This window comes from Stegodyphus dumicola, chromosome 8 (assembly GCF_044657685.1).
Source record: "Stegodyphus dumicola isolate Sdum_Otavi_A_Nest chromosome 8, ASM4465768v1".
In the NCBI taxonomy this organism is placed as follows: Eukaryota; Metazoa; Arthropoda; class Arachnida; order Araneae; family Eresidae; genus Stegodyphus; species Stegodyphus dumicola.
In genome coordinates, this window is record NC_140775.1 from 80,337,497 (window position 1) to 80,398,444 (window position 60,948).

At 34.4% G+C, this 60,948-nt stretch overlaps 1 protein-coding gene across 1 annotated transcript; it reads left to right on the top strand.

Annotated features, from left to right (window-relative positions):
- The first annotated feature begins 30,607 nt into the window (after positions 1 to 30,607).
- mRpL17 (mitochondrial ribosomal protein L17) lies at positions 30,608 to 60,313 on the top strand. Its single transcript, XM_035373468.2, has 4 exons — positions 30,608 to 30,841; positions 39,111 to 39,182; positions 46,362 to 46,524; positions 60,050 to 60,313. Exons 1-4 carry the CDS (start codon positions 30,650 to 30,652, stop codon positions 60,175 to 60,177), a joined length of 555 nt encoding a protein of 184 aa, XP_035229359.1. The 5' UTR covers positions 30,608 to 30,649; the 3' UTR covers positions 60,178 to 60,313.
- Positions 60,314 to 60,948: the final 635 nt, after the last annotated feature.

Genomic DNA, 60,948 nt, shown 5'->3' on the forward strand with positions numbered 1-60,948 from the left:
CAGAACTTATCTAAACTATATATTATATTATTATTATTTTTATTAACATACTTTAATAGTGTTATCTCTATCTATTATGTTTTAAGAAACAAAATAGCGAAAATAAAAAAAAAAGGATGCCAACACAAATAAAAGAATTTTGCCTCCAAATGTTACCGTCATGTATTATTTTTAAAGCAATACTCTAGCAAATATTAAAGAAATGCATGGCAACATATAACACTTTATTGGGAATTCTGTAAATATCAGATATAAAATACAGCACGAAAGTCAATAGGGTAAAAATCAAACGCACACTTAAGCTCGTGGATGTCTTCAAAAAGCGTAATGCGGCTCGAAAAAATACCAGCAAGCTAGAAACCTGTCTGGTAACACAATAACGAATCGACTACACAATGCGATCAAGTCTGAAACAAGGCACAAACTCACCCAGACTAGCCAATATTACTCCAGTGTTAGCGTCAGATTTGCTTACTCTTCTCTGAATATTAACTCTCACCGATCACCTCTGTAAGGGCTTCCGACCTAAGGTTATACCTATCAGAATAATGCCCATACAGCGGAAACAGAACTCCATTACGCAGCCCGGGAACGCATAAAAAATATTTGAGATGTTACAGAGTTACAATTTTTGTTTACATAAACGTCTTTGCCCTTTCGTCCTACAATGTGCATTCAGAAGTTACAGAACCTGATTGCATAATGTAATGGTATATCATTAAACATAAGTACTTGATTAAGTATAATAGTAGTGGATAAGAAACATTAGTACAAACCGTGTATAATCAAGTGCTGTGATTATATACGATATTCAAAGCAATCTGTACAAAACTATTTCTGCATACGTTACGGTGAAACACCGAAATCTGGAGAATGTCGACTTTCACCGGGGAATATCAACATTCACATAGTCGCTTGGTGTATGTCCGAAATCTTTTCCAAATACTCTTATTTCTGACTTACACCGGTGAATGTTGACATTCACCATGCACTAATGGTGAATGTTGAACATATAAGAATATTATATTTCCTTCTTCGTAATTCATTCGCGAAAAAACGCACTTGAGACTCAGAATAAGAACTTAAGACCATAAGAACTTAAAACACACAGTACATTCAAAATGAGAAAGGAAAATAATAGAAGTTATAAACTTACCAAATTATGTGATTCAAATCTTATTTATTGCAACAACTTAAACTATTATGACACTTTGAATTGCACAAGAGGCCCTTGCTTTTACAACTGCATTTATTTGTGGAACACTTCCTTTTGGAATGTCAGCGTGTACATATACTCCTCTCTTTCCGACCTACACCAGAGCATATCTATGATTGTCGACATACACCGGTGACGGTCCGATTGTACAAGAATGTAAAGAAATATTCGATCTTTCACCGACGTATTTGGTGAATGTTGACATTCTCCGGTGAAAGTCGACATTCTCCAATTTCGGTCTTTCACGGTAACACATACATTATAATCAGAAAGTAGTGATAAATATAAGTGGTAAGTAATTACATATAGTAAAGTACCGTGTGCAAACAATTGTAGACAGTAATTACAAAATTACATATAGTACAGTACCGTGTACAAACAGGTGTAGATATAATATTAGATACAAACTGTATATTGCTATTTGTGCTTACATTACTATCCGTAGATGTTAGTATATTAGTGGTGAGTACATACAGAGAAGTGTCGTGTATAATCCGAAGCAAAGACTACGTATAATATTCGAAACAATCCGTACATAGGTTTCGTGCATACAGTAACAGTCAGTAAATGGTTATACGCATTAGTGATAGATAATTACATGAAGTACCGTGTGTAATCAATTGCAGAAAGTAACTATAATATTCAAAAATAATATATACATAGCTATTTGTGCTTACAGTACAATCAGCAGATGGTTATATAAATAAGTGGTAAAAATTACGTATAGCATAGTGTGTGAATGAGTGGTAAATATTTACATGTAGCTAAGTGTCGTCTGTAATTAAGTACAGTGAGTAAGTACACTATTCGATACAATCTGTACATAGTTAGTCCTGCTTACAGTACAGTCAGTATATATTAGTGGTAAATAATTACATAAAGTGCCATGTGTAATCAAATGCAGAGAGTAAGTACAATATTTGAAATAATCTGCACATGGCTATTTGTGCTTAAAGTACAATCAGCAGAAGGTTATATAAATAAGTGGTAAAAATTACGTACAGCAAAGTGCTGTGTAAAATTAAATACAGAGAGTAAATACAATATTCGAAACAAACTGTACATGGATATTTGTGCTTACAGTACAGTCGGAGTGGTAAATATTACGTAAAGCAAAGTGCTGTGTAAAATTAAATGCAGAGAGTAAATACAATATTCGAAACAAACTGTACATGGATATTTGTGCTTACATTACAGTCGGAGTGGTAAATAATTACATATGATAAAGTACCGTGTGTAATCAAATGCAGGGAGTATACACAATATTCGAAACAACCTGTACATAGCTCTTTGTGCTGACAGTACAATCATTTATTAGTTAAATCTAGCTAAATAAGTTAGCTGCATAATCACTTTTGTCCATTCGCGCCAAAATTGCTCTGAGGGCCTTTGGAGGTGATACTGACTGGTGGCAGGGCAGTCAAATACGTAGTGGTCTGGTGAGCCAGGTTGGCCACAGGAGCACATGTCATCGTCTATGATCTTGAAGCGCGTGAGGTACGTGAGAAATGGCCCATGTTCGGTGAGGAAGACTGTGAGTGCGTGTGACGAGGTACGCAAGGATGTGCCCACTTTCGGTAGAAAAGTGTAAGTTCGGCGGGCTGTGTCACCAGTATTCCAACGCGTCTGCCATTGGACCATAAGTTGTTCCACTGTTTGTTTTTCGAGAAAAGAGCTAGGGAAGGGCAGTGGGTTTTCAGGGAGTGACGTGCCTCCCGCAGCTTGCCTTGCTAGTCTGTCACTCATTTCGTTTCCCGTGATCCCAGTATGGGCCGGGACGCAGAGAAGGATAGGTCGCAGAGTCAGTGGCAGATGAATATGGAGTCTCTGGATCTCTTTCACTAGGGGGCTTCTGCAGGTAGTACCTCGTAGCGCTTGTAGGCTAGATTGCGAGTCACTGCATATGATGATGCGATTCGCGAAATGGTAGGAGAGGAGAATTGCCTTCTTAATGGCCACCAGCTCAGCTTGGAAGATGGAATTATTGGCATGGAGCCTGCGTCGCCATGTATATATGCAGTTGTTGTTATCCATTGCAGAGGCCACAGCCCGTGCCAGTGTCCATACGTGAACCATCAGTGTAGATGATAAGCTTTTCCTCCGTAAGAGGGGCGTAGGAGAGAATGATATTATTATCTATGTCGAAGTGTGATGGGTGTGTGACCTGATCCGTGCTCTGGATTTCGTACTGGTCTGGGAAGTAGGCAGTGTTCCAGAGCCTGGAACATTGGTGGAGCCGGAGAGTAAGTGAGATCGTGGCTTCACGCTCAGCGACCAGGTCAAGAGGCGGAATACCAGTGATGACTTGTAGGGCTGCCGTCGATGTTGCTCGGTAGCCTCTACTAATGAGAAGTAGCTGTTGACGCTGAACTGTAGCAAGCAGGCGACGCTCATGGCATCTAAGATTGGAAGCCCAGGTGCTTGCCACATACAGCACGATTCTTTCTGCTACGGTCTTATACCATACCTTGAGCCTAGCCGTTGACGATCCCCATGTCTCGCCGGCTGTTCTCTTCATATAATTCGTCAGGAGTCCTATTTTAATGTTTATGTATTTTAAGTGCGGTATCCAGGAGTTGCCAGAGTCAATGATAATCCCAAGGTATTTGATTTGCTTTTTAGCCTGTATTCTTGATCCCTGCAGTCTAAGGACAGGCTTTTGGTGTAAGGTTACGTGACGCCCCAATTATCATTGCTTGCGTTTTTTGTGCGGATATTGTGATTTTGTGCCTTCGGGCCCAATCTCCAAAGATATCTAGACAATATTGAGCATCTGATTCTATTTTTGATCTGCCCCTGACGACGAGGACGAAGTCATCGGCGTAAGCTATAACTTTACAATTTGAGATTGTTTTGAATTTGAGTAGGATGGAATTGGCTACAATGATCCAGAGTATGGGGCCCAGGCATGATCCTTGTGAACAACCACGTTGAGTGTCGTGCGAAACTATTGTTGAGTGTGATGTTACCTGTCGAGATCTATCCTGAAGGTTGCTTCTGATAAGGCCAACTAGGTCCCCAGGACACCCCATGGCTACCAGGGCATCTATGATGTCCGGCCACCACAGGGAGTCGTAGGCTCCTACCACTTGCACAAAACTTAAGCCAATGGACCGTATTACAGTATTTTTATTCACACTTAAATTACATCTTTAAAACACTAACAGAAATTTGAATACATCGCCAGACGACTGAATCTCGAAAGCATGCGCAAAACAGATATCATTACGAAACATGCGCAAACATAGCGCCCGACTTTGCAATGTTAACAACATTTAGTCACTGCATGTATGTGCGATCCTGTTGAGAAATATATAATAAATTGAAAATCATTAAAAACATACACAGAAATACACCACGTTACTACAAATTGCGTTTTCTTAGCATAATGAGTAAAGGTACTTAGTATAATACAATTACTTTTAGGAAATGCAAAAATATACGTTAACACATGTAAATCTGATTTACTTATGTTGCATAAAAATTGTTGCATTGATAAATTACAAATTTTTTAAATGCACTTTTTAAAAATACCTGATTGCATTTTTACATCAACATGGATTTTCTTATCTTTACCATAATACACATTGATGATTCGACCTAAAGGCCACTTCTGAATTGGTAGGTTATCTTCTACCACTATTACTAAATCTCCTATATACACATTATTCTTTTCAAATTTCCATTTGCTGCGTTGTTGTAATTGAATTAGATAATTCCGGTGGCACGCTTTCCAAATCGACTACACAATTTTAATTATTCTCTGCCATTTTTAGGACGACATTCATCTACATAAGTTAAATTTGGCACAATAATAGAAATCATTGATCAGTTTATTAAAAAGTGAGCAGGATTTAAAGCTCCCAAATCATCCTCATTAGCAGACAATGGGCAAAGAGGTTTTATTCCTTCAGTTTGTACAATTAGCGTGAGGAATTCGTCATTCATTTAAATCAGTAAAATTTATACCTTTTAAAACTCGTTTAAAATGCTATTTAAATGCCTTTACAGCGGCTTCCCAAAGACCACCAAAATTAGATGCTTTGGCGGAATAAATTTCCACTCAATAGCCTCAGCTGGTAAAAAATTAGCTAATTGTTCGTTGAGGTTTTGGCTGAAGTCTTTTAATTCCTTTATCTGCACCAACGAAGTTTCTTGCATTATCTGGATACAGTTTGGCGCATTTGTCTCTACAAGCAATAAATATCTTTAGAATCGCTATGAAAGCCTCTGATTTCAAATCCATAACCGCTTTCGTAACAAAGCATACTACAAGGAAGAAAGGGCCGCAGAAGTTAAACAGTTAAGAAGTCCAAGTGTGGCTCTATCCCTGGGTAAATTACCCATTAACTGGTTTAATGCAACTGATTTGGCTCTATAGCAAATAGTACAATCACGCACGATTTTGCGGCTGATTGAACTGCCACTTAAAGGTCAAAATTTCTCTTACAAAATTCAACAGTGCGGGCGCACCTACATGCATATGTTTTCTATGATAGTTTTCTATAACAAAACTAATAAATCTATGATTTTTCGGTAAAATTGCAGGATACGTTTTATAAAAATTAAGATTTATGTTACTTAATCGAATTCCTACACGTAGAATTACCTCAGCGCCCAGAAATGTATTTAACACTTTTAACTCACTTTTTGAAGGAACACTTTCCCTTCGTTTTTGAGAATTAATTTCCTGTATAAATTGTTCCTTTTAGATTATCTTAATGAGATATAATTCTGCTTGGTTGAGTTCTTCCACTCCAAGAGTACCAGGCACTTTCGCTCTGGGATTATGAACGAAATTAAACACAGTTACATTTAGCACAGGTCTTCTGTCCTCAAAGTTCTAATAAGAAGGTTATTTAAGCTCAGAATTGAATTCTTTGCATTTTTCTAAAGCAGAAACTCTTCGATTAGGATAGTCCTTGTCGACGAGAAACGCTGGATCTTTCCACCACCAGTTCCTATCGTAACAGTTTATTCGGTTCTGCTGTTCTAGAAAGTAGATCTGTTCAGATATTACATGATGCCACTGATGAGTCATGAACTGTCGCTACTCTATTCTCGACAAACGTCTTGAGGTTTATTCGCTCCTTTTGGATCCATGAAAGTGCGATCATCGAATCACGCCATAAATATACTTGAGTTACCACCAATGTTTCAAAGCAGCAAGAACTCTTTTCATTACTTTGGGCAATAAACCTGCAGCACATAACCCAAGCCTAGGAACAGTTTGGCTCTTCAAGAGGAGTGACTCTTAATTTACTTGTTATTATCTTCACCAATAATTTACTTGTTGTCTTGTTTACATTATCTTCACCACTTAATTGTTATTATCGTTCTGCCAGCTGAACTTCTGGATTAACAGAACTGCTGCGAAACAATGTTCAGGGGCTTCGGCAAATCCATAAATTTCAATCGTTATAGCTTGCTCAATCACGATGCATCTTTCAATATTGATGTTCTTTATACTTTCTACCGACATAAGAAATTAATGCCATTCTTGATATTCTCCATTTGAAAGAAGATCTTTCCAATCGATTTAAAACACGATAATCTCTGCATAAAAAATTCAACTTTAACCACTGCAGGTCCAATTAGTCCCAAGAGATCAAAAATCTCGCTGTTGTAGATAGAACACATCTCTTAGTATATGATACAGTAAACTCCATTTGTATCCTAAATGTGAAACAGTCTTCCTCCGGATACAAGACACACCCAATGTTTTGGTCTCAATAGAATCGAAAAATGGGCCAAGGAGCATCGGAACGTTCCGAAAGAGACTGTGTCATTCCGTTCTATAACGGTGTTAGGTGTATTTAGAACGTTCTACATAATGTGCCAAAGTGGTGCGGGTAACAACCGTGTTCTTATTACGTATATTTCGACATACAACACTGGTGTTTTTTTAATCTTTTCCAGAATGTGTTATAAAATACATTCGACATAACGTGCTAAAGTTGTGCGTGTAGAACCGTGTTCTTAGGACGTACTAGTACATCGTAAAGTACTAGTACTTTTCGAAACGTTCCCAAAATATGTTGTACAGTACGTTCCAAACGACGTGGTAAAACGATGTGTATTATAACCGTGTTCTTAGGACGTATATTTCAACGTACAACACTCGTACCTTTCGAAACTTTCTCAACATGTGCTATGAGAAACGTTCTAAACGACGTGCTAAAGCGATTCGTATTATAACCGTGTTCTTAGGACGCATATTTCAACGTACAACACTTGTACTTTTCGAAACATTCTCAACATGTGCTATAATAAAGTGCGTTCTACACGACGTGCTAAAGCTGTGTGTATTATAACCGTGTTTCTGTTTCTTAGGATGTCCATTTTAAAATACAACCCTGGTACTTTCCGAAATGTTCCCAGATGTGCTATAAAGTACGTTCTGAATGGCGTGTGTGTTACACAACTGTGTTCTTATAACGTACATTTCGACATGCAATACTCGTATTTTTCAAAACGTTCTCATCATATGCTATAAATTACATTTTACATGACTTGCTAAAGCTAAACCGTGTTCTTTTCAGAGAAACCGCTGGTAATTTTCGAAACGTTCACAGCACGCTATCAAATGCATTCTACATAAGTGCGTGTTATACCTGTGTACTTACGTACATCTTAAAGTACAACACTGCAGTGTTTTACCATGGTCTTTGTTAAAACTTTTAGAGTATGTGTATAAAGTACATGCTACTCAGGTTACATTTATAGTAATTACCTAGTTTTCAAGCAACCGTTAAATTATTTATTTTCATTAAATATTTTAATAACTTTTATTTTGCCACAGTATATGTTATAGTAAATATTTTCATTAAATATATATTATAAAGACAGTTTTATTCGTAAGGCTTTTATTCCAAAAATAAATAAATTAATGTTACTTTAAAACTGTATTGTGCTTTTTTAATGTAAGTTATTTAGAATTTCAAAAATATATTTAAAATTTCCTACATTATTTTTTCAGATGAAATGATGTCGATTTTTTTAATTTCGCGTTAACCATATAAATAATATCAGTTTTTGAAAAGTAAAATTTTAAATTGCTTCATTAAGAAGTAATTGGAGCAAAAATATCCAGAATACTGAAAAATTTTAGAAGCATAACTATTGAACGAATTAAATTAAAACGGTTGGTGATGTAACTATTTCGCATAAATAGAAGAGCGTTTCTGAAAATTAAGGAAGGAAATACTTTTAATGTCTTAAACTGTTGTTAAAGTCATGCGATAATTTCAAAGCAAAAGAAAGTGTATGTGACAACCATCTAGTTTGAATGAGAAGAATATTTGGCCTTTTGGATAGTGGTACCAGACAGCCATATTTATCACTAAATTTATTTTCAAAAATTTGGTGTACATTTTCATTTATTTCGAATGTTACAGGCATTTTCGACTAACCCGGTTAATACTGGAGAAGCAAGTAACGGATAATTGGAAAACACAACTAATCGAAACTATCAGTTTTCATGCATATTATATGTGTTTATATCTAAAAAATAAGCAATTTTACTATATTTTTTAGAACGTCTAAATATTTGTCGAATTTCATTGCGTGTTTTTCGAACTGCTATTTTACCATTATGTTAGAATATTCTGGGGTCGACGAAGTCCAGCAGAGTTGCAACAGAAGTCATTACTGTCTTGGGATAAATGTAATTTTCAGTATCTTCTTCACTTGTATTTTCAGTATCATTCTCTGCCTTTTCTGTTCTTGTGACATTTGAAACGATATCCGGATCTATTCTAACCATCTTGTTTTTTAGAACATGCTAGGACTTGCGCGTGTTTGTTTTTTACACATTTTCGCGCACAGAATTTAATATAGGAGGGGTGAACAGGATAGTCCGCCAAGTCAGGATAGTCCGCAAACCGGATAATTCGCACCCGGACAATCGATAATAAAGCTGGTGGGCTTTTTTGCTATTCTTGCCTGCCATGTATAAATCCTAAATCTATTTTCAATTTCTGCTTTTAAGATTTTACAGAATATCTTGGGTCAATCACACAATCAGAATTTTACGATAAAAAACATCTGAGCCTCGAAGGGCCCATGAAAGTAGTCTCTCGTTGCATGAGCTCTTGCATTTGAATAGTGAGCTCTAGGGTTAAACAGAAGGGCTAGGTCATTCCTTTGAATGACCTTTCACCGATGCGATCCTCTTAGTCGGGTTAACAAGTAGTCTGACGTCACCATGTTGCATCAGCTCTGACTTCGCCTGTTTAAAACTGTAGTTCCATTCTGCTGTGGAGCGATATTCTAGCAATGTGGACATCTCAAATTCTAAGCAGTGTCAAAGTAAAACTGTTTAAAACTGCAGCTCCATTATGCTGTAGAGCGATATTCTAGCAATGTGGACATCTCAAATTCTAAGCAATGTCAAAGTAAAACTGGTTGCCCACAACCGCATGTGGCCCTCGAAGTAATTTTATGTGGCCAGCGAGTTATCAGTTAACTATAAGTTATTAACTATAAGTTAATTAGCATTATTATGACAAGAATTTGAAGGAAACGTTTAAGATTTTAAGGTTTTAAAGTTCAGTTTTGCGTTATTTTCATTACCATAAACGAATGTGAATAACTTTTCGGAAATGGAATTAATTTATTTACACTGTGATATAAGTCTTATTCAAAGAATTTAAGATACAAATTCTGTTAACTTTGATTAGTACTTATCAAAAGATAAATATCTTCAGCTGCGAATTTTTGTAATAAGAATACTCGCTTTGTTTTTGAGTACATTTACATGAGAAGAGTTTTTCCCTTAGCTGAACATTGATAAGCCTGCGAAAAGAACCAGACTGCCCATGAGTATCTATTATTTGTAATTAGGGTTTCTAGTAATTTCTCTCCAATGTTACAAACTTCATCAAAATCCAAACATCATGAAGTGTTGTAGCTGAAAGTTTTAGCAAAAACCAAATAGGTTCCCAATAAATTACAGACAAATATTACCTCTTCTGTACGCGTCATAGAAAAATCTAATAAATGAAAAAAGATAATAGGTTGTCATTATTTATTCTCAAGTTTTGTACCTCTTGGGAAGCTTTCGCATATTTCTTTTTAGTTTAAATTGAAAATTAAGTTATTTAGTATTTACTTCAAGATATTACAATTAGTTGAATAAATGCCAATCTGAAAATGTTAATATTTAGCTATAAAATTTTAATATTTAGCTGTTCGTTTGAATTACAAATTGCGACCAACATCAATTTCTTGAAGATTCAACTAAAGACTTCAGGCAAATACAAGTATCAATTTGATATTTTTCTGTGCGTTATTTTTATTTGAATGTTTTCACAAATATCTAATAAAAATTTTTAATTGAATTGACAGATTTTTGTTTTGTTGAAAAAAACTCCCTCTTTTATTTTAAAATAGAACTTATTTTTTTATTTTAAAACAGAACTCACGAAGGACGAGGTAAATATTGCTGAAATCAAGAATGCATTGATAATTTGTAAAAAATGAAGCTAACTCAGCATTTTAGGTAATTTATATTCATATAATACTTCAAAGTAATTTCGCATAAAAAAGACTCTCCCCTCTTTGTCCCATTTTTTAAAATTAAGTAATTCTCTATAGATACTGTGAGCAAAATTGCTTTGTCAAACTTAAGACAACGATCTTGTATTTATTTAAATATCCATTGTTCAAATCGGAAGAGAAACACGCCAATTTAAAATTAATAATTAGGTAAAAAAATCAATCTTAGATTACATTAATTTTGAATAAAACTGTCATACAAGGCAATCAAACAAGTGCCTCCTCTTTAGCCGCAGAGAAACAAAATGGCAATATATATTCAAAACTACACCAATCTACAATTTTTTTTGGCCTAACTAAAAAAAGCTGTTATTATAGTTATCTTAGAAATAGTAATAGAATTCTCCCATTTAGTATGCAGACGAACAAACGGAGAAAAAATAATATATGCCATACTTCTTTTTTCTTCACAATTTGATAATAAATGCGCAGAAAAAAAAAATCTGCGGCTTTTAAAAAACCGAAACTGTAGCGTATTTTATCAATTATTTTAAAATTAATAAGTAAATAGTATTAACTTCTTGAACGTTATAATTGCATACATTTATAATATCTTCTCTTCTTAATTATAGCTAATTTGTTTTTAAGGGTTTTTTTTTTTTTCCAAATTTTAAAATTTAATTTCTTTGTTGCGAATTGCGTCTTTGCAGTCAGTGTCAACATGACGACGTCATGACTCATCTTATTACTTCTGTGTTTCGGGGGAATTGCTCGAAATAGTGTTTTATCCTTAGATAACAAATTACTCATTTATAAGTTCGTTCTACGCCCATTACTTTGTTATGCATGTCCAGTCCGGGCTTATGCCTGTAAATCAAATAGAAAAAGATTACAAACGGCGCAGAATTGTGTTCACCGCCAAATTACAAATTCTCCTTGGTACTTTACGCAATAGCCGCATCCACAGAGAACTTAACGTCAAATTACTTAGAATCCACTACTACAATCTTACCAAGAAATTTCATGAAAGCCAGGCTAAAAATAACAATGCAGCCATCAAAATCTGTGACTGTGATTATAATGACCTGACCAGTTTAAACAGACCTATGGCTATCATGAATATTTATAACACATAATCTGTTTTTTATTGGATGTGTATTAAATCTACAGTTATTGCTTACTGTATATTTAGGTATATTTTTCCATTTTATTGTCGTAATACTGTGAATTTTCTCAATGTGCCAATTTTTTTATTGCATCTTTATTCTTTACTCACAGCACTAAAACTTTTCCTACTTGCCAATGTGTTCACCCCTTTTATTTCAGACTCTTGCATCTAGCTCGAACGGTACAGCTAAACAGTTTTAAAATATCAAACCCGTGTGGAGAACACAGGAGACCCCGTGTGACGATGAGGAGGAGGATGAACTTCCTATGAAATGTTTAAGTTGGGCGCTTTAAAAACCAAAGAATATTGGTCTCAACCTTTATCTCACCTAGACCTGAAAGAGAATCCTCAAGAGTACTCTTTGTGGTCCTCTTCTAAAATTTGGTCTTGGAGAGATGCCTTGAATGTTCATTAATGGAATAGCATGGGTTATTTTATATATGAATCCCTAGAAAATAATAAAAAGAGTTTCTTTTTCGTTATGTGTTTATTTCTTTCCCATCTCATTTCTTTTCAATAACTCCACCAAAGTCTACGAGAAGAAGAAAAAAAATCTTCCAAGTTACACAAGACATATAGAGAAAGATTTCATCACGATCCATTGATCACAATCTCCCGCACTATACCCTCTTTTCTAGCCAATATATCTAGACTCCCCTAAACTAAGAGAGACCACAAGTACCGAGGAAACCTTAGCGAAACAAGTGGAAAGACTTTCAAAGATATTAGAAGAATTAAGACGAGATTGGTTTACAGTTCCGCCGGCGAAAGAGGAAACTATCATCGATTTCAACAAACCGCTGCACTTTCATCCACTACCCCAAAGAACTAGACGAGTGGACTCACCGTTGAACAGTTCCAATGAGAAACAGAACGCAACTCATTTGAATAGCCAATTTTTGTATTATTTTATTTATTTTATTTTTGTATTCTTTTCGGCCAGGTATAACATTTCTTCGCTCGAGAAGACGTACCCCTCTTGAGAACTCCCGACACTCTCGAGATCTTTTATTTTCCTGAAGACGTGGTGTTCGTCGAAAAACACGGAGATAATGTCCCAGGTTCTCTTGCTGAAAGTATGAATGAGAGCCAGAATGTCCGTAGCGTTCCAAAACAATCTTCCGTCATCCACATAGCAGCGAACAGACACAAACTCATTATATAAAATACGGATCATCATCTTGAGTAGAAATACGTATGGAAATATGCGCACAGCAGTCTCTCTGGGAAAAGAGTATGAAGCGCTGTCTTCCACTCGCCTCTATATATACGAGAAGACCACGTGATGTGAAACGTGACCCTTTGGTTCTAGAAAAGGCCTTTATCAACCTTGTCTATCTCTATCTATGACCTTCTTTTTTTTTTCTAAATGACCTCTTCATCTTCTCAAAGGCCATGGGATAACGATTGAGAGGAAAAACAACAATAATTTGTATACATATGACCTTCTCCTATGGACCCCTGTTACCCTCTCGAAAGCTACGTAATGATTGTTTTTTTTTTTTTTTTTTTTTTTTTTTTTTTTTCTAGATTTTTATCAACTTTGTAGAACATAACCCCGTAACCTTCTCAAAGGCCATGTCTTATGGAATGTGACCATTTTGTTTTTTAGGGAAAAAAAATAAAAACAACTTTATATTCACCTCCCTATGACCTTCACAAACGCTCATGTTTTATGATTCTATTCTAGGATTCATCAAGCTTGTTCTTCCCCCCTTCCACTCTCCTCCCTCTTTCTGAGGAGTCTATATAAACGGATCGCCAGCGAGCTCTTGTTCATATCAGACGATTTTCCGCTTTGACAACGAAAAGCCATGCTGCTCAAACTGGAGTATAATGATGACTATTACGTGCATGTGTATATGGATCTGGGATTCCTGTACTGGAATGCAAAAGATATCTTGACCCTCTTGCCTACGAACGGTCAGCATACAACGAGCATTCTCCAAGTCTTTTTCCCCTATCGAGACCACTTTCTTTCTTCGACTAAACGATTTGGACAACTACTCCAAAGAATGGGATCATCCGAACCAGATTGTCCTGACATCGAATGAAGCGGCCTACGTTGCCTGCAGATCCTTGCATAACAAGTTGCTTTTCCCTTGGATGTGTAAAATTTTCATGAGACCTCTGACGAAAACCGTGGAGGACGGTGAAACTTTAATCACCCTCAGAGACACGGTGAAAGACGAACAAGAAAGAAAAAAGAGCCCCCTCTTCTTCCTCACTCAATTTGGGGTCCATCACCTCCCCAAAAGCATCCAGAAGCAAAAAGCATTAGGTGATAAGTATAAGAAGGAAGAGGAAGAGATTTTTTTAATTCTGATCCAGACATACCCATTGGCTTTCACAAGTTTTTTACACCCCCTCTCCTTCCTTTTTCCTAAACTGTAATAGAAAAACTCTGGGATCTCATTTTTTGAGGCTAATGCACAGATTCTCCAATCAAAAGGATTACTATAAAGGGGTTGGTTTTGAATATATTTATCTGCAAATTTTATAGGATTATGTTGAGAAGAAGTGGTTATATTGCAGAGTCGTTTTCTGAATGGAAGCCTAGTCTCATCAGAGGGTCTTTTCTGACTATCGTCGATAGATTGTTTTTCAATAGTAATGGTTTCTCTCTGATCTTCAAGAGATAGAGAAGGGTCCTGTCTTGAGACATTGAGAGGTCCCTCATCCTCGAGGGGTTTTGACAAATGGAGAGGAGTTTTGGCTCCACTATCCTCGGGGGGGTCTTCACAAATCGAGAGGTCCCTCATCCTCTAGGGGTCTTGACAAAGGGAGGAGAGGTCCCTCATCCTCGAGGAGTCTTGACAAAGGGAGGAGAGGTCCCTCATCCTCGAGGGGTCTTGACAAAGGGAGGAGAGGTCCCTCATCTTCGAGGGATCTTGACAAAAGGAGAGGTCCCTCATCTTCGAGGGTTCTTGACAAATGAAGGAGAGATCCCTCATCCTCGAGAGGTCCCTCATTCTCGAGGAGTCTTGATAAATGAAGAGGTTTTTCATCCTCGAGGTGTTTTGACAAATGGAGAGGAATCTGAACATACTCCTTCGTCTCCTCATCCTCATGAACGATGATAGGTTTTCGGAAAGACTTCTTTTACTTCTGAACAGGCTCGTCCTCCTCCTCATCCGCCTCCACCTCATCCTCATCATCGGTGAGAGAGATGGGGTAGCTTTTCAACCATTCTATCTTTTCATGCTCGATAATTTTTTGAAAAGTCGTTGACTCGTTCAGATGCTTGTCCTCGAAAATATAATATGGGTTCTTCCAAGTCCTCACGATCGAGAGAGTTTCGTGCAGAAATTTATGCAACCAGTCGCTAGAATGAACGAGAATCCCCTTTTTCTTCTCAAGATGATTCATAATACTGTTCATTTGCGGGAGGGTTAGAAAGGTGCACGTGTAATGATATTTGTTTCGTTTCGTCGACAAAATTTGTGTATCCAAAGTATAAATTTCACGAGCCGTGAAAACTTTTTCGTTGGCCAGAAATTTGTCCCGCATCTTGTGGTAGCCCGCACATTTTGAAAAATCGGAGGCTTTCAAGTAAATGACTCCTTCGATGATATAAAAGGAAAGTTCAAAATTTTTATATTTGAAAGGAATACACGTGGTGAGCTGGAGATTCCTCATCATGATCAATTTCCCGAAAAATACGACTTTTTGGCTTTCCCGTTCTATTTATATATAGAGAGAGACCACCCCTCCTCCCCCTTCTTCCTCTATCTCTGGAAGTCCTTGGGATTAAAAGGGTGACTGAAAAAATTGAAGCTCGTGGTTGGTTAGTTTCTTTTTAATTACTTTCACTTCCTCATTCCAACCCAGTCAACTTAAAAGTAGGTCAGGGAGATAAGATTTCTTGGGGAAAAAATACATAAACAAAAAAAAAACGAAACTGACGTCATAGAGACTCTATGTGTATATAAAAAGGCGAGAGCACTGGGCGAGATCATTTTGTACCATTGGGAGCCATGTCGCTGTTAGATGTTTTTCCAACTAAACGGATTTCGGGTGTAGAGGATTTGAAGTCGCTGACGCAAATCGCCCACCTGAAAATCTTTCTGGCGTGTCATTGTGCTAAATTTATTCCGCATTTACCAGCTCATCAAGGGATCGTCTCTTTCAAGCATGGTGTCGAATCATCCGACCTGCTCCTTCAGAACCTGTATAGGAATTTATTCGACTCTCAACAAACAAAAGAGTAATCCCCCTTCTCTTGGAACCGGGTGGATGGAGCTTTGAGACGGTCCATTCAAACAGACCGGAGATATACGGATTCGTGCATGAGTTTTCGGTGGAAGAATATTTTTTTCACGAAAAGATTCTTTACGTTTGGAGTGAGAACGACGGCTGAGGACGGCGTTCATATTTATCAAACCACAGCCTCCCCCCTCGTCTATTACGAATCATCGTCCCCCGATCTCCAGGAAAGAAGTTTTAAAGTCACCGACAGGATGAAATTTAAGAAATATATTTGTAAAGATCATGACTTGTAAAGATCGTGACTTGTAAAGATCATGACTTGTAAAGATCGTGACTTAAAGAGAACGTTAAATATAAATAATAGGATAAGGACTTGCATTTTACGGTGTGGCAACAAGAAGGGATTCGGAAGATTTTTTTTTTTGATATATTTTGTTTGGAGAGTTTAAGATTTTAGTTTTTTAATAGTTGTAAGAGTTTTAACTGTAGTAGTTAAGAGTTTAAAATTTTGATAGTTAAGAGCTACAGCATTTATTTTTTTTTTTTTGGTTCTGTTTTAAAATTTAAGTAAAAGTACTTTGTTCATTCTGAAAATTTAGCTTTGTTCTTCCTACAAGGTTCAATATCCATTATATTGAAATAAGGAAAGGATTTTTACTAGCGCAGCCGGTAGGATCGGGGTTTCCCCGCATATAATTACGAACCAAAATAACTCAGGTGAGAGCTCAGTTTACCTTGTAAACGTAAAATAATTAGTTAAGATTATGAAAATTTAATTATTGTTTCCGTCATCGAATCTTAATTTATTTACTTGTCAAAGTAATGAATACGCCAGTGTTCAAATGTAATTTCGTTTGACTCGCCAGAGTAGGTATATACGGATTCGTGCATGAGTTTTCGGTGGAAGAATATTTTTCTCACGAAAAGATTCTTTACGTTTGGAGTGAGAACGACAGCTGATAACGGCGTTCATATTTATCAAACCACAGCCTCCCCCCTCGTCTATTACGAATCATCGTCCCCCGATCTCCACAACACATTAAGTAAACAACACATTAAGTATTGATTCCACTGATTGAATTTCGTGCCTAATAAAATTAAATTCATTGGGAATTATATTTAAATAGAAAAAAAATTGCTTTTTATAAAACTAAGAGTCTATTGACTGAATAAAATCAGAAAATCAGTACTTGGCGTCAGCCAGCTGCTACATTGTTACACATAGAAATGATTTTTTTTTTTTTTTTTTTTTTTTTTTTGGTGTGTGTGTGTGTGTGTGTTTCTCTAACGAAAGAGAAAACCGCAATCAGGGAGTTCATACTTTGACTAATGTTAAGGATAAATTGAAGGATGCATTAACAAGAAATTAGTTTTTTTTTTTTTTTTTTTTTTTTTTTTTTTTTTTTTTATTAAATTTGCAAAGAATAAGGTTTATTTAAAATCGAGACATGGCTTTTATCGGACGTGGTAAAAAGGAGGATTTGCTGGTTTTAGCTGCTGAATTAGAAATTCAAGTAGATCCAAGTATGAAAATCGTGGCGATAAAAATGAAATAATTCAAAGTGATACATATGATGAAGCATTTGCTAAAGAAGTGTTTTTAACGATTATTGAAGAGAGGAAAAGAAAAGAAGAGGAACAGCGAAGAAAGGAGAAAGAAGAGATTGAGGAACAGCGAAGGAAAGAAGAATTAGAAGCACAGCAGAAAAGAGAGCAAATGGAGTTTGAATTGAGGAAACTCGAAAGTGAATCTCGTGTTCGACTAACACAAACTCCACCAACAAATGAAAATGGACATCATAATATTTATTTAATTAAGCTTATTCCCAAATTCAATTTAAGACACGATGATATTGTGATTTATTTATCCTTATTTTAAAGACAAGATAAAAGGACAAAGATTGATCCTAAAGATTGGGTGTCATGTTTATTGACTTTAATGCCATCTGAAATCATTCAATTAATTGTTGAGAATCTGAAGAAAATTTTGAAGATTATGAGTACATTAAAAGGCCATTTTATTGAAGAGATTTAAATTAAATTCCTGAAAGCTTCAGAAAAAAATTTGTGATGCACCAAAAGAGCGCTGAAAAATCATGGAGAGATTTTCGCTACGAAATTACAAGTTATTTTGAAGAATGGATCAATGGTCTTGAAATCACAAATTTTGTCGCGTTAAAACACTTGATTATTACTGACCAAATTAAGAAAAGAGTACCCTATGAAGTAAGAGACCATCTTCTTGACGACTGGGCGAAGTTCGTTTCTCCAACCAAATTAGCTGATAAACTTGACGAATATGACAGTGTTCGTAATATCTCAAAACGGACTGGTAGTAATCCATCAACAGACAGAACTAATGAAAAATGGCCACCTCGTTCTCCACTTCCAGAAAGAGCTTTCAGAAATAAATCGCTGTCCGCTGAGAACACGCCAAGAGTGTACCCATCCTGTAAGAGTGACGAACCACAAAAGCCTAGTTTCAAACGAACTTGCTATAATTGTGGAAACGAAGGTCATACATCTAAGTAATGTACCAAGAAGTGCTCCTGTAACAGCACAAAACAATTTAATACAAACACAAGCACCCCTTGCAGAAAAAGAAAAACCAGCAGTGCTAACTGTCATGATCTCTATTCCTGTCTCAAAATCAGTGGACGTGTCTAGAAACATAGATGAATTAAAACTTGTCAAAGTTAAATGTGGAGATATTATTCTAAATGGAATCGTAGACCCGGGAGCACAAATTTCAGTAGCCCGTGAGAAATTGGTTGACAACATGCCTTGCGAAAGAGAAAGTAAAATAGAGATATCTTCTGCTTTTGGTGAAAACGAAATTACTCCACTAAAGATTTTCCAGATGAAAATTGACGATGATTTTCACGGTAGAGTGTCCATTACGCGTGCTGTTTCAAAAAAGCTAGTTACCGACTTGCTATTGAGTTCTTCAGCTTATGAAACCCTCTGTGGAAATATTGAACTGTGGAGCAGTGATCGTCATTGGGATGCATCCCCCTTAGAGTACAAAGAGACAGATGATGAACCCTCACCAGTTGAAGACAATACTACAAATTTGGCTGTTGTTAATTAGGTTTCCTAAGAAAACATAGAGTCTCTGAAAACAACGAACAGAGTAAGACTAGAATTCAAGACACATCAAGAACAAGACGAAACTCTGAAAAAATGCTTTGAATGGGCAAATAAAAATAAAAATTCATATACTTTCGATGATGGCATATTACTTCATTCCGAATATATCTGTGGTGAAAACATTAAGCAACTTGTGTTACCTTTAGAAAAAAGAAGGGAAGTCCTAAGAATGGCACATGAAATCCCTCTTGCCGGCCACCTCGGTGAGAAAAAGACAATTCAATGAATCAAGTACTCATTCTTTTGGACTACTATTAAGCAAAATGTTAAAAAATTTTGTGAAAGTTGTAAAGAATGCCAATTGAGGAGAACAGTTACATACAAAGATCGAATCCCAATTCAACCTATTGTTAGACCGGAAACACCCTTTGAAGTATGGAGCGTGGATTTTATTGGGCCATTAGAACCCCCATCCAGGAGAGGTCATCGGTGTGATATGTGCAGTTGACCTATGCACCAGATGGGCAGAAGCCGTCTCCGTCAAAGACATAAGTGCGAAAACAATATGCAACGTTTTGATGAGGCTTTTTACTCAAACTGGATTTCCAAATGTGATTTGTTCCGACCAGGGAACTAATTTCACAGCCAAACTCACCCGAGCCTTTGAGAACTTACTTGGTGTGTCTCCACGATTCTCTACTCTAGGACACCCCGAGAGTATGGGTGCTGTCGAGAGTTGGAATAGAACCTTAAAAGAGATGATGAACAAAAATATCCAAGAACATGGCAGAAACTGGGATTTGAATCTTCCCTATCTCCTGTTTGCCTACAAAGAAGTGCCACGTAGCACCACTGGTTTGTCTCCTTTCCAGATGGTATATTGAAGAATACCACCAGGACCATTCATTATCTTTGCTGAAAGAGATATGGACAGGTGAACGTAGCATTCCAGCTACAGCTTCCCGTTCAATTGAAAATTATCTACAAGACCTTTTAAAAAAATTAAGAAAAGCTCATGACATTGCATCAGCAAATTCCAAAATATCTCAAGAAGAGTACACTTCAAAATACAGTTTACGTTCTCAAGAAAAGACTTTCAATGTTGGGGACAATGTCCTCGTGTTAATGCCATCATCATCACATAAATTGCTCAACACGTGGCAAGGACCAACTACCGTGATCAAACTTACCAGGCCACACTCTGCCAAAATCGAAATGGAAAACGGAAGTATTAGAGAACTCCATATAAATAAGTTAAGGCCTTATATTGCTCGTGTAGATCACGTTGGTATCATTTTTGACCAAGATGAAGAGTTTGGAGATATCCACTATGCATTAGCAGATCTTATGAATAAATCTGCTGATGATATCTGGACCCATTTACAAAATTTGAAAGGCGACTTAAAATATTACCAATGGGAAGGACTATTTAAAGTACTAAAATCTTTTGTAGATGTTTTCAGTAGCAAACCTGGTCAAGCCAATGTTGATGGTCATGACATCAAGGTTACAAAAGAATGTAATCCAGAAAGATTGAGACCCTACCGTGTTCCTGTTTCACTTCAAGAGGAAGTCGATTGTCAAGTTAAAGAACTGTTAGAATGGGATCTTATAGAACCCAGTGACAGTGACTGGGCACATCCTATAGTATGTGTTGCAAAAAAGAATGGCTGCGTTAAACTGTGCATAGACTTCAGGCTTTTAAATAGCTTCACAGTTCCGGACGCCTATCCGATGAAGATTGCTAAAGATTTACTATTCGAAATAGGGAAAGCCAAATTCATAACAGTTCTCGATTTAACCAAGGGATATTGGCAAATTCCTATTAAAGAAGAAGCTAAACCCTACACAGCATTTATCACTCATTCCGGCCATTACCAATGGAAAGTTCTCCCTCTCGGTTTGAAAAATGCTGGAAGTACCTTCCAAAAATCGATGAATAAGATGCTTGCAAACCATAAGGACTACTGCCGTTCATATATTGATGATGTCGCAATTTATTCTGAAACTTGGGATGGCCACCTCTATCACATCGATCAAGTGTTTCAGGCATTGAGAAACGCAGGTCTAACCGCAAATCTAGAAAAGTATGATTTCGGAAAGAGTCACGTGAAGTTTCTAGGACACGTAATAGGTTCTGGCACTCAATCTCCAGATCCTGAGAAGGTAGAAGTCATCAGAAATCTGTCTAAGCCTACCACTAAAAAAGAAGTCAGAAGTCTTTTAGGGCTAGCAAGCTACTATAGGGATTATATCCCAAATTTTTCTGAGATTGTTTTACCTCTAACGAACCTTACAAAGAAGAGTGTTCCAAATAATATTCCATGGGACTCTGAAAAAGAAGCAGCTTTCAACAAACTTAAAGAAGAGTTGATTAAAATGCCATCTCTGCATACTCCGGACATCAGCAAGCCCTTTCAACTCTATACGGATGCATCTGCTTTCGCAATTGGAGCGTGTTTAGCTCAAAACGACGAACACGGCAAAAAATACCCATAGCATTTTTCAGCAAGAAACTAACGCCCTGTCAACAACGATGGTCAACCATCGAACGAGAAGCATTTTGTGTCATCGAAGCCTTGAAAATATTTGACACATGGATTTTCGGTGCCAAAGTGCAGATTGTGTCTGATCACAATCCCGTCACCTACTTGACCCAAAGCGCCTTTCATGGTGCTAAACTGTCTCGTTGGGCCTTAGCGTTACAACGGTATAACATGACTGTGACATACCGCAAAGGAAGTTCACATGGGAATGCTGATGCTTTGTCAAGGTTAGCAGTTAACTCGTTCTCTCTCAATGAACTCTGAGCAGTATTGTCTCTACGGTGACGAATGTGCTTCTTGTGGAGGGACTTGTAAAGATCATGACTTGTAAAGATCGTGACTTGTAAAGATCATGACTTGTAAAGATCATGACTTGTAAAGATCGTGACTTAAAGAGAACGTGAAATATAAATAATAGGATAAGGACTCGCATTTTACGGTGTGGCAACAAGAAGGGATTCGGAAGATTTTTTTTTTGATATATTTTGTTTGGAGAGTTTAAGATTTTAGTTTTTTAATAGTTGTAAGAGTTTTAACTGTAGTAGTTAAGAGTTTAAAATTTTGATAGTTAAGAGCTGCAACATTTATTTTTTTGGTTCTGTTTTAAAACTCAAGTAAAAGTATTTTGTTCATTCTGAAAATTTAGCTTTGTTCTTCATACAAGGTTCAATATCCATTATGTTGAAATAAGGAAAGGATTTTTACTATAGTCTATGACCTTTCCAAAACTATGTCGTTGCTCCGAAGACGCGTTACCTCATCATCAGGACACAGAAGAGCCTCTTTCTCGTCGATCGGTGCTCGTGGACACTTTGGAAACAATTGGAAAAGGCGATTCTTTTCCAAACGCCGATGGTGTTTCAAGAAGAGGAGAACCCACAGCCACCTTCATCCATCTCTTCCTTAGAGGATGAGAGGAGATGGACAAAACAGTCATGGGCCGAAACAAGATCGGCCAGTCAACGGAATGAAATCGAAGTCATCACGATGGAAATGAGAAGAAAGAAAAATAATTACATCTTAAAAAACGGTTGACTTACCGCAACCTGCCTGGCGTGGAACTGGGAGATCCGTTCAGGAACCTAGAATCCTCTTCTCAGACTTGTTCAGACAGGCAGCCTCTTTCGGACTTTCAGACGTGTCCAGAACTTCTTCCAGTATCCTCTTCTCCAACGTGTCCCGAAATCGTAGAGGTAGAACTTCAGCCTGGTACAGAAGCTCCAACGTGTCTAGAGATCATGGAGGCAGAATCTCAGCCTGGTCCAGAAATCATGGATCCTCCAACTCATCCCAAAGAGACTCTAATAGTTTCAAGGCAACCTTTGGAGGATCCAACACTTCCCGTATGGGATGATTATATGGACTGACAAAGTTTGATGGATCTTGAAGAAAGTAATAGTGATTTGTGGGTCAAAGATTGTTTAGATCAGTTAACCTCGAATGAAATTGAACTGTTATGGATTCTAAAATGACATCGGAAATGTTATACAATTTTTTTTTTCACAAAGTGTATGATGGTCATGATAACAATAAAAAAAATATACATATACCAATCTTGGTGGTTTGATGGAAATCTAGCTTTGAATTGGCAGAGATGGCTGCAATCATTTGAAATATATGAAGTAGCTAGTGGATTACATAATAAACAAGAGAAGGTAAGAGTTAATACTTTTCTTCATGTAATAGGAATTCGTGGTCTTGAAATATATAATACATTTCCTATAGAAGAGGGTAAAGAAATTAAATTAAGTGAAATTAAAACAAAATTTACGGAATATTTTATTCCTAAGAGAAATATTACATATGAAAGACATTTATTCTTTACTAGAAATCAAGAAAGAAACCATAGATGAATACGTAAACCATAGATGAATACGCGTCAGAAACCATAGATGAATACGCGTCAGAAACCATAGATGAATACGTAACTGACCTTCGAAATAAAGCTAGAACATGCGAGTTTGCACAATTAACGGATAGTTTAATAAAGGATAAAATTGTTTGTGGTATTAAAGATGATGTAGTGAGAGCAAGATTGTTACATGAAACAGAATTAACATTAGAAAAAGCTCTTGATATATGCAGATCTGCTGAAATAAGTGCACATCAAATGAAAATCATAAAAGATGAGGAAACTGCTGTAAACTTAGTGAAAAAGAAACTAACTAAACATAATAAGAATACTTACAAAGAGGTAAATACCGATAAACAAAAAGACAAAAGTTTGTTCTAAATGTGGAACATCTCATGAGTATCGAATGTGTCCAGCATATGGAAAAATCTGTCATAAATGTAAAAAGGAAAATCATTTCGCGAATCTGTGTAAAAGCTATATAATAAAAAATGAAGCAGTCGAGGTAAACAAAAAAGATAGACAAATTAAATTAATAAATCACGACTCTGAGGAAGAGTTACAATTTTATGTTGGCACATTAAACCTTAATTTAGATGACAAGAAAGAGAAATGGACTGTTGACGTTAATGTAAGTAAAAGTAAACTAAATTTGCAGTTAGATACTGGAGCAATGGGCAATGTTATTTCTAAAAACAAAGTGAAATTGCTAAATGTTCCGATACAGAAGTCTGAAATTAAAAGATTAGTTACATTCTCTGGGAATAAAATGGATACTTTAGGAAAAGTAGTACTTAACTGCCAATATGGAAAAAGTAATTATGCTGTGGAATTCCAAGTTATTGACAAAGAAGTACCTTCTATATTAGGATTAAAATCATGTTTGCAACTAGGTTTGATTCAGAAAGTAATGTCTGTTTACACTGAAGACTTACTGGAGGAATACAAAGATGTATTTGAAGGCTTAGGTTGTTTGAATGGAGAATATAAAATCCAGTTAAAACAAGATGTACCACCAGTCATTCATCCTCCAAGAAAAATACCCATAGCTATACGTGATAAAGTTAAGAAAGAATTACAAAGAATGGAAAATTTAAATGTTATTGAAAAAGTAAGAGAACCAACTGAATGGGTAAATTCAGTGATCACAGTTGTCAAACCGAACAAAATAAGAATATGTTTAGATCCTAGAGATTTAAATAAAGCTATAAAACGAGAATATTATCCGATGTTAACCATTGACGAAGTTGTCACTAGAATGCCTAACGCAAAAATATTTTCTGTTTTAGATGCTAATAGTGCTTTTTGGCAAATCCAGCTTGACGAAGAAAGTAGTAATTTGTGTACATTCAATACACCTTTTGGCAGATACAAATTTAAAAGACTACCTTTTGGCATATGTTCAGCTCCAGAAATTTGCCAAAGAAAATTAAGCCAAATAATAGAAGGTCTAGAAGGCGTTGAATGTATTATAGATGATATCTTAATATGGGGATCTAATGAAAAGGAACATGAGCTACGACTTAAAAAAGTACTCCAGAGAGCACGAGAAAATAATTTGAAGTTCAATAAGGCTAAATGTAAAATAAAAGTTAATCGTGTGAATTATATAGGGCACGAGTTAAGTGAAAATGGACTAAAACCTGATTTTTCTAAAGTGGAAGAAATTGTTAAAATGCCAGAACCTACAGATGTGCCTTCACTACAAAGATTTTTGGGAATGATTAATTATTTAGCCAAATTTATTCCTAACTTAATTACTATTACTGCACCATTAAGACAGTTACTTGAGAAAAATGTTCTCTGACACTGGACTGAAAAGCATCAAAAAGCTTTCGTAACACTTAAAGAATTGATTGCAAAAGCACCCGTATTAAAATTCTATGATATTAATAAGGATAAAACTCTTTCAGTAGATGCAAGTTCTGAACGATTAGGTGCTGTTTTATTACAAGAAAACCAACCAATCGCTTATGCTTCCAGGGCTCTAACAAAAAGTCAGAAAAATTATGCTCAGATAGAAAAAGAGATTTTAGCTATTACTTTTGGGTGTTCTAAATTTCATCAATATATATATGGCAAACGTATTACAGTTGAAACTGATCATCGACCATTAGAAAGCATAACTAAGAAACCTCTTTTTAAAGCACCACAGCGATTGCAAAGAATGCTGTTAAATTTACAAAAATATGATCTAGATGTACGATACAAAAAGGGGAAAGACTTATTAATAGCAGACACTTTGAGCAGAGCGTATTTGAATACAACAGAAGAAGATAATGATGAAGATACAGAAATTTGTACACTGATTCCAGCATCTGATGACAAAATTTATGAATTGAAGAAAGAAAGTGAATGTGATGCTACACTACAGTGCTTACAGAAATATATTCTGAGATGCTGGCCAGAAAGGAAACATCAGATAGAACCTCAAGTCAAAGTATTTTAGGACTACAGAAATGAGTTGACAATGGAAAATGACTTATTTTTCAAAGGAGGAAGGGTAATTATTCCTTTATCTATGCAAAAGGAAATGTTAAATTTAATTCATGAGGGTCATTTTGGTATAGAAAAAATGTAAGAAAAGAGCTAGAGATGTTTTGTTTTGGCCACTTATGAACAAGCAGATAGAAGATAAAATTTCAAAATGTTCTATATATAATGAATACCAGAACAAAAACATAAGAGAGCCTATGATACCACATGAAATTCCCAATTTACCTTGGTATAAAGTTGCGACAGATTTATTTGAGATTAACAGAGATGTATATTTATTAATTGTAGATTACTATTCCAACTTTTTTTAAATCTCCAAACTACCGGATACTCGAAGTCAGACAGTGATCAGTTACATGAAATCTCATTTTGCAAGATACGGTATACCATTGATAGTGATATCTGATAACGGACCTCAATTTGCAAGTAAAGAATTTGCAAAGAAATACCAATTTAAACATATAACAAGCAGTCCATACCATCCACAGTCGAACGGATTAGCAGAGCGTTCAGTACAAACGGCGAAGAAATTGTTAAAGAAAGCTCAAGCAGATCATGCTGATCCTTATTTAGCATTGTTAGCTCATAGGAACACTCCAACTAATGAGATGCTAGGATCACCAGCTCAACGACTTATGAGTAGAAGAACAAGAAGGATTCTTCCTACATCTGAAGAATTACTTAAACCTCAAGTTTTGAAAAATGTAAAAGAAAAAATCAACCAAGAAAGAACTAAACAGAAGTCATATTATGATCGTCATATAAAAACATTACCATTACTAAATAAAGGAGATTGTGTTCGGGTATATCAAGATAATTGCTGGAAACTAACAGTTGTAGAAAAAGTGCATAAGACGCCTAGATCATACTATATACTTAGATCAGGTGGATCAGTATTGAGAAGAAATAGAAAAGATATTAGAGAAAACAGTTCAGCTGTTGAAGAGAATATCAGAGGTACAGAACAAGGAGTAAATACACAGAAAACAGATGCAAAAGGATATGATTCCAGATATTCTCAAGGGCAAAGTTTAGAAGATCAACTACTAAACTCTGCTAACTCAGAAACAAGGAACGGTGAGCTAAGAACTAGAAGTGGAAGAGTGATTGGAAAGCCGGCCAGGTATTTGGACTGATTTTAGACGGTTAAAACTTTTGAACTCTTTAAAAAAACGGAAGATGTAATATTTAATAATTTGTAAATGGTAACATTTAATATTTAGTAACTTGTAATTGGCAACACTTTGGATACATATATGAAAATAGAACTATGCTGGTATTGGAGTTCTCTGTGATTATACATTCTAAGATTGTAAATAAATAGTTTCTAAAAACTAAAAGTGTACCCTCATAATAATATGCCCATGTGAAAAGAGAGATTGTATAGAGCGTTCATTTCAGTTTTTTCCAAGTTTAGAGGGGTCCCAAAATGGCTACCAATTTCAAAGAGATAGAGGGTATAGAGTGTTCATTTCAGTTTTTCCAAGGTTAGGGGGGCTCCCAAAATGGCTACCCAATTCAAAGAGAGAGAGTGTGTGTATAGAGTGTTCATTTCAATTCTCCACGGTTAGAGGGTCCCGAAATACCTTCTGAATTCAAAGAGAGATCGTGTACAGTGTTCATTTCCAGCTCTCCAAGATGAGAGTGTCTGGTTTTCCCAAAATGGCTATCCAAATTCAGAAAGACAGCGGGGTGTAGAATTCAGTTTTTTTCCAAGAATAGAGGGTCCCAAAATGGTTTCCCATTTCAAAGAGAGGGGGTGTATAGCGTTCATTTCCGTTCTCCAAGATAGGGTCGTCTGCTTTTTCCCAAAATGGCTGCCCAATTTAAAGAGAGAGAGGGGGGGTGTAGAGCGGTTATTTCCGTTCTCCAAGATGGGGTCGTCCGCTTTTCTCAAAATGACGTCCAAATTCAAAGAGAGATCGTGACAACTTTTCAGTTTTTCCAAGATGGGGAAAGAAGAAAACCTAGGATGGAATAACACGAGAGAGAGAGGAAAAAAACGCCATCTTGTCATTTTCTGATAGGGTACCGATGTTCGAATACTTTTGTGACCGACTGTACAAATATAATAAATTATGACGGTTAAATTAATAAATAAATAAAATGCTTATTTTTTATAAAAATTAATTAATATTTAAATAAAAATAAACTCTGTAATTTATTTTTGCTGATATGTTCTTGCACTGTTTGGATTTATGATGTTGTCTGATGCTGTTTTCTGAATAATATACACTGGTGTGCAAAACTTAAGCAACAATGTAAATTTTAATAACGTAGCCATAAAATTGCAGAAAAGGGATTCTTTCGATCAGTACAATGAATACGCAATTCAGTAGAAAGGTCATGCGTATGCAAATGTCAGGAACAAAACGTCACAGGCGACGTGAGTGTACACAAAACACGTGCAGTCGGCGCACTGAACTCGAGACTACAATAAAAGGAAAAACGGGGACGCAATTAAAGACATTCGATGCAAGTACAAGTGAGTTCTTTCGTGAAATACAGCTAGAAGAAATCACGTGAATGACTTCGCACGTGGAAGAATCGGAAAGCTGGAGGAGGAGCATAGTGTCACCAGTGTAGCTCAAGAGTTCGGAATCAACGAAAGTGTCGTTTTGCGCACTTGGAAAGCCTTACAAACAATAGATACAGATTTTAGAAAGGTTGGTGGTTGCCACCGCAGGAAAGCAACTGCTGCGGATGACCGATATATCGTCCTGAAGGCAAAAGGAGCCCGAAACCAGTCAGCAAGCGCCATAGCTCAACAAGTGTGAACAGCAACGAGTCGACAAGTGTCGCAGTTAACTGTGTCCAGACGTCTCCGTATCCAGACGCAGAAGGTAGCCTTTTGCAGAAGGTTTCAAACGCTGCATCCGTTTGAAAGTTGGCCATCGGCGCCACCGTTTAGAGTGATGCAAAGAGCACAAACTTGGACATCTCATCAATGGAGTTTTGTCCTCTTTACGGATGAGAGTCGTTTTCGTGCTACAAGAGATTCTCAACGCCAGTTGATTTGGAGAGAGGTGGGACGCGGTTTCATCCCAGCAACATCATGGAAAGAGACCGTTACAGTGGTCCTGGAGTTCTCGTCTGGAGAAGCATTATGCTGCACGGGCGGACAGAGCTCCACGTTTTCGACAGAGGTTCTGTAACCGGAGATCGCTATTGTTAGGAGGTAATCCTTCCCCATGTGCGTCTGTTCCGAGGTGCCATTGGAGCAGATTTCGTTTTTATGGATGACAATACACAGCCACACCGGACTCCTGTTTTTCAGAAAATGCTGGAAAGTGAAGATATCACTGTAATGGATTGGCTACCTTACTCCCCTGATTTAAATCCCATAGAACATGTGTGTGATGCTTTAGGAAGACGCCTTGTGGCCCGATTACATCCTCCGGGGGAACACCCAACAACTGAACAGACGCTGATTGAAAAATTGACACTCTTACCTCATGATTAGTTAGACAATATGGCCAGTGTGTTGGGTATGAATGGCCAGTGTGTTGGGTATGTGTTGGGTATAATAGCCAGTGTGTTGGGTATGAAGCGACGGTGCGAAGCAACCTTTGCAGTAACAGGAGGGCATATCCCATACTAAAGAACATCTGCTTGTTGTTTTTCCTCTTATGCAGACAATCATGTGTAACGATACTATGAGTTCAATAAAGCCTTTTTTTTTGTTTGTTTGTTTGATTCCATCTTTTGTCATCGTTTAAATACAAAATGCTGTCTCTCATTTCTGAATTTAATGTCTCTCAGATGATTATTTGTGGAGTTATGGCCAAATTGTTGCTGAAGTTTTGCACACCAGTGTATGAATATGTTGGAAACAGCAACAGATGATGTTACTTTAGTTAATATATAATTTTGCCTAATATTATATATATTTTGATCTTACGTGTCTTTTGTTACTATGTCTCTCATGTTAAAAAAATTAATTTAAAATTTTTTAATTTTACTTTTCCTGTCATAGCAAAAGTTGGCTTCTAAACTAGACTTATACTAGACTTATATGACCCCAATATTTATATTTTATAATTGATTTCCCCCCACCTTCACATCTATTCAGCTTTACTAAACACACTCATTATACACACCTCTATTTAATTTGACTACACTCATAGAAAATTCTCTTACTTCCTTTCCTTTTCTTTCTATAGGCCCCCTTTTTTAAAAATTATTAATATATTTTTTCTCTCCATTACCTTTTGGGCCATTTACTTTTTTATTTTATTTTGTCCCATCTTTTCTTCCTGGCCTTTCGAACTCGTACGAAGTTCCTTTCCTTCGCACCTATGCTTAATTTTTCACCCATCGGTGCAGCGACCCATCGGAGAAAGGCTCCCATCGGAGTAAAGTTTATATGCGCTGAATGCCTTTATGAATGAATCTTTAAAAAAACAGCAGACATTCAGCCAGTGTGTGTGAGAAACGCGCCAAAATTGGCAGCGCGTTCCCTTTTAGAGAGGTTTAGAGGAGCCTTATTACTTCGGAGCGAAGACTTAGCGGGTGCAATAAAAGACATCTACTTTGTCTGTCTGTCTGTTCCAGAAGTTTGTTTTCAATTTGTGATGGCGGAAATAGCGAAGTTGGTACCCAGAGTTAAATATAATGTAAAACCTCGACATAGAAATCTTAAAAATATTGATGGACCGTTAGGAAGAATAAATAAATTAAAAAAAACTCTAACTGCATTATTTAAATATGAAAGAATCGAACTATTTCTTCCTCGATGTGATGAAGTTCGTGGATATGTGGAAAGGGTACTCAAATTCGCATTTTTTTAGACATTTTATATATGTAGGATAATTTAGCTTTTATTATCTTAAAAAATTGCATCCCAGTTTACATTAGATTCGAAAGCTGTTGTAAACCCGTCTAAATGTATGAAATGCGCTGTAGGCACAATTTTAAATAGACTTTATCATGCATAAAAGATTTATTAATATCCATGGTTTTATAATCTTTTGCATAACTTGTATTAGATTCATTTGACTATCGAAATGTATATGTTACGTGAAGTAGTTAAAATTTAAATGTCAACAATAGATACTGTACAAATTACTACTGTTTTCCTAAAAGAACAACCCCCTCCCCAAAGAAATTATTTTATTTTCATCATTAACTATGTTATTTCTTAGTTCCCTTAATCAAAGCCAACTTATACCTTAGTATAAGTTGAGTATGAGTTGGCCTTGCCTTAATCAAAGTAAGTAATGTACTCCAAGGATCCTCAGAATGAGGGAATGTAACTATGGGCTGAGTAAAGTATATTAGAAGGCATAGAAGCATTCTAAAGTGTGACTTTTTATAAGTATTGCAGTGGAAATAATTCGATGTATGTTTTGATAGTAGTTACTAAAAAGTATCCAAGGTTTTGTGTTACTTTATGCTCTAGTGTAGAATTGGGTGCCCCTTTGATTGACAAAACATTTTGTTCAGTTTTGGTGATGAAACCGCATTTCTATTAACATGATGGTTTCAACTTGGTTTTAGCTTCCTGATTTTTTTTTAAGTGAGAATAGATCGATATGTACGTAAACAAAGACAGTGTGAAATGCCGAGTTTTTTTAACTCTGATTTTTTTTTTAAGTGAAAATAGATCAGTGTGCTATTCTTTGACTTTTTATTTTAGTTTTGTGTTTCAGCCGTCTTGAAATTGTGCCTTGGTGTCAAAAAAGAATCGCCAAAAAACACAAGGGGAACTCAATTGTAAACTTTTTATCTCTATTATTTTTCATAATAATATCTTATCAGAATATTAGTTAATGAATTATTCCGTCCATTTGTGCAGTCGAACCTTTGTAAGAGAACCGACTTTGCAGGGTCAGATTGATTGCTATTAGAAGTTTGTATCTTCAAAGTGAGGGTAAGCTCACATGATTTTTACCTGAAACTACTTAAATGTGCAGTGCATAAAATTTCAGGAAAAAGTGCAAGTTTTATGTTTAGAGAGATTTAGATTAGAACCATGACAGTGATGAATGTAAGTGCTCTGATAACATGGTAAATAGCTTTAAATCATAATAAATAATCATTGTAATAATAAAATAAAGAAAATATAAATAAAGCATAGTTGAAATATACAATAAAATGTGTCCTTAAAGGCTGCAATTTGTATATTTATTAAAACCGTTAAGAAAAGATTGGGGTGGGAGAGAAATATCAGTTTACTTGAGTCAGAGGTATCCATTGTGTTCTGGAAGATCATTTTAGATGAAATGTCTCAGTGTTCTTACTGAAGGCATGTCTTATATTTATAAATCACTAGCGGAAATATATATGGAATGCACTTCATAATTAGAAAGCTGAGTTGTATTTGAAAATGTAATCCTTTCAAGAATTTTTAAGTGTACAACATGGAACGGAATCTATAAAGGCAGTGTTTCCCAACATTTCTTTGTGCTATGCCCCACCTAAACCTCTCTAAAAATTCTTATGCTACCCCTCGCATATTAATAATTTTTAATATTCAAGAAGTGAAATGCTCATGAAAGAAACTTAAATGATAGGTTTTTTAGGAAGAAATCACTAGGAAATCTTGTGAGTAAACTTTCAAAACATATATAATGAAGAACTGAAATTCCAAGTGCAAAATAATTTTAGTTTTTTTCTATATTATTTTAAGTATTAGTGATTATTTATTATTTACATTTAGTGAGATCCTTTTGCTTGATGCTTGCTGCAAAGAGATTTTATGTCAGGCTCCATTTAGTTAACTTTAGTTCTCAAGTCTCTCCAAACTATTATATCCCATCGATTTTTTTTCTTTCTTTTATAGCAGCTAATCATTTATTGCATGAAATCTGCATTCAGCTAAATATGAAGGTGGAAATAGTAACAATAGTTCTCTTGCACCAAAATTAAAAAAATGTTTTATGTATAGATCACTTACATTATTCTTTATTTTGGAGAATACAAAATGAAATTTCGAAAAATTGCAACTTGTTGAAGAAAATTTGGAAACTTAAACGTTCCTTGTACCCTTAACCCTTTCCCGCAGGCTACCTTTTAAAGTTGGAGTTTTGATTTAAAAAAAAAAGGTAGGCAGTTTAATTAGGCCTAGAGGAATACACAAGTAAAATTTTATAAAGATAGCACTTATCGTTTTATTAATTCTGTGGGTGTGCCCAAAGTGGCACACTGATTGAACAAAACTTCGAAAAGAATGCTAAAACGAGTATTGTTGTCAATGAACTGACCGATGAGATGTGGAGCAACACAGAATACAGACTCTCAGTTGTCGTAGATTATCAGTGAGCCCGGTCTGGGCACACCTAGGTTTCGCTGTTTGATTTTGGGCACGATTTCAAGGTAAAAATTTAAAACTAACATAGAATAAGGAGATTAGCATACAGCCAAAAACATAGAAATTTCTTTTCAAACAATTTCTTTTATACCCTAAAAAAATCTGGAAGATTTCTTTGAAAAATGAGGGTCTTAAAAAGCTAAACATGGCCAAAATATACAGACTGGTTTGTGTTGAGCTGCCATTTACTATAAATAAAGAAGGTTCAGAGTAACCTCACATTGGCCCCCTCACACTTTGGGAAACGTTTCTATAGAGCAGGATTTCTTAAACTATGGGTCACAACCTCCAAGGAGGTTGTCGGACCTGCAGCAGGGGGGGTCGCCAAAAATTTTAGCAGTTTTGATATTTCTTTAAATTTTTATAAAATTTTGCAGTTACCAAATATTTTTACACAATGTATCTGAAACTAGATAAAGATAAGACAATACAAACATAGACAAACACGAAAATGTTTCAATGCATTCTTTTTCTAATATAAACGTTCATTTTCCTTGCTTTAGCACATGATGCTGTCATTTCATCTGTTATTTATTTAAAATTTTCTCTTTGTTCTATGTCTTAAAATTAGAAATTAAGGAACTACTCTTATATGCACCCTCAAGTCGCCAAATTTCTCGCCAAAAATTTTTGGTGAGAAACTCGACGCTGCCATATCATCACTATCTGAATTTTTTGTCTACATTTCGAACTTGAAGTCTAAAATGTCTCCAAAAATGCAGTTTTCGCACATGCAAAAACCACGTTTTGAGTGCACAATTTAAGCTAAAAATCTGAAACAAAAACAAAAAATTTAGATAGCAAAAATGTCAAGTTTCTAACCAAAAATATTTTACAAGAATCCATGTACACAGCGATGTGTTTTAACATAAAAAAAATCTACAAATGGCACAATCTAGGTAATGAATGAATCTACGAACTACGCACACCTCGCTTTAATAAATTAACAACAATAAATTTCAAAGAATACCAGGTACACAGCATTCTGTTTCAACTTTAAAAAACATCTATGAATTGCATAATCCAGACAGTATGCACTAATCAACAAAATAAACTAAAATAAATTTCAAACCATTCAAAATAACAACAGAAATTCATAGTAAAAAAACAATGAACAAATAACAAAATAAGAACAAGAATAAAATAAAATGCACTTACCATGAACTAATGCTTTTTCGAACAGCAGAAATACCAATCTCATACCACCTTTAACATACCGCCACATAATCACTATCGTATTTACATGACAGCCAGACACACTATCCAGAAAATTCATACTATGGTTCACAAATAAATAAAATCACAAATCCCTACTTCTATCATGCACAGCCACTAAAAATAATCTCCGAGACCCTCTATCCACACCTCCAAATACCCACTGCCCCTCAACAGGATGGCCCACGATGATATTTCCTTTTGCCGAACTTCAATTCAACAACTTCCACCATTTTATCTTTCCCTCCTGTCTTCTCAGACACAGAGCATAACGCAAACCAACGAGCTCCAGCGAAAGATTTTTCAACCTCGGCAGGGTTGCCATACAACACGCAATCGCGCCTAAAACCACCACAGAACACATATCGCCACATTTGGTGAAATTAGGCGTATATCAGAATTGTACCGAAATTAAAGTTAATGACGTAAAACTGCAATAGTATATTACAATACGAGTGAAAAAATTGAGTGTTTTGCTCATGTGTGTGTAGGATTTGCACAATACGTATGTGGTCCCACAAAATTTTTTAAAAATATTATGGGGTCCTGATTGGTCGTGACTGAAAAAAGTTTAGGAAAACCCTGCTATAGGGCCTTCATTCCATGCTTATAACTTAAAAGTATACATGCTATGTCATCAAGCATGAACACTAGCATGGAGACGTCAAATTTTGTATGTCTGTTTATTTATAATAGATTGAGCATTTTTTCTTTATATGCATGATCAAAGGAAAGTACTTATAACATACAATTCTGCTAAGTATTTCTGCCAATACTATTTCTTATATCAAGAAAATATCTGTTATCCATAAATCTTTTGCAAACATCTTAATTTAAAAAAAAAAAAAAAAATTGTGAGAACTGAATCATATCTGCCTTTCAGTCACATGTATATATGAATTTTTATCTTAATTTAATCAATATGCATTTTAGCATATTTCACTTGCAGATATTTTTCATCGAATAAACAAACTCCAACAAACTCTTCAAAATTTATCATTTTTTGCATTATTTAAATTCTTGGTTAATTTCAGTGCTATGTATTTTTGGAAACTTATTTGTTAGTGTGAAATTTTTTGTTCAGATATTTTGTTTTTTCAAGTTTACATGTGAAATTGTTTTACCTCACCTTTCCATGGCTGCTTTCGATCTTTCATAGATCTTCAGATTTTATTACCTCAGGGAAAGCATACCTTATTATTTTATGGAATCCTTAGTATCCTTAGAAAAGCATTGAAAATATATCAATCTAAGCCTACATTTTATGTTTTAAAAAAATTATTTCATCACATTTCTATCTATAAAATCAGGTCTAGTTCATATTTTAGGAAATAAAAAAATTGGTACGTTCTGATTATCTGCAACCCACAGAAGGTCACAACTCATTGATGGCTTTATAAATTGGTGAAAAGTGTTTGGCTGCTTTTACAGCTTATGCCCTGTTGCTCATAAACAATAATACAAGTGTAAAGAAGCATCGTAAAAAGAAAGAAACTTTTTTATGTTGATTAAATAAAGTGTGTAAATACAGTCCAAAAGTCGTTAATCCGGACTCGTCGGGACTTCGGCGATTCCGGATTATCGATTTTTCCGGATTATAGATCATCAGTTTAAATCTGGTAAAATGGCATGCAGAAATTATAAAAGTAAAAATATGAAACCGTAATTTACGAAATAAAGAACAATTATGATCTAAAGGGTATCAAAATTTACAAAAAAAAAGCTTAATATTTATTTGTTTACTTTATTAAACATTTCCTTCAATGTAAGTTGTTTCAGTTGCTTCGTTTTTTATGCGATAATATTTTCTCTTTAGTTTTATTAAACAGACATAATTTCTTTAGTTACAAAGTTCCGCTGTTCAAGTCCTATAATTGCTGTGTCGAGAATACCGACCAATTTGTCAATCGAAATTTTTTTGTTTTCAATAACCTATGTCACTTTCTTCGCTATCAGAAGCGAATTATAATGACGAGGCATTTGATTTAAATCATATCAAAGACGGAGTACATCGAGATGAAATACTACATTGAGTAATCAATTATAAGCCAAATAAAATAAAAACATCTGCCCTTAAGATAAGGATAGTGCTGACAAATCAACTTCCAATTCATTGCACGCGGCTGCGGCGTTAAAGATAAACAAAGTTTAGATAAACAAACGTTAAAGTTTATATAAACAAAGAATATGCCTTTATCCATTTTTTGCAGCAATTCCATTTTTTTGTTTAATGGATTCCGAAAGATACTTTCGCTTTGTATATCCTTTACATATTAGTAAATATATATAGGAAATTCTATTTGACATAATCGAAAGTTCAAGCTTACTTTTATAAAATTGCTCTAACAGTCTGCAAAAAATAATAAGCTGGATCCAATTCGAAGATTAAGGAACAACGCAATCTGCAACATTAACTGAAATAGATAATTAGATTATTTTAGCTTAGCTTATCCCGTCCGTTACACATTAAACGCGCATTCGTAAACGTATTTTGCGCACGCGCACACGCAAATTTGCAGCGGTAAAGGTCTTACGCGCATGCGTCAACGCGACGCATGCGCAGAAAGATTGTAGCTTTGATGTCCGGATTATAGATCATTCCGGATTATGGGTGTCCGAATTAACGACTTTTGACTGTACAAAGTGTACTCAAATATATGTTTGGTATGCATATGCAAAATAGCATATTGCCGCCTGTTTACAAAAATATATGACAGTTTTGTTGAATTTTAAATTGAGTGTGCACGTAATTAGAAAGTACAATCAAAAGTCGTTAATCCGGAATGATCTATAATCCGGACCTCAAAGCTACAAACTTTCCGTGCATGTGTCAACGCAAAATGCGTTCACGCATGTGCACAGGCATTTAAACATGCGCGTAATACTTTTACATATGTGCCTAATACGTTTAAGCATGCACGTTTAATGTAAAATGGACGGTATAAGCTAAGCTAAAATTATCTAATTATCTATTTTAGTTAATGTTGCAGATTGCGTTGTTCCTTAATCTTCGAATTGGATCCAGCTTATTATTTTTTGCAGACTGTTAGAGCAATTTTATAAAAGTAAGCTTGAACTTTCGATTAAATCAAATAGAATTTCCGATGCTGGAGCTGCCAAAGGATCTACAAAGCAAAAGTATATTTCAATGTCCATCAAACAAAAAGTGGAATTGCTGCAAAAAATGGATAAAGGCATATCCTTTGTTTCTCTTAACTATTCCGAAATCTGTTTATCAATTTCACGCTGCTCTGCGGGGGGGGGGACGTCGCAGCACGCAATGAATTGGAAGTTGATCTGTCAGCACTATCCTTACATTCAGGGCAGATGTTTTTATTTTATTTGGCTTATAATTCCTTACTAAATGTAGTATTTCATCTCAATATACTCCGTCTTTGATATAATTTAAATCAAATTCCTTGTCATTATAATTCGCTTCCAATAGTGAAGAAAGTGACACAGAGGTTATTGAAAACGAAAAAATTTCGATTGACAAATTAGTCGGTATTCTCGACACAGCAATTATAGGACTTGAACAGCGGAACTTTGTAACTGAACAAGAAATTATGTCTGTTTATAGAATTAAAGAGAAAGTATGATCACATAAAGCGAAGCAAGTTAAATAACTTACATTGAAAGAAATGTTTAATAAAGTAAACACATAAATGTTAAGCTTTTTTTTTTTTTTTTTTTGTAAATTTTGGTACCCTTTAGATTGTAATTGTTCTTTATTTCATAAATTGTGGTTTCATATTTTTAATTTTATAATTTCTGCATGCCATCTTACCAGATTTAAACTGATGATCGATAATCCGGAATCGCCGAAGTCCCGACGAGTCCGGATTAAAGACTTTTGACTGTATTATTTTTGTATCTTAAGCATTTAGCTCTGCAGTCCACATAGTATTAAAATGTTCTTTTGATTTTTGTCTTGCATAATCCGAAGTAGTTACTTGCGAGTTCTGTAGAACACAATTTGAAGGTCACTACACTATGATAATCATTTTCAATTACGCTGTTACCCGTCGTACTGCTTAAAAACTTCTCTGAACAAATTAAAATTTGTTTCATATTCTTAATTAAAATAGTGAGGCAATAAAATAATAAGTGTGGAATAAAGTGGTAATGCAAGAACATGCAATAACTAGAAAACCAAAATTTCAGTGAATAATTCAAAGAATTTTTTCAACTCTTCACCTGTAGAGATTATTATCTATGAATTGGTTCATATTCCTTTGTTGTATGTTTGATCTATTTTGTAGCAAATGGGCTTAATATTTAGAAAACTGGATTTCTTTTCAAAGGGGATTTTAATATATTCATATATGCACATATGTGTTAAAACAATTGAATTAGTATTTGGTTTAAATTATTTAGTTCTAAAAAACTGTGCATTCAGAAATACTGTATCTGAACAGTTAAGGAACTTTAATATGCTTTTTTTCAAATTTACATGTATCTGTATAAAATATTACGGATAATAATTTTTCTGTCATTTTTTACTATAGTTAATTACTGAAGCTATTAGACATGGAGATAAACATCCTCCTACAATGGATATGGCTAATTTCTGGCTGGAGGTAAGGTCAAATTCTGAATATTTATTATCTGATTTTCTAATCATAACTACAGTATTTTCATTTATATTTTAACTTTGTTAATTTGGGCCACCTGGTTAATGGAGATTAAAGATTTGATTTAGTAGCAGGTGGTGAGTTATATATTCAGTATGCTGAAACATGGAAGCAAGAAACAGTAGAAATGGCTATATAATATCTGTTGTGAAGTCATAACTACCGTCTGAACTCAAACCTTTTAACCACATGATCGAAATTCATTATCACATAATATAAATGATGCTTTCTGTGATCAGATATTAATTGCTTTATAGATTCTGATATAGTCATTTTATTTCTGTGACCATATTATTTATGCCTGATTTAGAAAGTTTTAAAAAGTGGTAGTTTAAGGGGAAAAAATTGGTAAAAAAATAGTCGACTTTTGTAGATGTTTCTCTTACATAGTGTGATTAATTAAGTATCATGCACTCATTCATTTATGCTTTCATCACTAATAAATTTATATTTTGCAAGTATTAAATGTTTAAAAATTAATTTTGATAAGATGTTCTTGAATTCGTTTTGTAAAACATGTGCAGAAATATTTCTTTCATAAAGTAAGAAAATTACACATGTGAAAAAAGCACTTTTTTTTTCCATCAAAACATCAGTTACTTGCAGGAAAATTTCATTTAAAATTTTAACAGCTTAAAAATGAGGAAAAGTAAGAACTGAAAAAACAGGTTTTAATAGAATGATATAAAGGAAAGTGTATAGTAAATCGCAGAAGGGGCGGACTTGCAGTTTCAGATACATGGATTTTATCATAAAATATTTGTAACTAGATTTTCAGTTACCATTATTGTATTAGAAATATATGCAAACAATCAATTTCTTAGTTTCATTTTCAAATAAACTGACTTAAACCAATCATTTCAATTTAGAGACTTAGTTTGAAAAGATTCTCATGCCTCTAGCATGTAAACATGACAATTTTAATGTTGCCAACATCATAGAACATCTAAATTAAATATTATAGCTAGTTATATGATAACACTCACATACACCAAGAATTTCAATGATAAACACAAAGCTATAAAGTGCTCTTACAATTTAAATGAGTAACCCCAGTGTTATTTTTAAGGTTTCATATTGAATGAGGTAAAAAGAATAGCTTAGTACAAATTCTGTTGTCGATTTATTAAACCAAAACGAATTAATTCTGAAACTACAGTTATACAAGTTTTATCTGGCAGCAGTGAAAAATCTTCCAAAAATGATTCAGATAGGAAAGAATATGAAAAAAAGGTCTTCTGATAAAGCAGGTTTAAACTCTATGGATGGAAGAAAATTACCAGAAAGGAAATCTGAGGAATTTGCAAGTAAAAGAAGAATTTGTGTTTTCAGCCCAAAGGAGTGAAAATAAGTCCCTGCAAATCAAATGTTGTCTTATTTGGAAACCACGCACCGAGAAATAAAACATCAAATGCCAAGGAAAAGTCATATTACTCAAGCTGAGAATAAAGAAAGAGTACTGAAAGTTTTTGCCTCATTAATGCTGAAAGAAGTAAAAGAGTGGATGGCAAATAAGATGAAGAAGTACTACTATAAGAAGAGAAAAAAAAAGAACGTGTTAGACTGTATACAACAACAACACACATGAGTCAGCTGAAGTCTTGGCATGCTAGTAACCTAGATGAGTTGGGTGAAGACAAACCAGGTAACTTGGATATTAACTCGTGAAGCTACATGTAATATAAACTTTTATTTTTTTTTCTTTTCCCCAACCTACAGAGAACTTTACTGGAAAAAATTCATTAAGAACTCTTGTTATAGTGTGATTATAGTGCGCACAAAATGTAGATTTTTGGGGTATTGCCAACAATGTTTGTGTAAAAAAAAAAAAAGCGACAATTGAGGGCAACTTTTTAGTCAGGATGCCCGAATGTTAGCAATTTTCCACAGTCTGCTGCCAGATGGTGTCATGATATTAAAAAATATTCAAAGCATTTGTAATATTAAAAAAAAAATAAAATAAAATAAAAAAATAACGAGAGATAGGAATGTAACCACAGCGACAGACGATATTAATTACTCATGCACTTTCTAAAAGAGCAGTAGAATAAAGTATTTCGATGATGTTGATGATATTGGAATTTCTGTCCTGTTAAATAATAATGCAAAATCAAAAAGATATGCATACTGAATGTAAAAGAAAAATTCTGATGCCAACAGATGTAATTCTCATGGGTTAACTGTACCAATTTGAATAATTGTGATCTTGGTGTAATGATAGGTATTAATTTAGAAGTCAAACAACAAAAAGTCAACATTATATTTGCAAATTTTCACAGGACTAGTTTCGATGGTTTTTACCGAACCATCATCCTCAGTTGCCAAAGTTTGGTAAAATCATTGAAACTAATCCTGTGAAAATTTGCAAATATAATGCTGATTTTTGTTTTTTGACTTCTACCTATATTGTATTTACAAGCTGGATTTTTATTTCAGCAATTAACAAATGTTTGAACATTTCACATATTATATGAGCAAAAGTAATAGTATGTGAAATTCAGGAATCCTTTTTTAATCATAAACATACTGGCAGGAAATTAGCAGTAGATTCTAGAGATATGAAGACTGGTGAGCTAAGCTTGTTGATGCTTATCACAGTGAAATACACAGTAGTGGGCACAAATGAAAACAGCTCGCATTACAAATCCAATGATTTTTAGCAATATAAACAAGTTTAACTTGCAAATAAGTTGATTTTATTTGGTATAGATGGTGGTAGACATACTAGATAATTTTCTGGATAATAATGGTGAATTTGGTGGTTTTGTGTAGGAATTTTTATTGCTTTGTTTTGAATGTGTGCTGTAGCTATACTTCAGGTCAACCTAAGTTGAGAACACTGGATGTAGTAGAAAGTGTATGCGTCTGCCGTAGAATATAGTACTACCACTTCAAGAAGTAATATTGTAAAATTTATGCTGTGATATATGAATACTGTTGAACAAAGAGAAAGGAAGGGGAAAAAATGTGTAAAACGATAGATTGCGTTGCATCCAGCTTTTTGTTTAAAAATTTGCTAAATCATGTCAATCATTCAATGACCAGCAAGAAGACATCCCCTTTTTTGGCATTATTGGCGAAACTGCAAATTCCAGCAACCCGACCTCAGCCCATTCTTGACCAGAAAAGCAATTAAGGCATTCATTCATTCACTGACCGGGAGGAGAAAAAAGCAGTTGTTATGGTATCTGCTTCATCTTCGACATATGTGTATAATTTTCAACCTCATAAAGCTGGAAAACCTCATAAACCTGAATAAACAGTACTGCTAAGATTATCGTAATGAATGTTTTTGTCAATTATAGGAGGGCATTTTCTTAATAAATACGATAAAGATATTGTTACTTGTTATAATCTTTGCGGGATTGAATACCTCAGTTAAAAAAAAGCCCTTTCCAATCCCACAAATTATAAAAATACAACAGCCGTTTTCAAGGCAAAAAAAAAAAAAAAGAAGAAGAAGGCAGACCTATAAACAGTTATAAATAACATTATAAATACAAGCTAACAAATCCCTTAGAAAATATAATATAGAACTTGGCACCAGTACTGCCAATTGGCAACAGTGGCAACTAACCATTCAGCACCAGTAGCCGAGTGATTAAATTGCTGAATCATTTGAGCGCAAAAGAGCGGGCTGTATTCATGGTCAGTTTTGGTGTTTTTGCCCATGTGTAACATGAATACAAGCTCTTTTCCTTTAGAAAGTCCTCCACGAAATGCATCTCAACCCTTAGTCGGATATCTCTTGTGTGTTTTGCTATATTCAAATCACCTAACCTAAGCAATACGGAAGTACCCGTATTGGTTACATTAAATTACTATGGTAGAAGGAACAAGAGTTTCTGCCTAAAGGAAGAGATGGCTTCATGGGGAATTTGTAATGGTAAAGGACCTTTTTTTATACAACACACTGAGGGACTCCTGTGCAGTTCTTTAATCCGGAATAATCTATAATCCGGACCTCAAAGCTACAAACTTTCTACGCATGCGCGTTTAATGTATAATAGATGGTATAAGCTAAGCTAAAATTACCTAATTATCTATTTCAGTTGATGTTGCAGATTGCGTTGTTCCTTAATCTTCGAATTGCATCTGGCTTATTATTTTTTGCAGACTGTTAGAGCAATTTTATAAAAGTAAGCTTGAACTTTCGATTATGTCAAAAAGAATTTCTGATTCTGGAGCTGCCAAAGGATCCATAAAGCGAAAGCATGTTTCGATGTCCATCAGACAAAAAGTGGAATTGCTGCAAAAATGGATAAAGGCATATCCTTTGTTTCTCTAACCATTCCGAAATCTGTTTATCAATTTCACGCTGCTCTGCAGGGGGAGGAAACTAATTTCGACTATGCGTAATGTATGCTTTATGCATGTGCGCGTTGAAAGAAATGTTTGATAAAGTAAACAAATAAATATTAAGCTTTTTTTTTTTTTTTTTTTTTTTTTTTTTTTTTTTTTTTTTTTTTTTTTAAATTTTGATACCGTTTAGATCATAATTGCTCTTTATTTCATGAATTACGGTTTCATATTTTTAATTCTAAAATTTCTGTATGCCATCTTAACAGATTTAAATTGATGATCTATAATCCGGAATGGCCGAAGTCTTGAGGAATCCGGATTAAAGACTTTTGACTGTATTCCTTTGCGCGAAGCAAAAGACCCACTTTTCACGCCCCATTACGCATAGACGTTTTATTCATATTAAAATTAATAAAATAATTAAGGATAAAAACTTTAATTTTAAAATATAAGCAAACTGTCACTTAATACGGTAAATGTTTTAAAAGCAATAAATGCACTTTTTAAGAATTTAATTTTTTTTTTATACTTTTTTAGTTCTTATAAATATTTGCACTTTGTTGTAACTAATATAAGACATTTCTAATGTTATAATTTTAGTTGATTAGTGGAATTAATTGGTACATAATCATTTCATTCTTAATTTTTGTTTCACAATTTTAAAACTTTAATATTTTTCTAATACCTTGAAATGTTTAATGGTAAGCTCTTTAGTAGACTGCAATCTGAAGATCTCAATTTCAAGTCTTTTTATTCATTTTATTTTTGATTTTAAACAGTAGCCAGAAAGATAAGATAAAACGTACTGTAGGAGAGTAATTTTCTGAGACTAACTGGAAATGTGTGTGTCTTAGACAATTAATACAGGATATAATTTTCATAATGAATGCTATAAAATATTGTTAGAGTTATTATATCGCAAATTAAAATCAAATTAACATCTTTAAAAATAAAAATAAAAATTTTCCCCTCGTTCACTGTTTTGGTAATTTCATAATGTATGCTATAAAATATTGTCAGAGTTATTATATTGCAAATTAAAATCAAATTAACTTCTTAAAAAAAAATAAAAATTTTCCCCTCGTTCACTGTTTTGGTAGCAACAAGCCGCATAAACTCTTAAAAATTAAAAGAAAATAACTTACTACTAGATTTTCCAAATATATATATGTTACTTTTAACTAAGTGAATGGTCTTGGGGAAAACTGCAAGGAATGCATTGTTGGCTCTTCCGGTTTCAAGTTTTAAATATCATCAAATTGGTATTTGTCGCATTTAGATAATAGTGAAATATTTCACATAAATTAAGAATTAATGAATAACATGCCCTACATTTTACAGTATGATGAAATATCAATTTCAACTGTAGCTTCACTGCATAAAGCGAACACTGGATTTGGCAAGAAGTTGTCAAATGTGTAGCAATTTGGAGGAATTTTTATTGAGGAATCTGATACTGATGGTAAAAGTCTTCTGTCAGATAATGAAAATGATTTGGATAATCTGGTTTGAAAGTACAGAAGATGATTCAAGTATAGAAGAAGAATTTAGCAGTGCCAATATATATATATATATCAAATTCTTATATTATTTGCCTCATTGGTTTGTAAATTATCAAACTTCTCTTGTTGCATTTTAAATTTCAATAAATGCAGATTAATAACATGTGAAAAATGTAATGGCAAAAAATATAATTTTTTTTATTATTTTCTTTAAAAATCAGTTTAAAACTTTCTAAGATACATGCATATTTCCCCCTTCCAAAAATGGCTCTCCTTTTATCCCGTAGAGATTGATAGTGAACAAAGTATCTAGGGAGAAAACAAATGCCATCTTTCTGACAGTTAGTTATCTTGCATATTTGGGAGGAAAGAATTGCTTAATCTTGAAACTGCCAAAACGTTAACATGTGATATTTATATCCACCTTTCTGAATAATGATGCACCTTTTAACATAATACCTCCCATATCTCTTACTAAATACACAAGTGGATTGCAGGAGCACTCTGAGTAAGTTTGCAATATTGATGTGGCATCCCAGCTTTCCAGATATTAATCTCGTTGAGAATTTATGGAATAAATAGGAATGCTGTATCCAAATTCTTGAATTACCACAGATTGAAAGATTTGCAAAAGGCAATTATGGAAGGCATGAAGAAAGGTTACCAACTTAATTCAAACACTTAATTGAATCAATGTAAAGGCCATGCTGAGTGAAAAGTAGACCAGCATGATGCTATTAACTAAGTGAATCATAATTTATTTGTTCAGTGTATTACTAACTATAGTTGTATGTTATCCTACTTTTATATATTACGAATAGTCATTAAAACTATCTTGATAAAAGAACTGTTCTTAAAACGTAACATTTTTTCACCTAATGCTTTAAAATTTTTTCAATCAATGATAGTTTTAGACATTTTCACCACTAGTGTGTTAAGCTTTTATTTCTCTCTCACTGTAGTATCAAAAAGTGCATTTAAAATAAGAATATGTCTTCTTTCCTTACAATCTTTACTTCTGTTTTGTAAATGAACTATGTCTGGGTATTGTAACTAAAAAAGTGCCTAAAAATTTCTCTCATTAAAGCAGTTTTGCATTTATTTGTTGCTTTAATGTAATGCCATTCTTAAGCCTTTTAATTACTTAAAATTTGTAAGTTGTTCACTTTATTTTAATTAATTCTTAAATTTTAAAATTCAAGATAGAGTTCCATTATATTATCAAATTTCATTATTAAGTTGAATGATAAAATTACTTCAAGAAACACTGCTGATGATATAATGTAATATAATAGTTTAATTATTTTTGTTTTATTTTCAGGACAAGCAGATGCTCCACAAACTATTTAAAGTTTTGGTGCCACGTTTTCAAAACACCACTAACACCACTTTTACAAAAATGTATTTGATACCAGACAAGTGTCACTTAGCTGCTGAATTGAAAAAGGTTAATTTTACGCAGGCATGTGTTTTAGAATTGAGAGGTAATGATGTTTTGCATTTTTATTGGATTAAAAATTTATGATTAAAAAATAGCTTATATAATTTTTTAAGTTCTAATATTTTATTCTATAACATTATTCTTTTCATTAAATTTATACAGTCAAAAGTCGTTGATCTGGACACCCATAATCTGTAATGATCTATAACCGGACCTCAAACTACTACAAACTTTCTGCGCATGCGTCAACGAATTATGCGATCACGCATGTGCATAGGCGTTTACGCATGCGCATCCGCTTGTGTGCAATCGCATAATACGTTTACGCATTCGCGTTTAATGTATAACAGACGGTATAAGCTAAGCTCTAATTATCTATTTCAGTTAATGTTGCAGATTGCATTGTTCCTTAATCTTCGAATTTGATCCAGCTTATTATTTTTTGTAGAGTGTTAGAGAAATTTTATAAAAGTAACCTTGTACTTTCGATTATGTCAAATAGAATTTCCGATTCTGGAGCTGCCAAAGGATCTATCTATCTACAAAGCAAAAGCATGTTTCGATGTCCATCAAACAAAAAGTGGAATTGCTGCAAAAAATGGATAAAAGCATATCCTTTGTTTTTCTAACCATTCCGAAATCTGTTTATCAATTTCACGCTGCTCTGCAGGGGGGGGACATCGCAGGGCGCAATTAACTGGAAGTTGACCTGTCAGCACTATCCTTATCTTCAGGGCAGATGTTTTTATTTTATTCAGTTTATAAGTCCTTAGTAAATGTAGTATTTTATCTCAATGTACTCCGTCTTTGATATGATTTAAATCAAATTCCTTGTCATTATAAATATCACAAATACCCATCAAATAGTTTTCTGGTTGCAATTTTCTAATTTCGACTATGCGTAATGTATGCTTTATGCATGCGCGTTGAAAGAAATGTTTAATAAAGTAAACAAATATTAAGCTTTTTTTTTTTTTTTTTTTGTAAATTTTGATACCCTTTAGATCATAATTGCTCTTTATTTCATAAATTACGGTTTCATATTTTTAATTTTATAATTTCTGCATGCCATCTTACCAGATTTAAATTGATGATCTATAATCTGGAAAAACCGATAATCCGGAATCGCCGAAGTCCCGACGAGTCCAGATTAAAGATTTTTTACTGTACTTTTTTTTTGCAGCAATAATAGGTAACAGTTAAAAATAAATTCAAAGGTATAATTATACTGGAAACATTTTTTGTGTGTTTTATTACATTTGTAATTACTTTATTAAAAAAGTGAAATCTTGAAATTTGAAAAGTGCAATAAAGAGAAACAATTTATGGCTCTGAACAGCATTTGTGGAAATAGAAATGTTTCTCTGCCACTTATTTTGAAATTAATAAATAATGGATTTTAGTGCTTTATGAGCATATCGTTTGTCTAAAATCATTATAAATTGATAGCCCACCAGCAGCTAAGTGGTAATGTCACTGAATAGTGGTACTTCGGTGTGGGTTCAAACCTTGGCAAATGGGTTATTTGCGTGCGCGTTTTAATTATTTTCCTATGTGTAACATGTATACGAATCAATTTCCTTTAGAAAATTCTCCATGAAAGCATCTCTTAGGCAATCAACCTTTGAGACTTTTGCAATAATTAAATAAACCAAACCAACCATTACAAATTGACTGTTTGCTACTAAGCTAAAGACTGTTAGTCTATCAAGTAAGAAATGTGTGATTTAATCTCCCATTTTTTCTGCAACAGAAATGAGTCTTACAGTAATTACTTTATATATAAATAAAGCTATAGAGCAACTCAAATTATTTAGTCTCCAGATGTCTGAACTCCAGTTTTTTGGTACTTTTCTCTTATGCACTTGTCACACACTTTGGTCAGTTTTTTAATTGTAAACTTTACTAGTTATAGTCAATTTTTTAATTGTAAACTTTACTAGTTATAGTCAATTTTTTAATTGTAAACTTTACTAGTTATAGTCAGTTTTTTAATTGTAAACTTTAGTAGTTATAAGAATAGTATATAAAGGGCAAACACACACACACACTGCATAGCAGCTGATGGCCAATAGATCAAAAGACATGGCAGGTGCATAACATAAGTCCAATTTTTAGACCGGTTAAACTTATGTTGTTAGTTTACGTAAAGGTTTTTAATTTATTCTAGTTTATTTAAATATTGTGAAAAGGCAATTTATTGTAGTGCATATTTTTTTTAGGAGCCATCGAATTAATTTAGGTGAGCAACTGCTAACTATTACAAACACAATGTAGCCTAACAATATGTAGGTTAGTGTATAGTGTTCAACAACTACAGTAACATTAATAAAAAAAAAATAGTTACTGTATATAAGTTTATTGTTCTTTTGTATACTTCATGAGTAATTTCTGTGACTAATTTTATTTTATATTAAAAGAAATAGTAATAATCCATCAGGGTCAGTGGCATAACTAGAACTCTTGGGCCTCTATGCAGAAAATTTCCTTGGTTGCCCTCCAACAAATTTACAGCACTATCCCCCCTCCAAAAAAGGGGGGAAAGAAAGAAAAAGTCTGAAAAGTTTTAGATTTTAACTGCTGCCCAAAAGGGTTTGTTAACGTTTTTATGCTATCGCTAAGTTTTCACTCTAACCAGCCAGCTCTTGCTGTCACTGCTGCTAACCCCTTATTTTCTTTTTCTTTCTTTTCTTTTTTTTTTTTTTTTTTTTTTCTAAGTTTTATTGAGCATTGTTTTCTTCACATGTACACCTCATACAGTTCAATACCAAGAATCACAAAATTTTTGAAAGCCGAATAGCAGCATATGTTTAGAATTCCCGATGCAGTGCTGTTAAGTGATGGAAAACATTGTTATATTTTTTTCAAACTTTTCTTATTTTATCATATCAATATTCAGTTTTTTTTTTAGTAAGACAGCTAACAAAATTTTATATTCTGTTATCGGAACTGAATTCAGAAATGTATGTATTCATTTATGCACGTACGAACATAGGTATGTGTGTATAACATGTGCTATGCATGTGCATACATAACAGATACAAATTTTATTTTAAATTCAATATCTGGAAATAAATCAACTGGCAAATATATGTTCAATATTACTTTTGTTTTCATTAAATGACAGTTAAGTTGTATTTCTCTCAATAACTTTTAATTTTGATAAGCAGTATTGTATTAATCCTTAAAAAAACATCAATTAGAAGTTAATTTTAAGTAACATTTTATTAACACCTATAACATTAACGTACACAAAACGATAAAACAGAAAATGGAATTACATTAAAAAAATTTTAATTTTTTAGGCATGAGTTCAAACAATAACAGCTCACTTCTGCAGCTCGCCTGCATTTAACTGAGTACTTTTCTCTCTGTCGTCGGTAGAGAGCATTGCTGATGATATTCATTTGTCTTCCCCCCTGGCTACGAAGATGTCTCAATGAGTAGCCACAGGAAGAATTGTGTTGTTGGTTCTTTTGCGCAGCATTCTTAGAAATGTTCTTTCTTGGTCTCTATTTCCAAGTGAAGTGCTTCTTTGTGAGATTACTCAATGGTCTTGAGATCTCTGAGTCCCTCAAACTCTAAGCGCAAGTCTTCGAGATGCTCCTCAAAAGTAGAAGACATCACAATAATATTGTCCCTTTGAAAAGTGGCTGGTGCCGTCTTCAATCCAAAAGGCATCCTTTTGAATCTATAGATTCCAAACTGACATACAAAGGCAGTTTTGTTTTTGTCCAGCGGGTACATCTTAACTTGGTGATCCCTGATTTTAAGTCTATAGTACACATGTATCGGTACAGGTCAGTTCAACGCCAACGGTTCGACATGAGGTCGGTCGTTTCGATGCCATACTTTTTTTTTTTTTTTTTTTTGCTTTTGTTTGATGCCATACTTTCCGTATTGTTATTTATTTTTAGAATAAGTTTGCATCGTCATTCAAATAAATGCTATATGCCTAATATAATATATATTATAACAGATTTTTTTGAGAAAGAAACATAAATTCATTTTCCTTGCTAAAACATACTCCAGAATTAGAAATGTGCTTGACGATATTGCATGCCTAACTTGTAAGTAAACATTTGTCATCTTAAGTATATAATCCATCAGTCTGAGTATGAAGCTATTGTTAACTGACCCTCCCAATGGACCGACTCGTTTGTGTCAGAGTACTGATACCTGTATGTGTCAGATTAGGGGGGTTATGAAATCGCTTCAGATTTGTCGTTATCTATTGCTGATTATCAATGCATGCGTATTTCTTATTTTCTCTAAAGAGCGCCGTAATCTATTTAGACGCTAGTCGATATTTTTTAATTCAATGTTAACACTTGCAGCCGTAGAAATGTCTGGAAGCAGAAAATATATGACTTAAGAGAGGTAAAGAAAAGTATGAGCACGATGGATATTTATACTGTTTCGATAAATATATAGAAAATGGAGCAAAAAAAAAAAAAAAAAATCGTGGCATTGTGAATTTGAATTTTCCAAAAACAATAAATGTAAAGGAAGAATTTACACTGATGCAGTTACAGGTGAATTTTTTAAAACTTGTTCGCAATCCTTCTCATGAAGGAAATGCAGCACGCATGGAAGTTGTTCTTTCTTTAACATCAATTAAAAGCGAAAGGCTGTTGAAACACAAGAAACTCTCGCAGTAATTCGCATTGAAGAAACGCAAGAGCTGTCTGTTGGAGCACTAGGACAGTTTCCAAGTAGAGAAGCTGCAAGATTAGTTATTAAACGACGTAGAAAAGACATAAATGCAGCCCCATCACAACCAATTGACAGGGCTTCCATTGAACTGCCAAAAATTATAAATATTACAGGAAAAATATTGAAAATTTTGTTATCGGCGATTCGGGATCTGGTGATCAAGACCGAATTTTGATTTTTGGAAAAGACGGTGTCAGCGATTGGATTCACCGCGTAACAAAAATTTACGTTGATGGAACTTTTAGTCTAGTACCTTATCTTTTTTCCCAAGTTTTTGTTGTTATAGCCGAACATGGAGGTTTGTCTTGCCAATCATTTATGCCCCCTTACCCAACAAGGCGGAAAAAACATATACACTCATGATTGAAATGATTCAAGACAACTGGCCACTTTTTAAGCCGAAAAAAATTTCTTTAGATTTTGAAATTGCCTTAATTAACACGTTTCAAGCAAATTTCCAAACGCAGAAATTCAATTGTGCTTGTTCCACCTTGTGAAAAATATGAAGCGCAAATTAGCAGAATTCCATTTAATGCAACGATATAATACCGATGCTGATTTTTCTCTCTATGTACGTATGATTCCTACATTAAGTTGTGTGCCTATCAAAGAATTTAAAAATGCTTTAGAAGTTTTGAGTGAGAATTTACCAAATGAGTTAACCCTAATTTTAGATTACTTTGGAGATTATTACATTGGAAGGATCCAGAGAAATAATCGTTGCCGTCGTCCTACTTTTAAACCAGAAATATGGTCATGTTATGCTAGAATCTTAAATAACAAAAGACTCACCAATAATTTCGCAGAAGCAGCGCACAGGCGTCTACAGTCCGAATTTGGTGTTTCACACCCCCACGTCATGGAAATTCATAGATGGTCTCAGACGTGTTCAAAAATCAATTAATCAATGTTATGAACAATTTGTACGTGGAGATGAACCGCTGCACAAGCGGAATAGGTATCTGCGAGCTGCTATGAGAATTAAAGTAATAGTTGAAGATTTTGAAAATCGAAAAATAATGGAATACCTGAAAGGTGTGGCGCATAATTTTGCAATGGATTAGTATAATAACAGTTCTGTGAAGTAATCTTATTTATCTCTAATCTTATTTATGTGTAATTTCATTTATCTGTAATTATATTTGTCTGCTACATAACTTCTTTGTAACCACATGTTTATTTACCATTTCTGTATTTTGCCTTTTTGATGCTGTTTTGTGAAATAGATAAATAAAAAAACAACCTCCTTCATGTCCCGGGGCCTTGACGTTGGCGAGGGGGCTTCTCACTAATCTGGGACACAAAAAAAAATTTAGAACACTTTCACACATACACACACAATATAATTTATTTCAAATATGTATGCAAACAATCACTAATTCAATAAATAAAAATCAGTCATATTACTTATTTATTCTAAAAATAACTAAAAATACGAAAAAATATGGCGTCGAACTGCCCCCGCGTCGAAACGACCTGCTTCGTGCATGTATCTAGTAGTTTGCTTTGCTTTATGAAGAAGTTCATTCATATGAGGCAGCTGATATTCAGTCTTAGTTACAGAATTCAGTTTTCTGTAGTCGATACATAATCGAAAGTCACCGTTTGGCTTGGGAGCTAAAACAACAGGTGCCGCATATAGTGAATCGCATTTTTCGATTATACCTGATGCAATAAGTGCATGGATTTCTTTCTTCAAAATCTCCTTTCTTGCTGGAGATGCCTGTAAGGGTTTGTAGCCACAGGAGGTGAATCACCTGTATCGATTCGGTGCTTGATGTAAGGAGTTGGTACTTCCTCTGGAGAGAACATAGTTTCGTATTTTTCCAATAAGGTATTCAATCGTTTTCGCTGCTCTTCGATTAGATTTTTCACCTTCGTCTGGACATAGTAGGCAAGAATTTATTAACATATCACAGGATTGGACTTGAACTCTTTAAACAAATGGAAAACATTTATTTGGGATTGTCACCCAAAAACCACTTTGCTCTTGAATATTTAGAACTACTCCAGCTTCCTTTAGAAAGTTTTCTCCAAGCAACATTCGATAACCTGTAGCATCAGGAAGAGCTATCAGTGTCATAGGGTCCGTCCTTCAAGGCCAAGTTTCACACAAGTTGTGTTAATGTCTTTCGTTGTTTGGCTGCCATCAGCGATATAAACAATGCAAGAGGATTTTTTGAACTTTTCCTCATCTTCTTTCAAGATTTGGTACAGTTTTTCACCAGCAATTGAATAATTTGCTTCACTAGCCGCACAAGCTGTGCTTATATTCTATTGATGGAGATATTCATCACTGCAGTTATTTTAGTGTTGCTTAACTTTTGCATACAAATATTGTCAAAACGAGCTGAGGTTTAACTTGTGGAGTGTTGACAATGTGGGCATTTTGATTTAATAAATCCAACTTTGCCATAATCATAGCATGAGAGGCTTGGTTTCTCTGCTATATTGGTATATGTCTTCTTCACTGTGGTGGATTGTGGAATACCATCTTCAGAATAGGAAGTTTTCTTTCAAGTTGGTGAGATTGCAACTTTGTTTTGTTTATTATGTAAACAGTTGTAAGTGTCCAACTTTTCTGCTAATTCTGCAGGTATGTTTTCATTTGGTCAGCTATAATGAGCTGCTTCAAATCGTCAAATTTTGTAATATTTAATTCTCTAAGCCAGAGTTTCTTAAACTGACAGGCATCGCGAGACCTGCAGCAGGGGGTCACAAAAATTTTAGCAGTTTTGATATTTCTTTAACATATTATAATAATTTTCCAAAATATTTTTACACAATGTATCTGAAAATAGATAAAGACAAGATGGTACAGACAAAGAAAAAACAAAAATGTTTCAACACATTTTTTTTTACAATATTAACTAGGCATGCACAACCTTTTTAGCAGAAAGGCCACTAACAGAAACGACTTGGTTGCTGAGGGCCAATAGCATATCGAAAATGGGGGGGGGGGTCAATGCAATAAGTTGCTTAATTTGCAATTCAGACATGTACCATATGAAATTTAATTTGATTTGGAGACTATTATGTATGGTCTCCAAATCATGTAAGCAAAGAGGTGGTGTGTTGAGAATACGGCAAAGCACACTAGGGCTATCTGCCTAGGGGAGGGATGCCTTCGTGAAGGACTTTCTAAGGGAAACTGGCTCGTATACACGTTGCACATGGGCAAAACCACGAAAATGCCCATGCAGCCAGCCGGAATTTGTACCTCAAACCGAACTACCAGTGTTCAGCGATTTTACCGCTCAGCCGCTGGTGGGCCCTGTAAGCAAAGAGGGTTGGTATTTCCTTTTCCCTTGAATGTGCTACTGGGGCCAAAACACCCAGTTCAACTCTTGGAAAAAAGAATACAGTTTATGCTCGTACATGATAATTTAATATGCAAATATTTTAATAAAAATGCAAATATTTAATAAATTTTAATAAAAATGTGTAAAAGTTAGCCATAGTTAAATACATTAATGTGATGGTTGAGACTGAATTTTATTTTTGATACATTTGGTTGAAAGTTAGTTGTCGATATTCTTAAGACAATTGCAAGTGTTGATCTGTCAATTTATTTCTTAATTTTGTCTTATTTAGATTCATAAGAGAAAATGTTTGTTCACATATAAGTACTACCAAACATGTGCTTGCATTATTTTTTAAGTGCAAAAATTCGGCAAGTAGAGTTCTGTAAAAGTCCAGAATATTTAAATCACGGAATCTGGATTTGTATAAGTCAAAAAATTGTAAATCCTTAAGTTCTATTTGAACATCCTCTGGAGCTTCTTCGATTACAACAGAAAATGGATCCCTGAACAGTTTAAATTTAACCTTATGCAACTCAAAATCTGCAAATCGCTTTTCAAAAGAAATAAGCAGCATCTTTATTTGATCTGAATAATCCAGTTGTTTATCGGGAAAATTTTCTTTGAGTTTCTTCAGGTAAAGAAAACTGACAAAATTTTGTCAGCCAAGCTGCTTTGAGAACAGCTGGAGTTTAAGTTTGAAAGCAGATACTGCATTGGGCAAGTAATTGATGAATTGTTTTTTTCCTCTCAATTTTTTGTTTAGGTCATTCAGATGGATGGTCACATCAACTAAAAATGCTTAGTCACACTTGGAAGATGGTTCCTTTAACATCCTAGTTTGCTTGTCATTTTCTTCAAGGGATGGTGTTATTTCATCAATCAATTCAGCAAACCTTTTCAAAACCTCTCCACGACTTAACTATCGTACTTCCACTAAATACGGAATGCAAGTAATACACAAGATCACTATGGGATGTATCTGTGTGTTCTAGGATTTCCTTAAATTGTCTGTGGTTTAAACCATTTGAGCAAATAAAATTGATTGTATCGCTCGCTACTTTCATTAAACGATCAAATTCTAGTTCTTTCATGCATAACTGTTCTTGGTGTAGGATACCCAAGCAAATCGTTTCCTCTGTCATCCAAATGGTCTCTTGGTAGACTCACCATGCCATTCTGAATTCCAATCATGGCTGGAGCTCCATCAGTAGTGATACTAACAATTTTGTTATTATCAAAATTATGTGTGGAACACAAATTTAAAACTGAGAATAAAATATCAGTTCCAGTTGTTTGCCCCTTCATTGAACTTAAGTTCTTCAGTTATTTCAAAATTTTCAGAAATTCCTCTGACAAACAAAAGAAGCTGAGCTGTTGAAGTAATATCTGCCTACGCATCAGCTGCTAGAGAAAAGTACGTAAATTTCGTGGCAGCATTCTGTAATTGTTCAGTAACCTCATCAGATAAATTTTCAGTTCTTTTTTTAATTGTCATTCTGCCGAGACTTTAATTTTTAAATTTCTTCGTAGCTTCAGTGCATACTTTCTAGGAAGCCAACAATATATATTCCATTGCAAAATCGCCATCAGTAAATGGGCGGCCACTTTTAGCAATTAAGGCTGCAATTCCAAATCTAACTTCCACACATTTATCTAACTGTGAAAATGCCTTTGTAAATACATTCCTTTGAACAACAAGAGAACGGTGAAGAGATTCGATTTTACAGTTTCAAACCTCTCCCTCAAGCTTTGAAAATGTTGTTTCGTGTCGCTTAATGTTATACTCCTTGCCAGCACTAATCATAAATTATACATCAAGCATGTAACTCTATTATTTTGCTCCACCAAAAAGGTATTTCGAAGTCCAGGCCTCCGAAAATTTCCTCTAACTTTCTTTTTGTTTTGCATCCATTCATCATGGCAACTATCAAAACCACATGGAACAAAAATTCTATGTTTGTTCCACTTTCAAAATAATATTTAAACAAAAAAGTGAAATATTCAAAACATGAAACTTCTTAATGGTCTGGAAAAGAAAAATAAACACACATGTGATAAAACAATGTATAGTCACAAAGCCAAAAGTGCAACAACGCCAAGCACCACTTCAGATCTGAGCAAATATTTTTCTCTTCCACTTTACTAGCGCATGCGGGCAAATACACTTGTGCTACATCATACCCCCAGACTCTTTCTCAATCTTCTATAGGTGTTGGTCCTACAGGCCAGGAGCAATTTTCGTGTTCAGACAGTGGATATGAGTTTTGGTTAACGCCGGGAACTTGTCTCAATGCCAGTTCTCACTTCTTGAAGTGAAGAACAAAGTTGGAGAAGTTGAGAAGGACAAAGTTGAATGAGTAAAGAAGGAGGGAGTGGGTTCCCCCCCCCTTACAACCCATTTTAGAGACAACCAATATGCAAAATTGCAACGAAAGTTTGAAAAGGTCTCACAGGCCACATTGGGCCAGGGGCCATAGGTTATGCATCCCTAATATAAACATTCGTTTTACTTTGCTTTGCACATGATGCTGTCATTTTGTCTGTTCTATATTTTAAATGTTCATATTGTTCTATGTCTTAAAATTAGGAATTAATAATCTAAAACTGCAATAGTTATGGGTTCCACAAAATTTTTTTAAATATCATGGGGGTCATGGGGTCGCAAAAAAAATCTCAGTGATAAACAGTGGGTCATGATTGAAAAAAGTTTAAGAAGCCATGCTTTAAGCCAGTTTTCAAAATAACTGGTCAAAGTAGAAATCATGCCAAGTACTTTCTTTCTTCCGATGTAGAGCAAAGAGTTATCAGAATTTATCAGCAGTGAAATAACATCTCTTTAGAAGCATTTTCTTCCTCTTTTGGTTATCTCTTGATTCCTCTTCTGGCTCACGAGCAATCAATTTTCCAATTTCTGTTGGTAACAATCCCACTAAATACGGAATGCAAGTTTCTTCTGGAACCTTTAAAATCTTCAGTTGTGTCCTAAAAGGATTTAGGAACAAGGTCATGTCATAATCTTTAGGATCACATTTAGGTAAAATTCTCTCAAGATCCCAATTGGTTTTTTTTCAACTTCAACAATAGGACCTGTTTTAGTGGAGAGGGTTGTCTTCTGAACTTCAAGTTGAAGTTTCAAGTGTTCCAATTAATAAGTTCGCTCTTCTTCTTTTTCTTTGGCTAATTCTTGAGCAATACATTCTAATTCAGCTTGTTTCTTTTTCAACCCTCACAACCTGTTCTCAATTTTTCACTAATTCTTCATCATAATTATCGGATTTTGTCGTATGAGTTTTTTTAATTGTATCACTTTTAGATTATCTGCCACGACTAAATCCAATTCAAGGGTAAGAAGTTTTAAATCTTCTCCCCCTACCCAAAAAGGGCATTTTGTCTTTTTCAAAATTTAAATGCAGTCGTAAAGTCTCAGTTAAAGTTCACACTATTACTGTTAAAGCTTAATATTCTAATCTTATACATGTTTGAATTTTAAATGTATTTAAATTTATCTTCAGTCCTTAGATATCTTTGATAATTTTAAATACTTAGTTCATACAAAAGAAATCAACTTCACAGTAACTAAATAAACACTACTGGTTTACATTACTTATTCACATATTTGTCAAAACTTAGTACAGTCAGAAGTCGTTAATCCGGACTCGTCGGGACTTCGGCGATTCCGGATTATAGATCATCAGTTTAAATCTGGTAAGATGGCATGCAGAAATTATAAAATTAAAAATATGAAACCGTAATTTATGAAATAAAGAACAATTATGATCTAAAGGGTATCAAAATTTACAAAAAAAAAAAAAAGCTTAATATTTATTTGTTTACTTTATTAAACATTTCTTTCAATGTAAGTTGTTTAACTTGCTTCGTTTTATGTGATCATACTTTCTCTTTAATTCTATAAACAGTCATAATTTCTTGTTCAGTTACAAAGTTCCGCTGTTCAAGTCCTATAATTGCTGTGTCGAGAATACCGACTAATTTGTCAATCGAAATTTTTTCATTTTCAATAACCTCTGTGTCACTTTTTTCACTATCGGAAGCGAATTATAATGACGTGGAATTTGATTTAAATCATATCAAAGATGGAGTACATCGAGAGGAAATACTACATTTAGTAAGCAATTATAAGCCAAATAAAATAAAAACATCTGCCCTGAAGATAAGGATAGTGTTGACAGATCAACTTCCAATTCATTGTGCGCCGCGGCGTTTCCCCCCATACACACACACCCCACCCCCGGCCTCAGAGCAGCGTGAAATTGATAAACAGATTTTGGAATGGTTAGAGAAACAAAGGATATGTCTTTATCCATTTTTTGCAGCAATTCCACTTTTTGTTTAATGGACTTCGAAACATACTTTCGCTTTGTAAATCCTTTACATATTAGTAAATATATATCGGAAATTCTATTTGACATAATTGAAAGTTGAAGCTTACTTTTATAAAATTTCTCTAACACTCTACAAAAAATAATAAGCCGTATCAAATTCGAAGATTAAGGAACAATGCAATCTGCAACATTAACTGAAATAGTTAATTAGAGCTTAGCTTATACCATTCGTTATACGTTAAACGTGAATGTGCATGCGTGAACACCTATGCACATGCGTGATCGCATAATTCGTTCACGCATGTGCAGAAAGTTTGTAGCTTTGAGGTCCGGATTAACGACTTTTGACTGTATAAATTAAAATTCTAATACTACAAATAATCAAATATTATTCAATAGTTTTCAGGTAAGATTACTTAATTATACTTGTCAGGGTAGATGTTAGCAATGCACCTCTGGGGTAAGAACATCCATTCCTTTCGTATAAGACAACAAAATGGCTATCACAATATCTATATGAAGTATCCTGAAACAAAAGTAAATTCAATGTGTTCTACAACTCTATATTGCTGTCGCAAGTTGGGTGCCAATTTTTGCATTAATCCTTAAAAAACATCAATTAGGAGTTGAGTTTAAATAATGTTTTATTAACACCTAACATTAACGTACAGAAAATGGAATTAAGTTCTAAGTTTTTAGGTGTGCAGCTCGTGAGCATTGAACTGAGTATTTTTGTCTATATCATCCTTAGAGGCCATTGCCAACAATATTCCTTTTTTACAGTATATAATAAATGGAAGAATACAAATTATTTGGATTTTCTGAGTATCTGTGAATGGGTTATAGTTGTGTTTAATTTTATTTTTTAAGTCTACTGTATTTCATATTGACCAGTAGTAATATTAATTGTAAATAAGTAGGCAAATGAAAAAGTGTTTTCATACAGTAAGTAACAAATATAGTGATAAAGAAATAATGAAAAATAAAAATATCCAATAATTAAAATACTAGTAGTATGGATGTTTTTATTAATTATTAAAAATTCATGTATATTAACTGGTTTGTTTAATATACCCTATCTGGTATAATTACTATGTAATTGCAGAAAATTGTTGAGTTTCAATTCAATTCCTTTTTCCACATTTGAAATGATACTGATTTTTAAATGCATTAAAGTAAGTATGAATATTTGTTTATTTTCCAGGAAATCCATATCCTCCGATGCCTAGCAAGCCCAAGCCGAACACCGAGTCATTAACAAACATCTTATTAAAAGAAGCTAGTAAAGAATTTAAGAAGATGAAATTAAATTCTGAATCTAGAAACAGCTAAAAGTATTGTTGTTTTATGTATGCAACAAAAAATATTGTTTATGTATTTCAGTAGTGCCTGAAAAATGCAGTAATGCAGAATTGTAATATTTCTTTGTTCCACCCTTTATAAAAATAAAATTTAGGAAAAAAAACTGTCTAATTTGATTGTTGTTCGAGATTTCAATTTGTGCTGAATACTTTTCTTAAATAAACAACCTAATACAGTCAAAAGTCGTTAATTCGGACACCCATAATCCGGACCTCAAAGCTAAAAACTTTCTGCGCATGCGCCGCGTTGGCACATGTGCACAGGCGTTTTACGCGTGCGCGTAAGACCTTGACTACTGCGCATATGCGTGTGCGCAAGTGCAGAATACGTTTTCACCTGCGCGTTTAATGTATAACAGACGGTGTAAGCTAAAATTATCTATTTCACTTAATGTTAATGATTGCGTTGTTTCTTAATCTTCGAATTGGATCCCGCTTATTATTTTTTGCAGACTGTAAGAGCAATTTTATAAAAGTAAACTTGAACTTTCGATTATGTCAAATAGAATATCCGATGCTGGAACTTCCAAAGGATCTACAAAACGAAAGTATGTTTCGATGTCCAACAAACAAAAAGTGAAATTGCTGCAAAAAATGGATAAAGACATGAAGAATGTGACAGAGAGGTTAGTGAAAACGAAAAAAATTCGATTGACAAGTTAGTCGGTATTCTCGGCACAGCAATTAACGGGACTTGAACAGCGGAACTTAGTAACTGAACAAGAAATTATGTCTGTTTATA

Coding starts and splice junctions, on each gene's coding strand:
- mRpL17 (XM_035373468.2), top strand. CDS start 30,650: ATGGCGGAAATAGCGAAGTTGGTACCCAGAGTTAAATATAATGTAAAA. Junction 39,183..46,361: donor TGGCTAATTTCTGGCTGGAG/GTAAGGTCAAAT, acceptor TTTTATTTTCAG/GACAAGCAGATGCTCCACAA. Junction 46,525..60,049: donor ATGTGTTTTAGAATTGAGAG/GTAATGATGTTT, acceptor TTTATTTTCCAG/GAAATCCATATCCTCCGATG.